Here is a 70,314-nt window from a genome sequence, read left to right as displayed (position 1 = left end):
CTGCCCAGAGGCTGCCACAACCAACCACCTCATGGGACCTGGGGGCCAGCTTGAGAAAACAGGTCCAATGGAAGGGATCCCCCCTGGGGTGTCCCCTCCACCCCAGGAACACCAGTTGTATCAGTGTAATACACACTCATCCATAGAATAAGGAACAAAAGCCAAAGGATCATCTCAATAGACACAGAAAAAGTATTTGGCAGAATTCAACAGCCCTTCAGGATAAAAACGTTCAAAAGCCTGAGAATAGAGAACTTCCTCAACTTGATCAATGGCATAACCTGATAAATATGAGAAACCCACCAATAACACTGAAGAATGAAAGACCTAATGTTTTCCCTCTAAGATTAGGAAGAAGAAACGATGTCTGCTCTTGCCCCTACTGCACATTGTACTGGAGGGGCTAGCCGGGGCAATTCGCCAAGGGGGGTAAAGGTTACATGGATCAGAAAGGAAGAAGTAGGGGTGGCCGCTGGCTCAGTTGGAAGGAGCGTGGGCTCTGAATGAGGGCTGCCGGTTCAATTCCCACATGGGCCAGTGAGCTGCGCCCTCCACAACTAGATTGAAGACAATGAGCTGCCGCTGAGCTTCTGAAGGGGCGGCCAGATGGTTCAGTCAGTTGGTTAGAGCGTGAGCTCTCAACAAGGTTGTCGGTTCAATTCCCGCATGGGATGGTGGGCTGTGTCCCCTGCAACTAAATATTGAAAACGGCAACTGGACTTGGAGCTGAGCTGCGCCCTCCACAACTAGATTGAAGGACAACAACTGAGAGCTGATGGGCCCTGGAGAAACACACTGTTCCCCAATATTCCCCAATAAAAATTAAAAAGAAAAGGAAAGAAGTAAAACTCTCTCTCTACGTGACATGATCTTGTACATAGAAAATCCTAAGGAATCCATTAAAAATATTTCTATAATGAATTCAGCAAGTTTGCAGGATACAAAATCAATATACAAAAATCAATTGTATTTCTATACACTTGCAATTGAACAAAGTGAAAAGAATTTCATTCACAATCAAAAATAAAATACTTATGGATAAATTTAACAAAAGTATTGAAAAACTTGCACTTTGAAAACTACAAAATATTGTTGAAAGAAAGAAGACCTAAATGAATGGGAAAACATCCTATGTTCATGGGTTGGAAGACTTAACATAGTTAAGATGCAGATTACACTCTCCCTATTAAAATCTCAGCTGACTGCTTTGTAGAAATCTGACAAGCTGATCCTAAAATTAATATGGAAATTCAAGGGACCCAGAATAGCCTAAACAATGAAAAAGAACAAAGTTAGAGGACTCCCACTTCCTGATCAAAACTTAACTACAAAGCTACGGTAACCAAGATGGTCTGGTACTGGGATAAAGATACACATGTAGACCAATGGAATAGGATTGAGAGTCCAGAAGTAAACATTCATTTTTATGGTCAACTGAGTTTTGACAAGGGTAATAATTAGGTGGAGGGAGAGTAATCTTCAACAAAAGGTACTGGGACAACTGGATATGTACAGAACAAAGAAGGATTCCCATTTTACACATACAAATATTAGCTAAAAATGGATCAAAGATTTAAATGTAAGATAAAACTTAGCAGAAAACAAGCATAAATCTTTGTGACCTTGGATTAGCAGTGGTTTCTTAGCTATAACATCAAGAAGCACAAACAACAAAATGAAAAAATAGATAAATTGGACATCATCAAAATTAAAACTGTTCAAAGGATATCATCAGGAAAAACTGAAAAGACAACCCACAGTATGAGAGAAAATGTTTGCAAGTCATACATTTGATAAGGGACTTGTATCTAGAACATAGAATTCCTACAACTCAATAATAAAAAGACAAATACTGCAATTTTTAAAAATGGACAGAAGACAAATAGACATTTCTCCAAAGAAGATACACAAGTAGCCAATAAGCACATGAAAAGATACTCAATGTCATTAGTCATGAGAGAAATGAAAATCAAAACAATGAGATACTATTTCACATTCACTAGGATGGCTGTAATCAAAATGGTAAGTGTTGGTGAGGATGTGGAGAAATTAAAACCCTAACACATTGTTGATGCAAATGTAAAATTGTGCAGCTACTTTGGAAAATAGTCTGGCAGTTCCTCAAGATGTTAAACATATCCCTCTAAAATTAAAAATTAGAACTACCAGCAATTCCACTTCTGGGAATATGTCCAAAGGAAACAAAAACACTAACTTGAAAAGCTCTGTGCACCCCCATGTTCATAGCAGCATTATTTACAATAGCTGAGGCATGGAAACAATCTAAGTGTGCATCCATGGATGAATGGATAAAGATGTGTGTGTGTGTGTGTGTAATGGGAGTATTATTCAGCCATAAAAAATGAGGAAATCCTATTTGCAACAACATAGATGGACCGTGAAGGCATTATGCTAAACGAAATAAGTCAGAGAAAGACAAATACTCTATGATCTTATATGTGGAATCTACAAATACCCCCAAACTCATAGAAAAAGAGATCAGTCGTGGTTACCAGAGGCAGAGGGTGGGGAGGCGGGGAGCAGGAGGAAGGTGGTTAGAAGGTACAAACTTCCAGTTATAAGATAAATAAGTCTAGGAATGTAATGTACAACATGACTACAGCTAATACTGGTGTGTAGGTAATATTTATAGGAATTTATAGAGTAAACTAAGAATTCTCATCACAAGAACATTCTTTTCTTTCCTATTCTTATCTCTATGAAAAGAGGGGTGTTAGCTAAACCTATTGTAATCATTTCACAATGTATGTAAATCAAACCATCATGCTGTACACCTTAAACTTACACAGTGATTTGTCAATTATTTCTCAATAACACTGGAAAAACAGGTTAAACATAAAGTTACCGAATGATCCAGAGTTTTCCTATGACACTACTCTTAGGTATATACCAAAAGAAAGGAAAACATGTCCACACAAAGAGTTGTACATGAATGTTATAGCAGCACTATTAGAATAGCCAAAAAGTGGAAACGGTCAAAATGTCCACCACCTGATGAATAGATAAATAAAACATATTCCATACAGTAGAATATTTACTTGGCAATAAAAAAGAAGTACTGCTCCGTGCTACAATATGGATGAACCTTGAAAATATGCTAAGTGAAAGAAGCCAGACACAGAAGGCCATACGTTGTATGATTCCATTTATACAAAATGTCCAGAATAGGCAGATCCAGAGAGACAGCAGATGTGGTTGCTTAGGGCTGGGGGTGGGGTTGGAGGGAAAACGGGAAGTGACTGCCAATGGGTATGGGGTTTCTTTCTAGTGTGATGAAAATGTTCCAAAATTGACCGTGGTGGTAGCTACAAAACCCTGTGAATACACTAGAACCCACTGAGTGGTACACTTTCAATGAGTGAATTTTATGTTATATGAGGTCTTAATCGTGACATATATACATAAATGGAAGGCGCACAGCCCTGGCCTGATTTGGGTGCTTCCTGTTTAACTGCTCACACTCTGGCTTGGGCCTGGCGAGTCTGCCTCTCCCCACCAGCCCCAGCTTGGTCCCAAGCCGCCCTCAGTCACCCACTGGTGCTAGCCCTACACACATGCACTTGTGCTTTCCTGCCGCACAGCACTTCTGGACAATCCTGCTGTGCTCCCCTGGGGGAGTGTCCGGGACTCCAGAAGCTTTCTCGGGACTCCTCTAAGCACCAAGCGCTGGCAAAGCCCCACCTGAGCTACATTTGTGACCTCGTGTCCCAGATGGGCCTGGGCAGCAGCACCCCATGAAGAGCTTGCATGCCACTCCTTGATCCTGGGCCCTGAACCCAACTCAGCCCCATTGGTGACTCCGGGAGCTGAGAGAGAGCCCCGTGCCCTTGGCCTTCCCTTGGCCCTTTCCACTTCCTGCCAGCTACCTAAAGATTTGGGTGGTGGGAGGAGGTTCATTGGAAGGAAAGGAAGGGTACCCCAAAGAATTAAATGGAGTAGCTGGGGGAGGGGGTATGAAGGAGAAGGGACAGTGGCCACAGGTTGGTAGGGGAAGTGTCAAAGCCTCTTCAGGTCCTCCCAGAGTCCCCTTTGTCACCCATCCCTCATGAGCACGGAGACTCTGGGTACTCTTACGCAGGCTTTTTTTTTTTTTTTTTTAAATTCAGGAGTCAGAGGCTGCTTCCCTTCCCTGGACCTTGCCTGCTCCACTCATGGAAACCCACTCAGGTGGGGCTTTTCCATCTGTGCCTCACAACCCCCCTCAAAGCTACACAGCAAGTATGGGGAGGGAGGCACTCAGGGAGAACCCCCCGACCTTGTATAGGCAGACAGCCACAGGCCAGGCATGTGGGGATCTCCCCAGAATCCCCACCCACCCCTCTGGACTGGGATAGGGGGAGCAGCAGGGGTCTGGGCCAAATGTGCAGTCAGCCCGTGGCAACCTGAGCTGGCTGCCTGCCAGGCCACATGTCTGGGTGTTGCCCTGCAGCGTTCCCTTCCAGAGGCCTTCAACCAAGAAATATACTGTTTGGGGGCAGGGGCCAGTGTGAGGGAGATGGCAGAAGGACAGTTGGCCTCTTCACCCTAGGAAGGCAGGAGGCACTCTTGGGAACAGCCTAGGACTCAGAAGGCTCCAGGAAGAAGCCAGGAGACTGAGAGGGGCCAAGTGGTTCCTGGGAAGCCCTGAGCTCTTCTGTCCCGTGGCCACAGGAAAACTGCTCAGAACAATCTGTAGCTAGCTGAGGGAGGGGGCTCTCCAGAGGCAGAGGTGCTCCTGGGATAGTGCCAGGAGTTGTCCTATACAGGCCTTCTGAGGGCACAAGGGCACTGGCCTGGAGTCTGGACAGAAGCTGGAGTGAAGGCGCTGCTGGGCCACAGAGCAGGACCTGCCCAGGAAGCTGTGGCCTCTTACTTGGAGAAGTACAATCCGGAGTGCGTATGAGGCCAGGGTCCCCCCACCAGGCCTTGCCTTTGAGTGGTGACCCCTTCAGAAGATTCCGGCCAACACCAGGGGAAGCAGTAGCAGTAGACCCAGGAGAGGGCCCCAGACGTGACCAGGGCCCAGGTTCAGCCCTGAGATTGCAGGCGGGTTAGAGCCCTCTGCACCTGTGGGGAGAGGGTTTGCCTCAGCCTGCAGATAGTTATACCTGACCTCCCACCCACCCCACGAGCATGCAAGTGGGGGCGGCCAGGGAGGAAGGTCCTATGCAGAGGTGCATACCCCACCATGCTCACAACGCCTGTGCTGGGGGCAGGGTGCTGACACCCTGGAGTCAGGAGGGCAGGGAGGACAGACACTACAGGTCTTACCTGACAAGGACGACCGCCGGGCCAGGCTTTTAGCGGTGGCAGAGATATTGGGGAAGTTGGACAGGGACTTGGAGAAGGCAGGCCCCTTGTGGTTGAATGTGGCCTGAAGTTCACTTGGCTCATCCTGGACTAGAAAAACTGAGGCGAATTCCTCACTGAAAGAAAGCAATGCAGCCTTACCCTCTTCCTGGGAGTCAGGTAGCGGCTCTTGTGTCACTGTCGGGGACACCTTCGGGTGCAGAGAACTCGTCGGGCTCCTGGAGGACATTCCTAGTGTACTGCTGACCTCTTTGTCTGCCGATTTGGAGATGGGATCATAGGTAGGTTTGGGGGAGGTAACTGGCTGCTCATGCAAGGAGGGCAGGCTGTGAGTTTTCAAAGAGGAGGGGGCCTCAGTCGTTAAGGAAGGTGGCGCCTCTGTTGCCATGGAGGAGGGGCCTTCCGTTGCTAAGGAAGATGGGACACTAGTCTGTACAGCAGGTAGAGCCTCTGTTGACATGGAGGAGGGGCCTTCCGTTGCTAAGGAAGATGGGACACTAGTCTGTACAGCAGGTAGAGCCTCGGTTGCCATGGAGCTTGAGACCTCTGTTACCAAGAAGAATGGAGTTTCCGTTGCTAGGGAAGAAGAGACACCTCCTTTCCCAGAGTCTGAGTCTTCAGTTGCCAGGGAAGGTGGGGCCTCAATTACCAGTTGAGGCAAGTCCTGAGCCTCTTCTGGGCCGCTGATGGGTTCTGATAAGAGACACAAGGCCTGACATTAATGCTGCAAGTGGGACCCCATATCCCTCACCCCACAGCAATCAAGGTGAGGTGACCAAATATCCTACGAAGACACACAAATACACATACACAAACTCTCTCCAGGGAATATGTCTCTCACTGATAAGAAATGTTACTTCTCAGTTGCTTCTCCATCCACTTCCTTGTCCAAGTCTTCCTCTCTTTGCACTCGCACTTGGACTTTTTCGGGGGACTTCTCCAGCTGGATTCCTGTGCCTAACGCCCATCTAAATCCCTCTGGCCACGCCCACCAGTCGGCTCCGCCCACCCTGGGCTTTGCCTATCAGACCACGCCCACCTGGCTCGGCGCTCGGGAACCGCCGGACTCTCTTTTACACTCGGCTTGGAGGGTTGAAATCCGGTTACTTAGAATGACGGGGCAGCACAGTGGCTGTGCAAGGAGGGCAAAAGGAACTTGGGAACCTGAATGGGGTGGGACGGCTGAGGGCCCCTGGAGGTCGCATCCAGCCGGGCCGCTCCCCTGCCCACGCACCGCTCAGGTGCCGGGAGACGCTCCAGACCATCCAGTGGGCGTCCCTTCCTTGCCTTTCCTCTCCCTTCCACCCCATCCCCGACTTACCACAGAGGGAGTTCTCACAATGGTAGCCGGAAGGACATTGGGAACACGGAGTCCCCTCCTGGTAGGGCCTCTGCCCCTTCACGTTCCCCCTGCAGGAGGCGAGGAGGATGCTGGGGGGTCTCTGGGGACCCCTGAGCCTATCCCTCATACACACACCTAGTCCGGAAGTGCCGCATTGGCTCTTACTTGCCCCCAACTAACTTGCTGGCCCAATGAAAGCAAACTCCCATCGTGACTTCACAGCTACCCACCCCAAGGGTATAGGGCATAGGCTCCAGAATGGCCCCCTCCCACCTCTTTATACAATGCTCAACTCAGCCCTCCCCTTGGCTCTGCCCACCCAAAGGGCTCCCTCGGACTCACGGGGGCTCATAGTTGCAAACCAGCAAATGGATATTGGTCTCCTCAACGCCCTGGAGCTTCTCGCAGAAGTGGGAGCCACAGCCAATGCGCTCTGTCTTGGCCCAGACCACCTGGAGGAGGGCAAACCCAGAAATTTAGTCTGGGCGGGACCGCCCCTAGCCAGTGTCTCTGTATCAGCCTTTTGCAGGAGAGAAGGAACCCTTATAGCCTGTAAGAGCCAAGCCCCCGAGGACATGCAACTTCAGGACAAAATTCTGAACAGGGGATTTCGGACGGGGGTGGAGGACGTGACGTGATGGGGGAGGGAGGGATTTGTTCTGAACCTTCTACTCTCCCCTGCCAACCACACACACTATTTTACCAGGCCTCTCTTCCTCTGAAAACCTTCCCTTCTGATGTACCCTCATGAAGTCTTCCTGCGGGCTGTTCATAGAGGCTCTTGCATTTTAAACAAGAGGTATATCCAAAGGAGTTGATCTCAAATAGGAGAATCTTAGCCATCACCAACAAGCAAACTCCAAGGAAGGAAACAGGAGGAGCCATTTGGGAAGTAGAACTTCCCCCAAATCACAAGCTCTGCCTCTCTAAGTGTGGGTCTCCTACCTGCTAGGAGTTCTGTCTGCAGCATAAAATTTAAAAAGTCAAAACATTTGTGCCCGGCGACGGGCTGAGACCAGCAACCTCCCCTTGCTATTTCCAGGTCTAGTTTGCCCCGGAGTCACTCAAACTGAGGCCACTTTTTGCTGTGAGATCTGGCTCTGGCTGGTAATTCTGCACACCCTCTCCCCTGGATTGGGGTCCTTCTGCTTAAATCAGTTGAAGGTCCCCCAGATACCACTATTGAGCATCTCCCAGGCAGAAATCACCCAAGTGCATGTGCACTCAGCTCCAGAGAAGGCTGGGGTGGAGGTGGGGCAGACCCACCCCTGCTGGGCACTGACTGCAATGCCAGCAGAGGATGTGTGGGTGGGGGGTGGGAAAGGGTAGGGGGAGAGTGACAGATGGCAGGGTACAAAGGGAAGGGGGCAGGGAGGGTCGCTGCACCCTCACAACTTCCTGATCTGCGTAGGTGATGCTGGGATTTCCTGCCCTAAAGATTAGCTCTAAAAATACCACCCAAAAGAGGCACTGGAAAATCCAATTGGAGGATATGGGTGGGAAGATGGTTTGTTCATTTTCCTTTGTCTTTTTTTAAAACTTGTCTTCATGTTATTATTTGAACAACAAATTAGTATTGGGAGGAGGAAAAAATAATTCAATAACACTAATGTTAGTCCCCCCATACACACACAGCCTTATACCTCTTATCTGAAAATTCAAACTTTCAAAATGCAGTGAGAATCCCGACATAAGCAAAAAGTGAGAGGCCAGACATGCTCTCAGAAGGCTCCCTGAGACCTTCCCTCAGTGACAATTTGCCTTTATTTCCAGGTAGTTTTTAAAAGCAAAAGAAAAATTAAACAAACTAAATTGTCTATTTGCTTTGCCGGTCCCTAGCAGATTGGAAGCAGCAACTTAGATATCATGAGAAATGACAAAAGAGGGACAGTGAGAGAGTTGACAGAAGTGGGAGGGGGCTCTTACTGCTGGAGCAAAAACCCTGCATAACTTACGCGAGAGGACGGGACTGCTTACAACTCCGTCAGGATGGCCTAGGACAGTAACTACCGTCCCGGAAAGGGGCTCTGAGACACCTAGTAACAGGTCTCTTCAGTACCAGCGAAAAAAAAAAAAAAAGGCCGAGAGGGCGGCCTAGGTTTTCAGATTGTGGTTTTTAAAGAGTAAACTGAAAACGGTTTTTAGTCAGTTCGAGAAGCAGACTTCGTCAGATGCTTGGACAACCATTAATTGTTATGGAAAGACGACTCTATGAAGGATCTGAGAGGTCTTAGAGCGCGGACTAAGAGACTCACAAGCGGTGAAGAACAGGTGGCTCCGCCCCGCCCGCCCCGCCCGCCCCGCCCACTATCCTCGGGGTCCCGCCCTCCGGGCCTCGCACCTGCGTGTAGTGGCCGCACATCTGGCCCGCGTCGCAGGTGGAGGTGCTGAAGTTGTAGTGCTCGCGCTCGTGGTGCCACTCCTCCACGGCCAGCGGCACATCCACGCCCTCGTCCGTGATGGCGAACAGGTTCTCGCCACGCCGCCCGCGCTCCTTGTTGTGGCCCCACACACACTGCTGCGCGTAGGCCTTGGCAAAGGCAGCCAGCTCCTCGTCCCATCTCTACGGGACAGGTCGGGGAGGGAGGTGAGGACACCTTAGGCTCAATGGAGGCAGGAGGGGAGGTGGGACAAGGTGAGGACGCCCACAGTTCTGAGCCAAGAAGAAGGTCGAGGGTTGCCTGGGGGCCTCTGGGGGCAGGAGACCCTCCCCTCCTTGGCAGAGTGACTCAGGGCCGTAATTGGAGCAGGTCTCTGCTCCTGGTGGACTTCTGTGGGGAGATGGGAGGGTGCTACCCTAGGCCGTGGAGTTAGCCAAACTCGGGACCATTCACCAGCCTTGTGATTTGGGACGATTGCCTAACTTTTCTGAGGTTTCACAGGACATTGGGAAGAGTAAATACTATTAATAGTCACATCCTTCTATGAGAACGGTGGGCCCTTCCTACGTCCCAGGGCTGCCTGAACTGCTCTGAAGATCACAAGCTGTCCGGTGAGATGTTCAGAGGCTGGGGTGATTATTTAGCCATTCCCCTCCCCTCATCCACTCACCATAAATCTGACTTGGGAGTCAGCAATCCCCTCTCAGCTTCCACTCTCCCCTTGGGATAGCCCAGCCTCCGTGGCTTTGTCAGTCTCAGCCTTCCCTCCTGAGTGCTATTTCCAAGTGCTCTCAATTCTTGTCAACTGACAACCCCTTTCCCCAAGAAAATTAAGTGTCTCTGTGTGACCCTCACTGAGAGGCCTCTTTCAGAGCTTTGGTGGCCCAAAGAGCTCAGATTCCAAAGGTAGTGTTGTCTAGTGGGACCTCAGGTGAGACAGCAGGAGGGGACATTTTTAGGTTAGGGGGACTCTGAGGTTCTCTGTCCCTGGCTGGGAGGACAGGCCTCATGTGGGTGGGAAGAGGGACTAAAAGGCATCTGACCAAAGGTTTGAGGAGGGAGGCCTGGATCCCATTAAACTTTGTCCTGGCCTCTCCTGGAAAAGGCTTGCCTGGCAGCAACTCTTGCTCCACCCTCTGGGGGCCCATCCAGCTGTGGGAGCCAGACAGGCCATACAGCTTGGTGACCCCGAGGGGAGGAGGCTGTGTGGCCACACCCTCTCCCCACCCACACGAGGTTCTCAGGAGCAGCTGCCTGGGGTGGCAATGGGACCACTGCACTGGGATAGCCCTACTGCTGTGACTAAATGAATCCCTCTCCCTCTCTGGGCTTTTTCTTTTTTGTGTGTGTCCCAAATCACTGGTCCCTGAGGTTCTCTCAGACTCTGGCAATAGTGGGAGTTAGGCGGTGGGGAAAGGGCAGGGTGCTGGGGACCAGGATGGGGACGAGGATCAGGATGACCTGCGGGCCCTCAGACTAGACTGAAGGTTCCTTCTGGGTAGGGCAGTGCTGTCACCCAGCACGTACTCAACAGACATTTGTCAGCTGTTGATGAGTGAGACAGGGCCCTGCTTAAAACGGTCTCCCCTACAAAACTGGGCTGTCATTTCCATTCTGACTAGATGCCTGGAGTCCCACAATTAGAGTCATTCCTTTGGGTCTTAAGACTTTTCAGTGGTCCAGAGACCCCTGGGGAATTTCAAGAGTCATGGCACCCACCCACATTGGCCAGCCACATGGTCACCATCTGAAAGCAAGTCCATTCATTCACTCACTCATTCATTAAACAGTCCTGGGCACCATTCCAGCCCTGGGGTGACAGCAAGGACCAAGAAGCCCAAGTTTACGTTGTCCTAAACCACTAACTGGGCCACCATATGGTAAATGACAGATACACAATGGGTAGATTAGAGGCACCAAAGAGGGCCATTAGCTCAACCTGAGGGTGGAGAAGGAGACAATAAACTAAGTGTTAAAAGATGAGGCATTGGCCAGGTAGAGAGGGGAAGGTATCCTGACCAGAGGCAGTACTGAGCAAAGGCATGGAGGTGAGAAGCAATGTTTTGGTCGGAGAAATTCAAGCTGTTCAGGTTACTGAAGAAGAAAGTGGGTGGGAGAGGAGGCTGAAGAAGTAAGAAGGGGCCGGAGACACAGAGAGAGACTTCTCAGGAACTGGAGCTTTATCCTGAGGCACTAGGGAACCACTGGGAGCCATTGCAGGGTTTTAAGCAGGGTCAGGCCTGTGTGTTGGATCATGCATTCTGGTAGCAGAGGCCAGAGGCTGGGGAAGCAGGTAGCGACTGTTCTAGGAGACCTTGGGAGAAGAAATGAAAGACTGAACGTGGCTTGTGCCATATGGATTGGGGGGCAGGGAGTGGGAGGGATAGGGTTTAAGGAAAATTAAACTTCCTGGGAGGTAAAAGTGATTAAATGTGGAGGCTAAGGGAGAAAGAAGAGTCTACTATAACCCACACCTGCCTCACCCTGGATCCCTTCCCTTTTTTGTTAAACACTTATTGAGCACTTAATAATTGACAGATGCTCTTCTAAGTGCTTTAAACATATTCACTCATTTAATCCTTACAAGCACCTTACAAGGGAGTTGTTATATTGTTATCATCCCCAATTTACAGATGAGGAAGCTGAGGCACAGAGAGGTTAAGTAACTTGGCTGAGGTCACACAGCTAATAAATGGCAAGTTAAGGTTTGAACCCAGGCTGTCTGGCTCCAGAGTCTGCATTTGCCAATGCTGAGGTTGCACCTGAGCTTTGTTCCCACCAGGCAGCAGCATATCCCCTCACTATCTGAACTGCTTCCCAGAATGTTGTCCCACCCCTGAGAGCCACCTCTGTCAGCAAAGCAGCTTTCAGCCTCTGTAGCCCTCAGCCTCAGCCAGCAAGACTGTAGGGCATCAAGGATGTACAGATGGGGAAACTGAGGCCCAGCAAGGAGTTCCAGGCCTCCATCAGGGAGCTGCTGGCCTAGCTGGTACCAGCATCCAAGGCTCCTGATTTGTTGTCTGTGATCCCTGGTTGCCCAGGCAACAGGGCTTGAATGATGGTGCTGTGTGTGTCTGTGGAGCCCCTCCGAGATCTTCACACGGGTCATCCTGTCTGAGCCTTGTGGCAGGGATGCCAGCCCCACATGATGGATCAGGAAACGGGAGCCTTTGAGATGGTAAAGGGACCCACCAGTCACTTCACCAGATGGGCAGAGCTGGTAGAAGTGCAGTCTGGGATCCCCAGGCTCACTGCTGTGTTCCCCAAGGGTGGCCTTGCTCTCAGGCACCAGCTGTGGCTCGCTGGTGCGACCATCAACCTCCTAGGCCACCTGAGGGTGGCTAGAGGGGATGGGTGAGTCCAGCCTCAGGGAGGGCAGGAAGAGGCTGAAGTTCTCACTTTCTCTCTTTTAATCCTTAGCGTCAACACCACGCCATCAGATAACTCTCCGTCCCTGATGGAGGTACTGTGTTTCCCCCAAAATAAGACCGGGTCTTAAATTAAGTTTTGCTCCAAAAGACAAATTAGGGCTTATGTTCAGGGGATGTCATCCTGAAAAATCATGCTAGGGCTATTTTCCGATTAGGTCTTATTTTCAGGGAAACACGGTAACCACCACCTCAACTCTGGTTTCTGTCATCTGTAGACAATTCCACGTATGTTCACTGTATCTGCATGTGTTCCCACCTGGATACAACAGTATTTTTCACATTTTAAAACTTCATGTAAATATATCCTACTCTGTGTGTGTGTGTTTATTTCATTCCCTCCGACTCAATGTTATATCTGTGAGATTCAGTCCATATTAATATATATGTATTAGGTTGGTGCAAAAGTAATTGCTGTTTTTGCAATTATTTTTAACCTTTTAAACCGCAATTACTTTTGCACCAACCTAATAGCTCCAATTATGACCCCATTTTACAGATGAGGAACTGAGGGTCCTTACTAGGTTAAGGGACTCGCACCAAATCCTGGATCTTATAGGTGGCCGAGACAGAATTTGAGCTGTGTGATCCAGAGTCCTTTTTGCTTCTGCTTCCTGTGCTCACCCCACTTCCTCAGTACTTCCCTCCCCTTCCATGTGCCCTGATGCTTCCCACTGCCCTGACGGTTGTCACCAAGATGTTAGGAGCTTCTTGTGTTCTCCCTCCCAGGGGCACGTGGATATTAGGAAGTGCTGGGTAGGTGTCACTGGAGTGGGAAACGGGGACATTCAGGTCTGGCAGTTGTATGATCTGCAAGCCCCTGAGGGACCAGCCTGTCCCTCTGAGCCTCAGTTTCCTCATCTGTATAATGGGGCTGCTCATGGGGACCTGTGAACTATATAATATCAGAGATTCTGTCACTGACCCGAGAGGTAAGTCTCTGAGAGGGATTGGTGGGGGGCCCTGCCCAGCACCCCTTCAATCCCAGCAGGTGAGTGTCCCTGACCACACTTACCATTTGCAGCATGCTGGCGGCTGGAGGGGACACATGCGCACGGTAGAGGTTGTGCAGCTCCACCATCACTCGTTTCTCATCATCACTCAGGGCTCCAGCGGGGCCTGCGATGGCCACCAGCAGTAGCAGTGGTGGCAGCAAAAGTGCCAGCAGACTGCGGGAGCTGTGCATGGTGGCCAGCCCTCTCTGCCTCTCCCTTCCAGGGGTCTGGCAGCTGGATTTAAAGTCCTTCCCACACAAGCACCACCCTGGCTGGGGCGGCGGGAGGGGCTGTCTGGCGGCCCAGCCCGACTCACACAATGTCTTAGAGAGGGCTGGGTGCTTGGGTCCCGACCAGAGTTGAGTCCACTCCCAGCATTTATTTCCCCCCGGAGTCCTTGGCAAAAACGTCCTTTCTCTCAGTAACGGGGGCTCAGGCCAAGAGCTGTGTGAGTGCCGCAGTCCCTCCCAAGATGTGGATAAAGTTTTGACCCAGGTCCTCCAGAGACAAAAGCATGGTAACCTCTGCAGAAGTCACACCGACTGGGTGCTAAGGACATAAGAGGAAGGAAACCACATGGACCACATCCCCAGAGCACTGGACAAAAAAAGGAAGGTACAGGTGGCTTGTCGAAGGATGGAGGGAGACAAGATGTATTTGGTAAAGGCTGAGTCTCTGTTCTGCTCCTCTGCTAGCTATGTTTTGGCTATTTTCTCTACTGAATCAGTGACAACAATAATACCTACATCATAGGGCTGGAAGGAGGATTGAATGAAATCGAATGTATGTAGAGCACCCAGTAAAGTATCTGGCACATAGTAGGCCCTCAGTAACAGTAGATAATTACTACCCATGTAACATGGCCTTGGCCGGCTCCCAGCCCCATGAGGAGGCAGGACTCTTTCTTACCAGAAGAGGGACTGGTGTTTCCCACTCTAGCTGTACCCCAGAATAGGGCTTTTCACTCTGGATAAAATGGCTTCCATGTGCCCTCTGTGAATGTATGTTTTGAGGTGCTCATTTGGAAGTGGGATGCTGGGATCACTCCTGCTCTGAACATGCAGAAAATAGAATGTGTCTGTTTTTGAAATCAAGAGAGAGCAGAAAAGCAGAAGGGCAAGTGAGCTGATGCAGCAGGAGCTCTGAGGGGAGGGTATTGGAAGGGAAATAGGCCCAGGGGCCAAGCACTGCATCGTAATGACCATGCAGGGGCAGGGACCGAGGTTTTGGCCTTCGTGAAGCAGGGAGTTAGAACCAGTACTGTTGCATTCAGCTGGAATCCTTGAAGCCTGCACTGTCAGTGAATGGGGACCTCACTGACTTTGGAAGATGGCAAGAAAACCTGTCACTGCTCAGGTCTCAGGGTAAAAACAAAAGCAATACCAACTTGGATTCTAAAACAAACAAACAAAACTATTAGAACTAATTTAAAAATTCAGCAAAGTTGCATGATACAAAATCAACACACACACACACACACACACACACACACACACACACACAAAACAAGTTGTTTTTCTATACATTAACAATAAATAATCCAAAAAGAAAATACAGATAAATTGGACTTAATTAAAATTAAAAATTTTTGTTTCTCATAGGATGCAATCAACTGAGTGAAAAGGTAACCCATGGAATAGGAGAAAATATTTTCAGATTATATATCTGATAAGGGATTAATCTCCAGAACATATAAAGAACCCCTACAACTCAACAACAAAAAACCTAAGCAATCTAATTTAAAAATGGGCAGAGAACTTGCGTAGACATTTCTCCAAAGAAGGTATATAAGTGGCTAAAAAGCACATGAAACATCACTAGTGATTAGGGAAATGTAAATCAAAATCACAGTGAGGTATCACTTCATACACATTAGGATGACTATTATAAAAACAAACAAAAAAACACTCAGAAAATAGCAAGTGTTGACAAGGATATAGTGAAATTGGAACTCTGTGCATTGCTTCTGGGAATGTAAAATGGTGCAGCAGCTGTGGAAGACAGTATGGTGGTTCCTCAAAAATTTATGATCCAGCAATTCTACTTCTGGGTATACACCCAAAAGAATTTAAAGCAGAGATTTGATCAGCTATGTGTACACCAATGTTCATAGCAGCACTATTCACAATAGCCAAAAGGTGGAAACAACCCAACTGTCCACCAATAAATGAATGGATAAATAAAATGTGGTATATACAAGTAGACTGGGGAGGGGTTATCACTTTTTGAGGGGTGTAAATGTATAATTATTACATCGTCTTGTACACCTGAAACTAATTAAAAAAAAGAAAAGAAAATGTGGTACGAAAGCGGACAATTAAGTTCGCAAACTCATCCTAGAAAAAGTGCTACATACCTCATTGCTGAATATCACTATGGTTACCTTTGAAGTACTCCCCTTGGGAAACTATGCACCAACAGCAGTGACTAATCCACCCTTCAAAGCAATTTTGGAACTCTTTTTCTGGAATGGCCGTCAGAGCTGTCGTCATAATACCCTTGATGTCCTGAATGTCATCAAAATGTCTTCCTTTCAATATTTCCTTTATCTTTGGGTAAAGAAATAAATCATTGGGGGCCAGATCAGGTGAGTAAGGAGTGTGTTCCAATATAGTTATTTGTTGACTGGCTAAAAACTCCCTCACAGACAGTGCCTGTGAGCTGGGGCATTGTTGTGATGCAAGAGCCATGAATTGTTAGCGAAAAGTTCAGGTTGTCTAACTTTTTCACACAATCTTTCAGCACTTCTAAATAGTAAACTTGGTTAACTGTTTGTCCAGTTGGTACAAATTCATAACGAATAATCCCTCTGATAGCAAAAAGGGTTAGCAATATCATTGCAACAAGTTCACGAACTTAATTGTCAGACCTCATATATCTACATACAGTGGAATATTATTCAGCCTTTGAAAGGAATGAAGTTTTGACACATGCTGCAACATGGATGAACCTTGAAGACATTATGCTGAGTGAAATAAGACAGACACAAAAGAACAAACATTGTAGGATTCCATTTACAGGAGGGACCTAGAGTAGTCAAAGTTATAGAGACCAAAAGTAGAATGGTAGTTTCCTGGGGCTAGAGGAGAGAGAAATGAGTAATTTTTTAATTGGGTACAGTTTCAGTTTGGAAAGATAAAGAAGTTCTAGAAATGAAAGGTAGTGATAGTTGCACATATGAATGTACTTAATGCCACTGGACTGTACACTTAAAAATGGTTAAGATAGTAAATTTTATGTGATGTATATATTTTACTACAGTAATTAAAAAAACAAAAGCAAAAAAACTTGGGAATCCAGAGTGGGGTAGATTGAGTAGTGGTGGGGGTTAGTTTCTGCAGAGACAAAGAAAAAATCATGTCTGAAGGGAGCTTTCACAGCCCAAGCCACTTGGGCCAACCAAGAGGGGAAAAAAAATCCCCAGCCTTAGCTCACAATCAGAAATTATAAAACACATGGGAACTGAGCTACTGTAAGCAACAGCATGGAACACAAATGGGAGGATTTCTTTCCTCAAAACTTGAGATAGTAGAACAATCTGGAAGACTTTCAAATAACTGTATTTAAAATGATTAAGGAAATAAATGGGTAACTGGAAAAGGGAGAAAGAAGCCTTAGGAGGTAGCATGGAGCACAGTGTGGGAGAGAATTAGGAGAGTTCAGGACAATGGGTTAGTCTGTGGGGAGGAGGAGAAGCTATTGGGGAAAAGCCGAATGGAGGAGAGAAGACTAAGAGAAAGCAGATTAGACCTACAGCCCAGCGCACTGGGCAGCTCTCCCAGGGTGTTTCACAGTGGAAGCTGTGAAATGGGTATCTTTCCTCTGTGGACAGGAGAACTTGGTGAGTCCCTGACAGTTTAGGCTTGAGATAGGAATAAGGAGACTTAGAAGAAACCATAGACTTCCCAGGGAGTTCAAGTGCTGAACGCCTGTCCTGGGAGGTGTGGGAAGGACACACAGTTCTCAGACACGTCCGGGGCAGAAGCGGGTGCTGTGATTACAGGCTGCCCTGGTGTGGTCACCACTGTAGCCTTTGCCTTGCTCCTCTACAGCAGGGAAAAATAGCTCTGGAGGCTCAGCACAACGGGCAGCATTCATTCATTCTTCATTCATTCATTCCTTCAACAAAGATTTACAGAGCTCCGTTGTACCAGGTGATCAGCTGGGTGAGTAAAGCAGACCCAGTCCCTGCTGTCATGAAGCAGGAGACCCACATGGAAACATGTATATAGTGTTGTGGATAAGAGTGTGGGGCTTACCAGCTGGGTGGTCTTGGGCAAGTTGTTTCCCCGCTGGCTGGCTTCAGTTTCCTCATCTGCAAATTGGGCTTAGAACAGAACACATCTCACAGGATGGCTGAGAACATCAAATGAGTCAGTCCATGGATAGGGCTTGGAATAGTGCCTGGCACATGTTAAGTGCTCATCAACTTAGCCAATATGAGTGCATTCGTCATCATTATTATTACAGGTGAGAGTTTACAGGGCCTCAAGCTGTAGCAGAGGGAAAAAGTACAGCAGTCTGGCCTGGCTTTTCCCCTGGGGAGGAGACCCTTGGCCTCTGGGCGCACGCAACTGGAAGGGGAGGACACACCTCTGAGGAGCAGGGGTGCTGGTGTGAGTGATGCCAGGGCATGTGGACTGGGGAGGCTGTGGAGGAAGAGCCTGGTTTGCCCAAGAGGGGAGAGGAATTTGGAAACAAAGACTGGTAAAGACCAGATCCAGCGTGAGTGTTTGGGGATCAAGGGTGTGCAGCCAGAGAGCCCCACTCTGCCTGTGTACTTTCCCTTGCCACAGGCGTGATCTCATTACATATGACAGCTCTGAGGTGGGTCTTCTGATCACCACACATGAGGAAACTGATGCTCAGAGAGGTAAAGTGATTTCCCAACATTGGGGAGGGGCATGGTGGGACCAGAGCCTGGGAGCTGACACTACGGAGAGAGGGACAGTGGGGGCAAGCAGATGGGAGAGAGAAAGGAACAGAGGACATGAAGGTAGGAGAGGGGGAGAGGGAGGGAGGGATGACAGAATCAGGCACATGGGGGACTGGCTGAGGTTTACAACTGTGCTTTTCTCTATAAACCAGGACTCAGAGGAAATATTTATTTTCTTTTGAATTATTATCTCTCTATATTTTCAACCAAGTTTGATTGTGAATAGCAATATAACTTGACCACAAAAAATGAAGACAAAGGGGGCGGGGAATTCCACCTCTAGTATTTGCTTCTAGTCTTTGAGCGGGTGCCACTCCAAGTGTGGTCCATGGCGCGGTGCCATTCTGTCAGATGTCCATTGCCGCTGCTCAACTCAGCACAGCATGTGCAGAAAACAAGAGTGAGCGTTGAGAAACTCCTCTGGCAATTCCAGACAGTTCTTTTCCTCCTGTCAAATCTGTGATTTAAAAATTGGGGCTTGTATTTTGTCTATCTGCTTTTCATTTCACTTCTCTAGTAATTAATTTTTTAACTTTTTATTTCAAAATAATTATAGACTCACTGAAAGTCACAGATATAATACACAGAGTCCTAAGAACACTTTACCTAGCTTCCCCCAATGGTGATTTACAGGCTCATTGTGCCGTGGAGCTCTGTAAGGAACTGTGGTACCCAAACCAGCAAATTGACATTGGTACGATACTGTGAACTGATATCAGACCTTATTTAGATTTCACTCACCTGTGTATATACGTGTGCATAAACATGTGTATATGTATGTAGTTCTGTGCAATTTAATCTCAGATTCATGTTGTCCTATGACAACCAAGATACAGAATTTAAAGGAACTCCTTCCTGCTATCCCTTTAGAATCGCAATCCCACTCCTAACCCTGTCCCCTGGCAACCACTACTCTATTTTGCATAGCTGCCATTTTGTCATTTCAAGAATACTATATAAATGGAATAATATAGCATGTAACGTTTTTTTGACAATGAAATTTTTTAATTAGTTTCAGGTGTACAAAGCAACGTAATAGTTAGACATTTAAACCCCTCAAAACGTGATAACCCACCCCCCAAGCTACTACCCCTCTGACATCTTATACAGCTGCTACAATACCATCAACTATCTTCCCTATGTTGTACTCCACATCCTGTGACTATATATATACCTATATATTTAGTTGTAGTTGACATTAAACATTCTTCTACTTCAGCTTCAGGTGTATAGAGCATTGGTCAGGCATCTACACAGTCTATGACGTGATCTCCCTGATAAGTCCAGCGCCCATCTGGCACCTTACATAATCTTTACAACATTGTTGATTATATTCCCCATACTGTGTTAACTATCAATTTATATTTCTTAATGCCTTCATCTTTTTCACCCTGCTCCCAACCCCCCTCCCATCTATCACCCTGATAGATCTAGTGCCTATCTGGCACCTTACCTAGTTATTACAATATTATTGACTATATTCCTTATATCCCCATGACTACTGTACAACAACCAATTTGTACTTCTTAATCCCTTCCCCTTTCACTCATCCTTAACCCCACTCCCATGTTAAAGACGTCCCTCTAAGATTCCTTGTAATACTGGTTTGGTGGTGATGAACTCCTTCTGCTTTTTCTTGTCTGGGAATCTCCTTATCTGTCCTTCAATTCTAAATGACAGACAAATCTAGGTTATATGTCGTTGCTTTTCATCACTTGGAATATTTCCTGCCACTCCCTTCTTCCCTGCAAAGTTTCTGTTGAGAAATCAGCGGCCAGTCTTATGGGGGCTCCCTTGTAGGTAACTAACTGCTTTTCTCTTGCTGCTTTTAAGATTCTCTCTTTGTATTTAATCTTTGGCATTTTAATTATGATGTGTCTCTGTGTGGGTCTCTTTGGGTTTATCTTGCTTGGGGCTCTCTGTGCTTCCTGAGGTTGTATGTCCATTTCCTTCACCAGGTTAGGGAAGTTTTCTGTCATTATTTTTTCAAATAGGTTTTCAATTCCTTGCTCTCTCTCTTCTCCTTCTGGTACCCCTATAATGTGAATATTGGTACACATGATATTGCCCCTTAAACTCTCCTCAATTTTTTGGATTCTGTTTCCTTTTTGCTGTTCTGATTGGGTATTTTCTGCTACGTTACCTTCTACATCACTAGTTGGATCCTCCGCTTCATCTAATCTACTGTTGATTCTCTGTAATATATTCTTCATTTCCGTTATTGTATCCTTTATTTCTTACTGGTTCTTGTTCATGGTTTCCATCTCCACTTTTATGAGATCACTGAGCATTCTTATAACCAGTGTATGGAACTCTGCATCTGACAGATTGCTTATCTCTGTTTCGCTTAGTTCTTTTTCTGGAGCTTTGTTCTGTTGTTTTATTTGAGATATGTTTCTTTGTGCCCCATTTTGGCTGCCTTCCTGTGTTTGCTTCTATGTATTAGACAGGGCTGCTATGTCTCCCAGTCTTAGTAGAGTGGCCTTATGTAGTAGGTGTTCTGTAGGACTCAGTGGCTCAGTCTTCCTGGTCACCTGAGCCACGTGCTCTAGGTGTGTCCCTTGTGTGGATTGTGTGTGTCCTCCTCTTGTAGTTGAGCCTTGGTTGATAACTGCACATCAGTGTGAGGGACTGACCCTTGGGCTCACTGGTTGTGAGGACTGGCCTTGACTACAGTGGAAGTGTTGTTGTGCAGGGAAGTGTGTGATCCTACGGAGCAGGATCTGCCTCAGCAGGACTCTGGTGCCTGCCCAATCCACACCTTGGGTGTGTCATACTTGGAGATGGCTGGGTGATGCTCCAGCTTGTTTTGAAGCTGGCCAATGGGGGGTACCAGCCCCAGGACCACTTTGGAGGGGATCCGCTGTAGGTCTACTTCAGACACAGCCCATGCCCCACCTGGGGCCACCTAGCGGGAGCCAGAAAGAAAGTTGTCTGCCGCTCGTGCTGTGCTTGGTAGCTCATTCCTTTATATGGTTGAATAGTATTCCATGGTATGGATGTACCACAGTTTGTTTAACAATTCACGGGTTGAAAAACATTTGGGTTGTTTCCAGTTTGGGGTTCTTATGAATAAAGCTGCTATGAACATTGTGTACAGATCTTTGTGTGAGTTTTCATTCCTCTGAGATAAATGCCAACAATGCAATATGGTGGGTCATATGGTAGGTGCCTATTTAGTTTTACAAAAACTGCCAAACTGTTTTCCAGCTGCAATGTATGAGAGGTCTAGTTCCTCCACAATCTTATCAGCATTTGTGATTATCTCTACTTTTTATTTTCAACCATTATTGTGGGTTGAATTGTGTCCCCCTTAAAGATACGTTCATGTCCTCAACCCCAGTACCTACAAATGTGACCCTATTTGGAAATAGGGTTTTACAGATATAATCAAGTTAAGGTGAAGTCATATTGGATTAGGGTGGGCCTTAAGTCCGATGACTGATGTCCTTATAAAAAGGCCATGCAAAGGCACAGGCACATATGGAAGACGGACATGTGACAAGGGAGGCAGAGATAGGAGTGATAACAGCTACAAGCCCAGGAACACAAGGATGGGTAACAGCCTCCAGAAACTGGAAAACGCAAGAAAGCATTCTTCCCTAGAGCCTTCAGAGGGAGCCTGGCCCTGCTGACACCTTGACTTCAGACTTCTGGTCTCCAGGACTGTGGAGAACATGAGTTTGTTCATGCCTTTTTATTGTTTTTTTGTTTTTGTTTTGTTTTGTTTTTTACTGTTGAGTTTTGAGATATATATGTTTTTTTTGTGTGTTTTTTTTTAAGGAGGGCGCAGCTCACAGTGGCCCATGCGTGAATCAAACCAGCAACCTTGGTGCTATTAGAACCACGCTCTAACCAACTGAAATAACCGGCCACCCTTTACATATATTTTAGATACTAGTCCTTGGATAGATACATGTTTGTCATTTACTTTTATGGTATTTTATAAAACTATTGGTTTGTGATGGACTAGAGTTTTTATAAAAAACAAACCTGTCCTTCACATTGATAGTCTGAGAAGCATGGTCCTAGTCTCTTTTCTCTTTCTTTTTTTAATGAAACAATAGTACATGTACAATGTTGGGACCTGACTTTTTTTGCCAGATAATTTTTCATAAATAATTTCTCCAACTTGCTCTGTATCTTTATAACTACTGCCTTCAGTGGTCACAGAATATTCCATAGAGTACGTGTGCTGTCATTTATTCAGCCTGTTCCCTTGGCTAGATATCAGGTTATTAACCCCTTTGGGTCTTATAGACACCTCTGAATCCCTCACCTTTGGGTACAAGGCTTTTTCTTCTATTGTGGATATTTTTTTTCTTAGTTCCCTTGCTGACCATTGTGGCTCAGCTTGCTCTTTTATTAGAATTTAGATGTCAGGGTCAGGCCAGATTCCTGGTTGCCACATTCTGTGTTCTCATGGAAACAAACGGTCACTGGCACTGATTCCAAACCACCCTGGAAGCTTGATTTTCGCAGTCCCAGCCATTTGATTGTACAATAGTGGAGCACCATCGCTACAACATTTTACTTTAGTTCCATCACAGTGAACTCCAAACCCAGGGTGGCAGCCAGTGAGAAAAATGCAAGATCATTTTAAAGGACAGACAAGTGCCTGCGATAGTATCGGAGAACCAGTCTGTTCGAAATGCTGAAAATAGATGGTTCTGAATCCAGGGGTCATTGAGAAGAAAATGCCTGGCGCCCTCTCCTCATACCCATTTGATTTATGCTTCTTCCCCTGCACTCTGGGCTGCCCCTCACCAGGAAACTGTCCTGGTTTTTCAGACCCGTGTCCCAGACAGCTGTGACCACCTCATCTCCTTTCCTTTTCATGGATTCTTTTTGTCCTGAATCAGAGTATTGCCCCTCCTGTGGTTTCTCTCATCTTGCTTTTCATTCTCTTCAGCCCTAAGCAACGGGTGTGAGAGCTACAGCTTTTCATGGCCACCTGGGCAGCTCTGAACCTCCCAGAGCTCCTCCTGTCCAGCACTGTTGACAAGTAATGATGGGGGGAACCGTACGGGACTGGCCCCATCCCAAGGCTAGCCACTGCTGTCATTATGGGGGGGAGGGCTCAGGTGAGAAAGCATCTCTCATTAGCTCCCACAGTGACTCGCACTTTCCTGGTTTGTAGGGTGGTTCCCTGCCTTTACCTCCCCTTACCTGCCTCACTCTACCACCCCAACACCACCTTTCTGTCACACCTGCCTCAAACTAAAGATGACACCTGGTCACAGAAATTTAAGCTCTTTCGAATTCTTTCTCCCTGGAGCAGTTTCAAGGACCCCTCTCCATACAGTCTTCCCCCTAAGATGGTGTGTGTGTGGGGTCCCTGTGGAAAGAAGCCACAGTGGAAGGGGATACCCGGTTCCTGAGAGCTGCACAAGCCTGAGTTTCCAAGGGCACGGGACTCACTCATTTAGAAGCCATAGTATCTGCACCCTAGCCCATCTTCCTGCACAGTGAATTCTTTGTGTTTCTGGGTCAGGGAAGGGGGGCAAGTAGAGGAGATGGGGCAAGGAGAGAGAAGCAGAGGAGGGGTCGCATAGATGGAGGTGCAGAGAGGCTGGGAGGATCAGACAGAAGCCAGGGAGGCAGGATGAGAGTCAGAGGAAAAGACAAAAAGCAGGTCAGGAGAGTTCAGAGGCAGAACAGGTCAGATCCATTCAGGCTCTAATACTGACTGTGATTCACTAGTTGGACACATCATTTACTCCCTCAAACCTCACTTTGTCTATATGTAAAATGGGATAATACCACCTACCTCAGAGAATTGCTTCGGGCCTATGAAAGTATAGGTGACAATATAATGAGCACTCATGTAGCCACCACCTGGCTTCAGAGGTAAAACATGGAAGCCCCCAGTGTCCCTTGTCTGATCCCAAACAATCTTCTCAGCCATAACTCCTGTCTGAATTTGTTGTTTTACATTTGCATGATTTCCATTGTACTTTTACTATACGTTCTGTATCATGTGTCATGTGATACACAGTATGTCATAAATATGGCGCACAATATGTCATATTGTGTATGTTTAAAAAACAATAGTGCTGGGGCGGTGGGATGGCTCAGTCAGTTAGAGCGCAAGCTCTCAACAACAAGGTTGCGGGTTCAAGTCCCACATGGGATTGTGGGCTGCGCCCCCTGCAACTAAAGATTGAAAACAGCGACTGGACTTGGAGCTGAGTTTCGCCCTCCACAACTAGATTGAAGGACGACTTGGAGCTGATGGACCCTGGAGAAACACACTGTTCCCCAATTAAAAAAAACAAACAAAACATCAACGCTCTCCAAAAGAACTGTAATGGTGAAAAATGTTCTTTATCTGTGCTGTCACGGTAGCTACTAACTGCATGTGGTTATCAAGCCTTGAAATGTGGCTGGTGTCACTGAGGAACTGCATCTTTAATTTTAATTAAAGTTTAAATAGCCACATGTGGCTAGAGATTACTGCAGTGGACAGTATAGGTTAGATTCCTCTAAAACGTTTTTCCCTCCTTTCCTTCCTTCCTTCCTTCCTTCCTTCCTTCCTTCCTTCCTTCCTTCCTTCCTTCCTTCCTTCCTTCCTTCCTTCTTTCCTTCCCTCCTGCCTGCCTTCCTCCCTCCCTCCCTCCCTCCCTCCCTCCCTCCCTCCCTCCCTCCCTCCCTTCCTTCCTTCCTAAGATTTCTTGACATCAAGGCATCTAGAGCTACACTGCTCATTTTCCCTGCTGTACAATATTCTACAATAATGAATATATAGCCACCTATTTACCCATTTTCCTACTCATGGACATTTGGGTGGTCCCCCCCCACCCCCCAATACAAATGATGCTGCAGCAATCCTTTTTGTACAAATCTCTGTATACGTTTCCTAACTTCTTCAGTGCCAGGGCCCAATGCAGTGGACAGTCCCATGACCCTGAGCCCAGGTTACTCGGCACCCCCTAGCTGCCTGCCTGGCCCGTCTCTCTCCCTCCACTCACCCATTCCTCTTCTGGCATCCTCTGTCCACCTTGCCAGGCTGATGACTCTCAAATACCACTTTCATCCTGTGTCTTTACTTCTCAGGAAACCAATAGCTCCCACTGCCTGTCGAATCTGATTTCAGCTCCTCTGCTTGGCCTCCAGGCCGCCACCACCTGGGCCTATGTCTGCTGACCTCCTTCTGGTCCTCTGCACATGTCATGCTGTCCCTACCTCTGTGCCTTCATTTCCATGTTAAACACCCATCCCCTCATTCTAGAATGTCTACCTTCCTGTCCCTCCCCCACTTAATACTCAAGTGCATTAATATCTCAGAGGGCCCAGATCAGGCCTCCCTTTTCTGGGGTCATTTTTGGTTCTGCAGCATTCGGTCAGGAAACGCTCATGAAGAGCCTGACCACATGGGATTCTCAGCCTGGCTTTTGCCAGTGACTCCAGCCCACCCCAGTTGCCACCTCTCTGAATTCCCCTTGCAGCTCAGCATGAATGAAGCTTTGGACTCCAGAGAGGTATGGGTAAGGTCAGTTATGCCATCCGCCTGCGTGCACTGTCTCCCCAGTCAGATGGACACCGCCAGCTGCTGCCTCAAGGCTCTCCCTTTTCTGGCATTGGTGGCCACTCTCCCCATCTTCTGGTGGGCACAGTCTTCTTTTTTTTTTTTTTTTTTTAAGATTTTATTGGGGAAGGGGAACAGGACTTTATTGGGGAACAGTGTGTATTTCCAGGACTTCTTTTTTCCAAGTCAAGTTGCTGTCCTTTCAGTCTTAGTTGTGGAGGGCGCAGCTCAGCTCCAGGTCCCGTTGCCATTTCTAGTTGCAGGGGGCACAGCCCACCATCCCTTGCGGGAGTCGAACTGGCAACCTTGTGGTTGAGAGGACACGCTCCAACCAACTGAGCCATTCAGGAGGCAGCTCAGCTCAAGGTGCCGTGTGCAATCTTAGTTGCAGGGGGCAGAGCCCACCATCCCTTGCGGGACTCGAGGAATTGAACTGGCAACCTTGTGGTTGAGAGCCCACTGGCCCATGTGGGAATCGAACCGGCAGCCTTCGGAGTTAGGAGCATGGAGCTCTAACTGCCTGAGCCACCAGGCTGGCCCCCACAGTCTTTATAGTAATGTTTCTCTGTGTCATATCTCCATTCTGATTTCAGTCGTCTAGGAACCATTTCTTCATGACTTTGCATGTCCCGATTCATTTTGTAGTGATATGGTTTACTTCTCAGAGAGCATTTTGCTGCTTCTCTGTGTTTGATTCTTAAAATGCTCCTAACCCTGGTCCCATGTCTCCTCAACAAGATGATTAACCATCAAGGGGCTGGGCCACACGCCTTTCTGTAACCCTGAGGGCCTAACGCTGGTCATCTGGCCGGAAGCCTAACACACACAGCCCTTGGTGCTTTGCCCAGCTCTGGACTGGAGATGCCTGGAGATTGGCGAGGGCAGAGCTGCTGGGCACTGGGGGTTGAGCAGAGATGGGAGTGCCTGGGGACACACAGGTATTCATGGACCAAGGCAGTTTTCCCTGAGGTCCCCTGAGTATGCAGTTGGGCTGCACATCTGTGTAGAGTCTTGTCCTCAGCCAGGCAGGGATGTGTGTGGGTAGGAGAATGTGGCCACCTCTGTCCACGTGCGCTGCGTTAGGGACCCAGAGGGCAGGAGAGGCAGAAGCTTTCTGACAGAATCTCAAAGGGCCCGGCCTGTAGGAGCTAGGGATGGGCTCAGCTGAAAAGAATGAGCTTTGCCCTTGTCCCTCAAACCCAGGTCAAACAGAATGAAGGAAAACATGAATACTGGGAGTCAGCAAAGAGGCTGATGGTTGAACTTGCTGTGGGGCTAGGAGGCGATATCCTTTATGTGATTTTTACTGAGGGTTCGGGATGGAACGAGGCTTAGGGAACCAAGAAGAGAACTACGGAGCGGGGCGGGGAGCAGAAATGGACAGCATTTCCATAAGCTTCAGAGGGCTGGTTGGCGGTCAGGAGCACTGGGTAGGTTCCTCTACTCCTGATTCAGCCACAACTACAGTCCTCAGCGTCCTCACTGTTCATCACGAAGGAGGGCGGGTCAGACAATCTTTTGGGTCTGGTCTAGCTCCGCCCCGTCATTTGGAGGATGGCTGCTGAGGCTGGAGGAGGCCTGCCCACAGTGCAGGGCAGACTCTAAGCGTGAGAGGGAGCAGGCTGAGGATGAGAGGAAAAGGGGAGAACGTGCATTGAGCCCCTGCTCTGGGCAGGGACAGAGTGGGCCCCTTACACACATGGCCTCTGATATCTTTATACTGACCCACCGGGGACGGGATTAGCAGCATTGATTCTGGGATGAGGAAACCAAACCAGCACAGTCAGTGGAACTCCCCAAAGTAACTCTCCTAGCAAGCCAGAACTGGGATTCCTACCGCGTCCCCAGCCCTTCCACTTTGGGGGGCAGGCTCCTGAGGGGCAAGGAGGCCCTGTGTGGGGGCACATGTCTGAGTGGTTGGAAAGGCAGGGTTGAGTTGGTTTTTAGATTAATGCTGTATTTTCTTACACTCACTAGGTTTCCATTAACTTAGTTTTCAGTACCTTCTCTAGGTGGGGTTGGAAAATAAGGACTGTTTTAAACAAGGGAAGATGGAACATGGTAGATAGTTAAGAAAATGTGAGTTTCCCATTAGGACTGAGCGAAGAGGAAGAAAGTCAGCTGGAGGTCGGGAAGGGAAGGAGAGAGTCTCAGCTGTCTCCCTGGGGAGCAGAGGCTTCAGGTTTGAAGAGCAGAGAAGGGGCTTTTGTTGCACTGAGCTTACTGTGCTTCACAGATGCTGCAGTTTTTACAAATGGAAGGCAAGATCCTCCACCAGCAAAAAGATGATGACTCACTTTATTACCATACTTGCTCTATTGTGGTGATCTGCAGTGTCTCCTAGCTGTGCCTGTAGTAAATGGGTTTCATACATCCATACTTCGTTACTATGGTAATCTGTTAACATTTGTTAAATCTTAGTGGTGGGTATAGATACTGTGAGAATTGAGGATATACCCAGATTAAACAGAAGAAACAAAAGGTCTGGCCAGAGCTGCTACATTAAGCCTGAGACACTGAAAAGAAGTGGCATGATAGCTACACAAACATATGAGAAAAGAAATGAAAGAAAGGAACAGGCATGTGATTGATGAAAACCAAGTCTAGAAGAAAATTTTATCCAAGGAACAGAAAAAAAAATTCCCTGTAGCATTTTGAGCTACAGAAAAATTTATTAACAACATGGATTCAAGAAAGTAAGCAAAGATAAAATGACAAAATGAGATAAAAGGGGAACAAAATGAGGGATCTTTATAAAAGTAATACATCAGAAATAACAAAACAATGAATAAGTATGACTGGAAAATAAATTAATATAGAGGGAAGGCTAGAGGTAATTATGGTAAATGAGAAAAGAGACAAGTATTAAAAAGAGAGAAGACAATAGTCATAAAAGATCAAGACAATGAAATGAAGAAATACAGAATCTGAAACAGAATCCAACAAATGACGGGGGAAAAGTATTCATAAAGAAATATAAGGGCCGGCCCGGTGGCTCAGGAGGTTGGAGCTCCATGCTCCTAACTCCAAAGGCTGCTGGTTCAATTCCCATATGGGCCAGTGGGCTCTCAACCACAAGGTTGCCAGTTCGATTCCTCCACTCCCACAAGGGATGGTAGGCAGCACCCCCTGCAACTAGCAACAGCAACTGGACCTGGAGCTGAGCTGCGCCCTCCACAACTAAGATTGAAAGGACAACAACTTGACTTGGAAAAAAGTCCTGGAAGTACACACTGTTCCCCAATAAAGTCCTGTTCCCCTTCCCCAATAAAATCTTTATAAAAAAAAAAAGAGCAAGCAATTTCCTCATCTTCAGAGCCTGAACCATGTCATCTGAAAAAAAACCTTAGTAAGAACAATTCTAGTTTCTTAACGTTTCTCATAATTGTAACTTCAGAGAGCTCTTTTAGGAACTAATATTATTTCTTTTTCTTCTGTTAGAGTCACATAAAATTGATTTAGTACTTTTATTTTTTAAGCAGCGTGACAGGTCCCATTTTAATAAAAGCATTTCTATCTAGCCTTCTAACTAGAACTATCCTCGAGATGCACAGAATGTTGCTCACCTAGTGTTAGTAGTTATCTGTGGGCGGAGGTTTTCATAAGATCACCCAAACTGTCTTTGATTCTTATAAAAAGAATATATCATTTTTACAAAAATAAGTCATTATTTTTGGTGAAATTAGATTGGTGAAATATCTGTCTTCGACATGGTATCTAGAGGTTTGTCAGTGTGATTTATTAAGAAAGGGCATGTGTCATGTTGGAGGAATGTGCAGTAATAAACTGGAATTCAAACTGAGCAAAAGAGGACATATTCAAGTTCAAAAATATTATCATGGAATAGGAATTTCTAATTTAAAACCACCTGGATGAAACTTGATCTACAGATTCAACGGAATCTCAATCAAAATTCCAGGAAGTTATTTGGTGGATATCAATAAACTGATACTACAGTTTATATGGAGAGCCAAAGGACCCAGAATAACCAACTCAATATTGGAGGAGAAGAACAGAGTCAGGGAACTGACACTACCCGATTTCAAGACTTAAAGATCAGTAACACAGAATAGAGAGCCCAAAAGTAGACCCACACAAATACAGTCAACCGATCTTAGACAAAGGAGCAAAGACAATACAATGGAGAAAAGATACGTTTTCTCAGCAAATGGTGATGAAATCACTAGACACCTACATGCAACAAAATGAATCTAGACACATACCTTACGCTCTTCACAAAAATTAACTCAAAATGGATCATAGACCTAAATGTAAAAGGAAAAACGATAAACTCTTAGAAGATGACATAGATGACCTTGGGTATGGAGATGCCTTTATGGATAAAACACCAGATACATGATCCATGAAACAAGATGTGATTTATCATCCATAAGAGAACAGGTGAATAAATGATAGCATATCCACACCATGGAACATTAGCCATTAAGAGGAATGGATTAGAGCTATGCCAGCTAACTTGAACTCTGGGAGTTACTAAGCAATGCAAGAAACATCCAGTGCCTGTAATATGATCCCATTCTTGGTAAATCAATGACAAAAACCTTGTGATTTATGATTATGATTAGAGAACATGGAGGAAACTGGAAAGATACAAGGTGCGATTAAAAAAATATGGTGAAGGGGCCGGCCCGGTGGCTCAGGTGGTTGGAGCTCCGTGCTCCTAACTCCGAAGGCTGCTGGTTCGATTCCCACATGGGTCAGTGGGCTCTCAACCACAAGGTTGCCAGTTCGACTCCTCGAATCCACAAGGGATGGTGGGCTGCGCCCCCTGCAACTAGCAATGGCAACTGGACCTGGAGCTGAGCTGCGCCCTCCACAACTAAGACTGAAAGGACAACAATTGAAGCTGAACAGCACCCTCCACAACTAAGATTGAAAGGACAACTTGACTTGGAAAAAAAAGTCCTGGAAGTACACACTGTTCCCCAATAAAGTCCTGTTCCCCTTCCCCAATAAAAATCTTTAAAAAGAAAATACGGTGAATGTTTAAATTTTTAAAAATTATTACAGGGAACTTTAAAAAATTATTACAGGACACATTGCCATTAATTCTCAAAATACTCCCCCTCGCTTTGAATACACTTATCTCATTGTTCTTGCCACTTTCTGAAGCAGTTCTGGAAGTCCTCTGTCGTGTCTTTAGTTGCGCTGTCATGGCTGCCTCGATGTCTTTAATCAGATTCTGACTTTGTGGAAGAGCCAGAAGTCGTATGGTGCCAGATCCAGTGAATAAGTTGGATGAGGACACACCATGTTTTTATTTAACAGAAATTGCAGTACCAGAAGCAATGTGTGACACGGAGCCTTTCCATTGTGATCACAAAATATGGTGAATGCTGCTGCCAAGTGCCATCCAATGGAAAGGCAGGGATCTTCAATACGGGAAGCAGTGCGTCGAATCTTAGTAACAGTGTGCGACAAGTTTCCGCTTGTTCAGTGCAGTCAGCCTGGTGTGAGCTACGGTTGAAAGAAGGTGTGTTTTTAAGTGAGCCATAAATCATCCTCCATCATGACAGCACTCCGTGTCACACATCACTTCTGGTCAGGCAATTTCTGTCAAATAAAAACATTACAGTGTGTCCTCATCCACTTTATTCACTGATCTGGCACCATGCAGCTTCTGGCTCTTCCCCAAAGTCAAAATGATTCAGGATATCGAGGCAGCCATGACAGCACAACTAAAGACACTCATGAAAGAGGACTTCCAGAACTGCTTCAGAAAGTGGCAAGAACAATGGGATAACTGTGTTCAAAGTGAGGGGGAGTATTTTGAGGAGAATTAATGGCAATGTCTTTTACTGTAATACTTTTTAAACATTCACCATATTGTTTGATCACACCTGGTACATGGCAGAGTATGGCTGTGTACATATTATTTACCTGACCTGGTACACGGGAAGAGTACGGTAGGGGAGAGGGAAGAGGATGGAGCAAGGAATAAAGGAAAATAAAACAGGACACTAAATACTATGTAAGAAATGGTTATATTCGCACATTTATATAAAACTATGTACAAAAGAAATTGCAAAAAAATGCACAAAAAACTTAAATCAAATATCCATTGAGTTAGTTAACTGAGTGCCGAGAATGACCCTAATCTGGTGGCAGCTGGGGTGAGCCAGCAAGGGGGCCTGGCAGCCGTCCTACTGAGAACCGAGGACATCCATGGGTGAGGTGACACTGTGAGGGCATCTGGGCCACGAGCTGCTGGCTGGTGAGAAGGAAAAAGGTGTGTAGGGTCTCGTTTGAATTCTGGGCAAAGTGCAGGACTGAGGTTTGAGAATTCATGAAACAGCAGATCGGAAGCAATGGTGGGCAAGAGGGCTAGGATGGGGATAAAAGGAGAGTCTGAATACAAGTGCGGACAAAGCAAGGCCAGGTGGGACAGGTGACCGGACACCCACAGAAGAGCCCGGAAAGCCTGCTTCATGAACAGGATGGGCCAGAAGTCTCCTGAGTTACGGGAAAAGAGGAAACTGGAAACTAAAGAATGACACCAAGTACAGGAAAGTTACCAACCAACATACACTTTTAATTGCAAAAAGTAAAAACTTCCGTTACATAAAACTTGAATTTGCATACATTCTTTACATGGTGGAGATCTTTACAAGTTTGCAGTGAATTAAGTTACTGCCCACATTCTGCATGGAACACACATTAACAGCTTAGACGGTTTGGAGCACGAGTGGCTGGGACAGACGTCCATCTCCCACCCGGGCCCACCCTCCCGGCCCCTGAACATGGACTGCAGCTGTCTGGCTCCTCTGCCTGAGAGCAGGGAGGAGGCTCAGCAGAGCCCCGGGCTTACCTCTGCCTCTCCAGTCTTCTCCCCCGGGCTGTCACTGACCTTCCCGCAGCAGGGAGGGTGGGAGAAGAGGCCACAGCCAGCATTTTTTCTGAGGGTGAAACTATACAGAAAGAAGTTTGGAGAAAAGATGCTGGATTATCGGGAGACTGGGGGAGAGACAGCAGGGATACACGTGCTGATGGGGACACAGCACATTCCCAGAGCCCCCCATTTTTCATTTGCTACAGGGTTATCTCCAAGAGCACCTCACCTATGATGAGACTGGGGGTTCTCTGGCAATGCCATGTGTCTGTCTGATCCTATCACCAATTCTCATAGGTAAGTGACTGCTAGTTCGTCAAACATTTGCGAGTGCCCTTGGGCTGAAGTTTCCAGGCTGGGACACTGCAGTCATGAGTTAGGGTGGCTACATAGGATGACCTCACCGACCCCCCAGACTCGTTATGAGGAGAGTAAGGAGGGAGATTAAGCCTGGCACAAAGCAGATGCCCTGACTCCTCCAATTTGTTTGAAACTCAAGCTCAACTGGTTTCCCTCCTCTGCGTGGCTGCTCACAGCTGTGGCTCACTCTTGGATGGATGCCGGCTGAGTGACAGATGCGCCAAGCACAGGAGGAATGGCCTCCATGGGCCAGCCCCACCACGTCTGGACAGTATCAGGCCTCTGACTGGAGTTACGTAACATTTCTTCTCTCCACTATTCTGACAAGGTCTGGACAGTTCACGTCTCCAGAGAAAGGAAAATGACAGATGTATTTAGCTCTAATGCTTCAATTATGCAGGGCAGGGAAACCAGACACTGAGGGACCTGGACGACAGACAGGCTGGCTGGAGGGTTTCTCTCCAAGGCCAGCACTTTTAAGTCACACTGTCCAGGGAGGACTGAGAGAGAGGACCTATCCATCTTCTCCGAGATGCTTTTGTGGAAGGAGCTGCTGGGTATCAGGAGCCTGGGGGTGAGGCGGCCAGAGATACCTGAGCTGATGGGGACACAGCACATTCCCAGAGCCCCCCTTTTTCAGGGTTCTCTCCATAAGCAGCTCACCTTCCTAGCTTCCTGGCCCTGCCGTGCCTGGGCTCTCTACACAATCTGCGCAGGTCCAAGCACGGAGAGGATCTCAGCCAACTTACTGTTTCAAGGCACATCTCTGCTCCCTTCTGTCAACCAATTTTAGTGGCTGATGGGTGGCCACAGCAAGTTAACGAGTGTGGAACTTGTGAACTCAGGAGCTTCTCCTCCATCACTAGAACTCAAAAGCTTAAAAGACCCTTGTGTTTAATAACTGATTCTCAAAAGGCAGATGAGATTGTCTGCCCGTGCACCCAGACATGCAGCTTTCCCTCCCTCTCCCCTAAAACTTGGCCTCCTCCTGCTGGGCAAGGGTTCGATGAGAATCTACTTTGGGGTTTTCCATGTTCACAATGGAAGCCACTGGCTAAATGAGCAAACTCTCACCCAGACGACGTTAGAATGACTGATGTCATTCCATCACCTGCAGCTGAGGAACTTGAGATTTTGTTTTAAAATAATTGTTCCTATGCTGGATTTGGGCAGGGGAAGAATAGAAGACCAAGAACTGAAAAACAAGTGATGTAAACTCCAAGGGGACCCACAACTGGAATTGGGCAGAGTCCCTCTTCTGGTCATACATCTGGAAACGTGGAACAACGGGAAAAGGCTGGACACAGTTGTGTTTCAGCCACACTCTCCCAGAAAGTTTTTAAATGGGGAGGGAAAAAGGGAAAGCCTTTTTATAAAATCATCTTGTTAGACGTTCTCCTCCCCCATTTCTGTCATTTTAAAAACAAACCCCGAAGAGTTCCTGGCTTGCTGACCCTACCCCTAGGCTCTCCTACCCCAGTAGGGCTCACCCAAGTCGAGTCAGCCACCTTAGTTCTTGGGCACCAAGTTGAGCTGAGGCAGGAAAATTATATGCTGCAGAACCAACTCCTTACCAACCAGCACTTAACTGTCCCAAGCCCTGGTTTTCACTTGTGAAATGAGGATCTAATACCTACTGCACAGGACTGAGTCAAGATGAAAGGACATCATGGACTCTGCAAATGTTATTCTTTTCTCCTAAAAGATGAGCCCAAGTCTGCCAGTGTCATAGATTGTTTTATATATCACCACACAGGTGGATTCTGTTTTCATAAACCATTATTGTATTACTTTTCCTTTCCTAAACAAAATGGGTGTGGGGAAAGGATAAGCTCTGCCTCTTTTCATCAGCCAGAACAGTTGAATGTCTGTCTCATACTCGACTCCTGAGACTTGGACATCTGGACATACAGGCTCACACTGGTACCTAAGCAGACCTTCTCCCCTTAAAGCTGTTTTTTTCTGGGGACAAGAGACTCTGCTCTGGGAGCCTGTAAGAAAGTGAACCTAATCCACGTGTGGAGGTCACACATCACCTCTTAGTAAACACCCAACAAACCCATGAGCAAGTTCCTCTTTTGAGGGCCGTGACTTTGTTCTTACTGTGGTGGTGGAGGTAGGGAATTGGTTATGGGGTCCCACCGCACCCCCCGGCCCTTCCTCATTAATGACCCTCGTTCCCACACATGTCATGTGGGGGGTCATCTGCTGCTTCCAGAGTTGAGAGCTATGTGAGCAGGGAAATCCTGCAGCACCCTCACACAAAGCTGTGGATAACCAGAGAGGGACTGGCCGGCAACCCCAGGCCATTCCTGTAGCACTGGTCACTGGTAGGGGCAGCTGATCAGATTACCTTGGGAAGAAGGCGAATCGCTTCTATGTATCCTGTAATTAGGAGCAGAAAACTCTCTTTGGAGAAGTTCTCTGCTAACATAAATCTACATTCAATTCTGAACTGGACAGATTTTCAGTCAAATGAGTAGAAAGTACATACACACACGTCTTTACTTGTCTGCTGCCACACCATTCTCTGTTGAACTGCCAACAGCTCGGGCTGGGGGGCTGGGAATGCCTCACACCCCAACACATGCAAGGCTTTCTGAGTTTTCCAAGTTTTGAGCTGAAGTGGATATTGCATGAACATGTAACGTGTAGAGGGCAGGAGTGAAATGGAGGAGGAAGACAGTAATTCGTAAAAGGGAAACAGGAATTCTCAATCACCAGAAGTTGTTTTGCTCCTCAGGAAGTCTCTCTTTTCTTAACCCAAAGGGGCCTGATTAAGGAAAACTCTGAGAAGACTCTGAAGGACTGTTTACATAATACTCCCTCCTCCCGAGTGCGGCAAAGGGATGAGACGGCAAAGGCTTGAAAAGCAGGCACGCAGCTGGCCTCTCCGTGATCCCCGTGACGTGAAACCCCTTAAATCCTAACTGCTTTGCAGCCGTGACTTTTGTATGTACAAAAGGCTTTGTTTTTCCTGCATTAACCAACACAAGGCGCTGGTTCTTTTAAGGACGAATTCCCTCAGGTACAGTTCATCCGTGTTTCATTCACGCCTGCGGAGGAGGCTCTGAGTGTTTCCACCCTGAGTTCTGTGAACCCTGATTGTCTTTTTGAAGCCAACAAACAGGCGGTTCAGGTGCCCAGGGATCCCCACTGCTGTTCAGATGTGCAGAGAAACAGGGCGTGGGGACAGATGTGGGGGCACCTCCAGGGATGAAGAGGACCCGCGAGGAGGCACACCCGCGTCCCTCACCACTGCCCGTCTCTGGACCATCACTCTGACACAGACACGTGTCCCTGCGATTTCTGCCACTCAGAATCAGGTGCCACAGAGTGGCTTGGTTTTTCTTCATCTCGGCGATGGCACGATCAGAGGCCAGATATCTAGCAGTGTCGGTAGAGGAATAATAAAGGAAAAGAAGGAAACAAGAAAAGTGTCCTTTTTACACCATTTGATTTGATTCACACCTACTGAAAACACTTAAGGGAAACAATGAGCATAGTGAATTACCTACTCAAAAGGATATAGCTTTACATTATTACAAAAAATCAAAACACCTCACCTTGTTTCCCAGCACAAAGAGATCATTTTTAGACAGAGGATCACAGAGTCGCACACCCAGCTGGCAAACACTCTGGGTCTGGAGTTCCTTCCCCAACCACATTACAACATCAGCTTGTCACATCTGTAAAACATCTTTCCTGCAGAGTCAGACCCTAAAGATCAAACCTGGGGAGGCACCCTCTTCCCAGGCCAGCACTCTAACTCATCCCTCTCCAAAGACACTTTGTAAAAGCAACACAGCTGACAGGAATGGTGCAGCCTCATCAGTAAGGGGGTCTGGCCCAGCCAAGGGAGGGGGGACCCAGAGCCCAGCTGCTGAGAAACCGTCCCCCCCTACCCCCAACAGGCAAGGAAGAAGGGAAGGTGTTGTGTGTTGGGGGGGGGGGGAGGCATAAGAACCCAGTAAAATGGAGAAAAGTATTACTTTAGGAATGCCCATTTCAATTGTAGCCAGACTCCACCCTGGCATCAGAGACTCCAAGAGCCATGGACACTGGGAAAGAAGCGCACTTTCTTGAGTGCAATCTGAGGTTATCTCATCTTTTTTCACTGGTTCTAGGTTCCATTCTGCTTAGGAAACTGCAACAACTTCTTTAATTAGCCATAGCTTTCCTGAAAATGTTGCAGGTGGTGTAGCCAGGAAGACAGGACACGCGGTCAAGGATGGCTCTGAAGTCAGGACCTGTGGGCTACCCTCCCTGTGGCCAGGAGCCAGCAGAGGGGGTCATGCCATGCAGGGAGGGAAGGCACCAACCCTGCGCCCAGCCTGAAGGGCAGCTGCCAGGCTATGGTGGCAGAACAGTGTCTCCCAGCCAGACCTGGCACAGTCGTGGCCCAGCAGCGGGGCTGGAAGAGGCGGGCAGGCCGGGCTCACCATCGCCTCCAGCACACAGAGGGCTTGCACACGCATGCACAGGGCAGGAAACTAAGGAACCAACCCCTGGAAAGTGGTTTCATCGTTTGTTTTTATATCTTCCTTTCAATCTGGTCTTCGGCTCGCAAAGTTGTTCCTCTGTACGGTACTGTTTCCTACGGTTCTGAGATGGCGGTTGCATCACAGATGACCAAGGGCTGGACCCCTCTGGCTATAATGTAGACCTTCCAGTGGGTGGCACCTGCATAGCCTTGAAGGGAAACAGCAACAGGACAGCGTGTGAACGTCAGGGGCTGGCCACACCAGCGGGCATGAGCTGGGCAGGCGTGCCGGAGCTGAGCTCAGGGCACACCTGCGGAGTCAGGCAGAGCTTGCTCTGAAGGGCATCAATGTTCTGTTACTATCAGTCCTCTGTCACCGGACAGCCAACAGGAGCTACTATCAACCACAGCGCCTCATCTCCACCCCTCACCGGCGTAACTGAATGACAGCTCAGCAGGCGGGATGCTCTGGATGAGGCATCACTTCTCAGACTGGTCTCCCTTTGCAGCAAGACGACAGGACTGGTTCTGGGGAGCAGTGGGACCCGGTAGCAAGCTCTCCTGAGGTGATCTACACTATGGCCTCATTACAAACCACCCACTAACCCAAACCAGCATTGCCTAAATTGTCATCTGCAAACAGCAGCACCCCATAAAACAGTCCAAGGAAAGTGGGTTCCATGGTCAAGTGAGACAAGTGTTGAGGCTCCTCGAAGGCTTTTGGGGGCCTTTTGTGCACTCACTGTGCTGTGTATTGACAAGACAGGTATTTCTCCAAGTCAACTGGCCCAGGGAGCCCGATTTGCCTTTCCAAGAGGCTGTTTCCTCTTGGGGGTCATGAATGATCTGAAGAACTGCTCAGGGAACACTGGTCTGTATCATCTGAGTGGGCTAGGAAGGTAAACTTAAAAACTTGAAGACTTCCATAATCTCCCGATGGAAATTTTTCTAGAGTATGATGTACCTACTCATCTTTAAACGGAGAGCATTAAACAGAATTTAACCTCTACCTGGTGACTCAGGAAAGGTCACCGTGAGCAGTAATGGCGCTATCCCAGGAAGACGTGCGGGCTCAGGAGCACGACCCTACATCCTTCTTGGAAATGCCTCCCACCACAGCTCTTCTGGTGTCTGTGATCGTGTCCCTTCTCCTCCCCCTTCCCAGGACAATGCTTATTTTGTCAAAAAAACAGAACTTGCTTGTCACATAGCCATTCTTACGGGTCCCGGAGGAGCTAGAGCTGCCATCTGTCCTACAACCACTGAATTCTTCTCCTCCACTGTCAGGTCTGCTTTCCTGTCCTCATCTGGAACTGTGGCAGCTGCAGCCACCCTTCTATTCCTGCCACTGCTTCAGGCGCCCACTGTTCTCCCCACCCCACCTGCCCGTCCTTCTCCCAGACTTGCCCCTTCCTCTTGTTCTCTTCCATCTCCCGTCCCTTCCCCCCATTCCTGTCATGTGGCTGGTCTTCCGTGGGCACTGCCAACTACAGGGCTCCCTTCCTTCTGGTCGGCAGAGGATGGCAGGTGACAGGCTCGGGGTTTTAGGCTCTTCTGGACTTATCCCCACCAGACCTGCATGCTCAAAGCTTCTTTGATCACTGCCAGTCACCCATATTGTTCTTTTCCCCTAATTGTGTGATTTGCATTCTAGATGCTGGTGGAAGCTGGAAACCTGGAATTTGGATAATGGAGGTGTTCCTGCAGTTGTCTGAACTGTGAGTCATTTGTAGAACATAAGACAGAAACTTTTCCAAGCACAACTACACTACACACTCCCAATCCAAATGCCACGCAGACTTGTGCAACAGTCACACCTCATGGAAGGTTCACTCCCCTACAGGAAAATAGGTTCAGAACAATTTCTACACAAGAATCTTCTTTATGCAGTAATTCCCAAGGGAGGGGCCAGTTGTGCTCCATTATCAGTTAATGTTTAATTTCTGCGTTTTTATTTTTTCATTTCTAAGTTGAAATAAAAGTTATATAATTTAGATCAAACCTTGGCACACTCTGTGGTATGCACCCTTCCTCCAAATGAGGTGACAAGTTTCTAGGGACTGGGGTTTTCTGAACAGGCAAATTAAATCAATTTGAAAATCAACTGGGCTCTGCCGGGGCCTCCAGGCGTCCCCCAGGTCTTGTGAGGCAGGAAAAACAAGGGAGGTAATGGTGATGCTTTCTGACTTATTTGCTTCTGCCAAGAAAATTCTGCAAACTGGCTGCTACTAACAGCAGTTGGTTTAAACCTGTTTCTCTGGAACAGATTTTTCAGAATATAATGCACAGAAGAAGTCACAGTTGGGAGACCAGAGCCAAGGGTGAGTCATGGCTGCGGGGCTGTGAGCTGGCTGTGGGAACCACACAGAAGGACCCGTTTCCCTGTGTGGCTGCTGCCCTGACAGACAGCTCGCACTGCTTCATTAGCAAAATGGGCACAGAAAGGGTTTCCTCGAATCTGGAATTGTACCTCCCCTGCTTGACTGTTAAACGAGATACGTAAGACTTGATTCTCTGCCTAACTGGTGGTGAGGCCTCGGATTGTTCACTTCCCCTCTCTGGTTCTCAATCTCATCTGTAAAATAAAGGATTGCTTGAAATATTCTCCATAACCCCTCTAACTTGAAATTTCTAAGGCCAATGGACACATGCATTGCAAATATATATACAAGACACTTCTCTCTGCTATATTTCTTCAATATTTGTTCCATCTAAGCATAAATATTGATCCTGGTTAATTAAAAAAAGGCTATTTCTGACCCCACTGAATCTTTGTGAAGGCAATACTTAATTCTTACAATATTTTTTGAGTTAAAAACTAAAAAGATCCTGTGACTGACATTGCCCTTCTGGGGCCCCACCTACCGATATCTCCCGACTCTAGTGGCATCGCCACAGAGTGGCAGTGTCTTCGGCACTGGAAGGGAGGGATGAGCTGCAACATGGCCTCGCCATTGCCGATGGTAAATAGGTCATGCATCCTATGCATCTGGAGGAAAAGGGGAGGGGGCGGAGGAAAGGAAGGAAAAGAGAACAAATAAAATCCAGGGGCATGGGAGATTAATAGGCAAAAATCTGTACACATACGGCTGAGTTTCCTAGCAGCCTAAGCAAAAAGGAAAACAGCACCAGTACCACAATTCACGATTATGTTTAAAGACAAAAAAAACAAACCAGTTTCTCCAAAGCATGGCATCTCCCAGTATTGAGACCAGGGTAAAATCTCTTCTAGTGGCTTCTCCTACCGAGATACGTGATTTAGAGGGTGACATCCTCAACAACAGCCTTACAGCAGAAACGCACGAGCTTCATAATTCCCAACTATTTCTAGCCACAGCTTCAAAGTAGGCGAAGGCAAAAGCTCTAGCTGTAATTTAACAGAAGTCTAGCCTGGTCTAAGTCTGCAATCTTCTGAGGGTCTGGCTTGGTCGCGACTTTTAGAGAAATAGATGGTCTCCATATCCTTTGGGAAATGTTCCGTGGAATATTCTTTCGTACTGCCAGCATTTTGATGAGAATTGAACAGCAGCAAGTCCAAGTTTATACTTTCTGGTAAAACCTAGGTAAGCAGATATCAGGCTGCTGATTAAAAGCTAATGACAGTAAGACTGGCCTCTGATTTTGAAACGAAGGTGACGAGCAGGATATGCCCCTGCATAGGCACCAACTGCACTTCTGAGGGGGCACAACTGCCAGCAACGGGCATCAGGTGTGACATGCTGTGCCCCAGGCAGAGCTATGAACCCCGTGGCTGGGGTGGGGCCGGGAGGAGGGATAAAGACAGTGGGCTCAGCCTTCTCTTCCTACCTAGTGAGAGAGCACACTTGGGGCCTCCCCTCCGAGCCCCGCCCCCGGGAAACCTTTTATAAGACCATGTAAAGCAGGGGTCAGATGTCTGACTCCCTGGGCCATGTCCTGGTTTTCTCTTCACCACTCAGGGCCTCCAGAGCCTTGGGTTTTGGCCCCATCTTCTCCTGTCCCCAACGCTGGTCTTTCTGCTGCTCCCACAGGCCCTGGTTATGACTCTGTTTCCATGGCAACACTAGAGCCATTTTAATTGTTGCTGCAGTGACAGAAGAAGGACTAGGGAGGAGTAACTAGTGTCTTGAGCTGACCTGCAACTGACTGGTACTGATACCAGCAGAAGCCCTGACATCTGTAGTCCTGAAAAAATCCCAGAAGACCAAAACCAAGTGGAGGTATCCGTTTCATATAAACCGGGGGGTGGGGGGGACCATGTTCCTCCCCACCCAGGATGGGAAGAAACAGACACCAGGATGGAGTGGGCTGGCTCCAGGCAACACCGTGGAGTGTGTGAAGTGGGCCTTGGAGCCCCTACCTCTCCCCCCAGTGCCTCTGAACCATCGGATCCCCACTTCTTATCTTCTATCACAAGGCTGTCTCTTGCATCCTGGGCCCCCAGACATGTGACTTCACCAGGGTCCGGGGCCCAGGGACACAGTCAACAGGGTGGAGTAACAGGCTGTGGAGAAAGCAGAGCTTGGGCCAGGGCAGGGAGCAGATGCTCCAAGAAACCAGACTCTCAGGATTTTTGCTGGTTGGGCTACTCCCCTTCCCAAAACATCTTCGAGAACCATAACAAGACAGCTCTGATAGGCGTCTGAGTAACTGTGTTTATCCCTTTGGCTGGGATCCTTGGTGTCCCTGCTAAGCAGGCTGGTGAAATTAACTTCAGATGCAAGTGGGAAAACCAAGATGAAGATAAAGGCCCTTGCCCAGAATTATATCATCAGTATGAAGATGAAATCAAACTAGGGCCCCGAGTTCTAGCCGGGGACAGCAGGACAATCTCCTTTCAAACTCTGAGGCCAGAGCCCAGCACCTCCACCCTACTGCTGGCAGAGAGAAGTTCGGACTTCTAGACACAACGACTGTTTTTCTAGGCTTTGAAATTCCTTTCACATGATTCAGCACATTTGCAGCCAAGAGTATCAGGAGGTTGAAGACACAACCCAGAGTTGGTAGGGGTCACGGTTTGGGAAGTTACATTTTTTTCACAACGGAAGATTTGCCGTTTTAATTCTTCCAAACCAATCCAGGGCTCAAACACTTTCCTCAGGAATGAGCCTCAACAAAAGAGCAATTCAGAGAAAAGTAAACAGACACAAACATAGAACGGTTTTGCCCAGTGCACTGGCCAGAGAGAAGTGAATGCAGCTTTGAGTACGTGGCCTTGGACGGACGTGAGAAGCTGGGCTGCCTGACTCGGGCACGTGCCTGTCCATCCTTTTGTTCCAAAATGTCTCCAGCCTCCCAAGCTTTCTGCTTTTCCAATACTCTATCTGAAGTTCCTCATTTGTTTGTGGGGAAAGCCAACAGGGGGGTAGGGGGTAGGGAGAGCCCTCCTATTAACTTGCTGAGTCCTTGGGCAGATGATTTAATTTCGCTGGGGCTCAGTTTCCTTATCTGCAAAATGAGTAAGATGGACTATTCATTTACATACCTTCATTACAGTCTGCCTGCTCTCTACTTTGAGGCAGAGAAGTCAGACTAACTGCATGCTCAGGTCCCTTCAAATTTTAAGATTCTATAGACTTTAAGGCAGAAAAGCAGGCAGCAGGAGGTAGACTTGCAAGGTAACTAAACTCTCTGTGAGCACGCCTTCGTGAGGGGGGGCCCCAGGGGCCTCCTGGCTATAACAGGAGAAGAGAACTTTAGATTATGTGGGTGTCCCTTCACGTCACCCTCCAGGTCGATGTGCAGGGAAGGCCTTGATGATGACATCAGCCCAGGTCCCAAGTAAGAAAAATTCTAGTTCTAAGTCCTCTAGAAATTTCCTACCTTACTCCCCACAATAGGTTCTGGTTGAAGAAGGAAGCACTTTTTCAAGGAGGCATCTTCTGGAAATGGTAGGTCGGTGAAAACAGGAAAAAGTTCACGTAAAATGTGTGATCTGTTCAGAGGTCTTCTCCTGTAAGAGTTTGAAAGAGAAAAAAAGTAATTAAAATGGGCAAGCCAGCCTCCATGGGTAACGCAGAGCTAAGCAACGGTGGGAAAACTGTGGGCTGTGGGTAAGAGGGAAGAGTATCAGGGCAGTATCTTAAGTATTAGTTCCGTGAAGAACAGTCAATTAACTGTAACATGTACATGCACACACATAAACTCTACAGCCACGACCTGTCCATGTGGGTGGGGTGTTTATAAAATCCAGCTAAAACAACATATAGAGGAAGGAAAGAAACAATCCATTCGTTATGTCTTGGCAAAGAGACCAAAGTAATAACAAGCCAAGTGGGAGAAGAGACAAAGGGAGAGAGAAGGAGGGGCAAAAATCTGCCCCTTCTTCTAAGGCAGAATGGCATGCAGTGGGGAGCCTGACTAGCTTGTTACATTGAGTATTTGATAACGCAAAGAAAGAGCAAATGTGAAGGAGGGCAGAAGCATCAAGTAATTATCCAACCAAAAGACTGAAAAAGCAATTCTCTTTTGGAACAGTTCTAGATGGCAACAGGCTTCCCTTTTCTTTCTACAGAGCAACCCAAGAAATGGACCATGTCTTCTATAGGACACAGGAAGGAACAGGGAGACAGACCTGTTTCAGCGCTGGTTGGCTGACCCTAAGCAAGGTACTTAACCTCTCTGAGTCCCACTTTTCTGACCTGAAAAATGACAATGGTAATTCCTTCTTCCCAGAGCTATTATGAGTATCACCACGGAACAACAAGATATTAAATGCAGCCTGGCATAAACAAGTGCCAGGAAATGACGTTCCCCTTCTATCCTGCGTGCTCTTGTCAGCCTCAACACTCAGGACCCATTCTGCACAAACAGAAATGCTAAACACCTACCTAGAAATAAGTTACGATTCTACTAGGCGATCCCGGTGTCGCCCCATGGTGGCCTCCTGACACATCTCTCCTACTTGTCGCCTTCCTCTCTCACTGGTTTTTCCACAGTGAGCTCCTGAGTATCACTTGACTCGAAGAGTGTACTGCAAAGTGCTTACACAGCAGCTGGCACAGAAGGGTCTCAGTGTGGCAGCCATCACTGTGGTCTGCCCTCTTTCTACACACCTGCAGGCTGGAGCCCCTTTCCACACTCACCATGGATAAGGAAATGGGAACCACCGATCAGGAAAGCAGCGCCACCACTTGGCGAAAAACCCTTCCGTGAAGCCTTCTGTGGCCTCAGGGTACTGGCACAAAAAATGCTGCAGCTCCTCAGAAGACAGGGACTGTTCCGTCTTGGCAAGGCCAGAAAGAAAAGCAAGACAAAACAACACAGAATTACGTATCAGGAATGTCACAGAGCTTGCCGTCTTCTAGCCATTAAGTGGGTAACCACTGAGTGGGAGAATCAGGCTTCTCGCTCACCTTGATCACCAGAGGATGGAGTTCCTCAAATTTCTTCGGGGTATCTTCCAGGAGCACGACCTTGAGGGGTAATTTCTGGGCACAACCAGTGCAGTTGGCAGGGATGAGGTCCGATTCATTCTGCTCATGGTCATTTGTCCAGAGGTCAAAGTCTGAAAGAGGAAGGGATATGGAGAAAGCAGATACAGGAGGAACACAGCAGGGAAATCTAGTAGCCCCAGCAATGACGCAGAAAGCAAGCAATCAATTTTAAAAGCTAACAATGACAAGCACTGGTGACCTCTGAACAGGTCACTGGGACCCCTGAGGAGGAAGCAGAGGGCCCAGGGGACAGGAGTGGGAAGGAGAGGTATTTTTCTCTGTATACTCTCCTATACTTTATGGAAAACCATTTTTAAGATGAACAAATTAAGTCGAACAGTTGGAGAAGACATTCAGTGACATGGGGTTGGAGACGTAGTTCTTCCACTGTGAGCCATCTACAGCACTGGGGGGAGGGGCAGGCAGAAGGGGGGCGGTCCCAGCATCAGTGATGAGTCCCACTGCGTGGGTTCTCCAATACCCTGCGTGTGTGCTGGAGGCCAGGACGACTGGGAAGGAAGAATGAGAAAGAGTGCAAAAAGAAGGGATGGAGATGAGACAGGACTTTCCAGGGGCCCATGTTTGGAGTAAAATGAATTGCATCTGCCCATCAGACGGCACTCTATCCCAGCTCAGAAGGGGGTGGGGTGACTAACCATGGTTTCTATCCCCAAGGACTGCAGGTTGGTCAGAAATGGAAAAAGCCCCACCCAGACTCTGACGTGAGTGCTGGTCAGCCCCCCGACACCTTTCCTGGTCCTTCTCTGAGGGACCGACCGACCATTGCTACACAGCCCTTCTCAGTTTCTCCCTATTCCTGCCCTCTGACACTATTCTGTTTATACTATTATTGCATGATTTCTTGTTTGCTTTTTGTTCCATTCTAGGATTTATGGGTGTTCTCTGAGATATGTGTTTGTGATCAACTCTAATTGGAATCCAAAATGTTTCACCAGATGGTTTGATTAAAACCCAATGGAAACCAAATCAGGAGAGAGCCTAGAACGAAAGACAACAGACAACCAAATGTGGCTGAAGTTTTTAAACCAATAAACATACTTGGAAACTGACTCTTAACCACAGAACATTTTCTGCAGTCTGCAGCAAGTCCTTTCCCCCTGTTTTCTGTGGCAGGTGTTAGGGTGTAGGAAATCCCACCAGGTAAGAACTGCATGTTCTCAGCACATCTCCCGAGAACCCTCCAAGCGCCTTCCACCTCTGGCAGATAGACCTGTGTTTCCTCGAGGCAGCAGCCACCCACCTACCCTTCTCCCGTCTTCCCCGGGGGCAGATTACCCACCAGAGGACTACTGCTGCACTCTGATCCTGCGTGGGGCTTCTCCTCCCACCGCGTTCACTGGGAGCCTCCAGGGCAGCCAAAACCCTTTCATGACACCTGTTTCAGTGGCACTCAGAGGCTGCAAAGTTATACTTTTTTCTTCTGGAATATGTTCAAATGTTCCTTATTGAGGCCAAATGGGATATATTCTTGCCAAAATACAAGAACTCTGGGTACTGGATATACGATGAGGCATACATAGTCAGAACACCACGTTATAATTACACAGCATCACAGTTTCCAAAGTGCTTGTGAGGGAGGGGGAGGCAGGGGGAGGGAAGCGAAGGCGCTGAGAACCAGGCCCTGCGCTAGTCATTTCCACATGCTGCATGGCTTCCTTTTTACCATGTGATTTCTGAGGAGGCATCACTCTTCTCATTTAACAAACTAGAGTGAGAGGCAATGGGAATCACCAAAGCAGCAGGGTGTGGTGGGGGGAGGGCACAGAAGAAGCTGCGTGGCGCTGGAGGAGGGGGGATAAGAGAATAGTGGCTGCCCAGGAGGCTGTACCGGGGACTCCTAGGGCGGGAAGCACTAGACTCTGCTGGGAGCAAAGCAAGGAACCACCCAAGACCTTTGTGAGAGGGTTCCCTGACGCGTCAGGAAGGTTATTCTGGGTTGTGACTAAGGTGTCCTAGAAGAGAGAGGCTGGGAAGACGACGACCTGGTTACCCTTTGTTCATAATAACTACTAGCAATAAATTTAACATGGTAAAACTATCACATTTTACTGAAGGACATAAAGTAAAACCTGAATAAATAAACACATACCATGATCCTGGATGGGAAGACTAAGTATCATAAAGATGTCATTTTCCATTTCAGTTTTTAAATGACTATGGCTGGTGAATATTATTAATGTTTCTATGTCTAGATATCTATAGTATTGTGCCACCTTATTATTAAATTATCTTGCTTTCTTTTTCTTTCTTGATTTTCCTTCCCTGGGTTTTCTCCCTCCACCTGTTTTTCAAGGCATCTCTACCTGGAAATCTCAAGAATATCTAAAGCTCAATCTTAATTCATTGAAGAAAGAATGGACTCAGTAATATTGGGACAAGGGGCTATCTATTTGGAAGGAAATAAAGTTTAATCCCTATATTTCACGGTACACTGAAATAAATTCTAGATGAATTAAAGATATAAATGGATAAAACAAAATTAGAGGAAAGTATGAGATGGTTTTTACAGTTTGGCCACAAAAAAGTCTTCTTAAGCAAGACACAAACCAAGATGTCATAAAGAAAAAAAGTGGACAGATTCAACCATTATTTGCATATAAGAGAAGAATTAATATCTCTAATATATAACAAACTCCTATTTGATAAAAAATTTTAAATGGGTAAAGAATATGAACCAGGAATCAGCAGAAAAATAAATATAAATGGCCTATAATACATGTGAAAAGACATCTAACACCACTAATAAATAAATGCAATTTGGGACAGCCGGATGGCTCAGTTGGTTAGAGCGCAAGCTCTTAACAACAGGGTTGCCAGTTCAATTCCCACTTGGGCCAGTGAGCTGCACCCTCCACAACTAGATTGAAGACAACAAAATGCCTGCCGCAGCTGAGCTTCTGGAGGGGTGAGCTCTCAACAAGGTTGCAGGTTCAATTCGCGCGCATGGGATGGTGGGCTGTGCCCCCTGTAACTAAAGATTGAAAACAGTGACTGGCCTTGGAGCTGAGCTGTGCCCTCCACAACTAGAATGAAGGACAATGACTTGGAGCTGATGGGCCCTGGAGAAACACACTGTTCCCCAGTATCACCCCCCCCAAAAAGAAATGCACCTTAAAATGAGATACCATTCTTCAGTTTTCTAACTGGCAAAACAATGACAACATCCAGTGTCGATGATCAACATATGCAAGTTTATGAAGACCAAGATTTTTTTTATTTATTAAAATTTAAACTGTCCTTGACACAGTAATTCTACTTCTAAGTATCTATCTTATAGAAATAATAGTATATGTATATAAAGATATGTATATGTGAATGTCCCACATGCATTTTTCTTTGTAATAGCAAAAAAACTAGAAACTGTTCAATTAGGGAATATTCCCAGAACGGAATATGAAATCCTAAAAGATGTGTATAGTGGGTTGAATAGTGTCCCCCAAAATTCATGTCCTTCTGGAACCTCAGAATGTGACCCTATTTGGAAAGAGGGTCTTTGCAGGTGTAATGAATGCATGAAGATGAGGTCATCCTCAAGAAGGGAGGGCCCTAAATCCAATTTAAATGGTGGCCTTATAAGAAAACACAGACACACACGGAGGGAAGACGGCCATGTAAAGACAGAGGCAGAGACGGGAGTTACGCTGCCACAGCTACGGAATGCCCAGGAGGACTAGCAACCACCAGAAGCTAGTAGAGGCAAGAAAGATTCTTTCTAGAGCCTTCAAGAGCGAGTGGACCTCTGCTGATGCCTTGATATGGGCCACTAGCCTTCAGAACTGTGAGAGAATCAATTTCTGTTGCTTTAAGCCACCCAGCCTGTGGTACTTTGTCACGGTAGCCTTAGAAATGAAAGAAACTAATATAATGTGTCTAGCCAAAAATATGTACATAAGGCTTTTTTGTGTGTGTGAATCCAAAAGTATTTTAGATCTATTAAGTGTATCTACCTATATAGCCATGGAAAAATTCAGAAGGATGTATATCAAACTATTACCAGTGGTTGCTTGAGTGGAGGAGTTAGAGGGATATAGAGGTGAGAAATTTTACTTTGTTAAATGTACATTTGAAAAAATCAAAATCTCACACCTCTTTGTTGTCTTTGTATGTAAGTGTTTTATGTATTTTCCAAATAAAAATGTCTTTGGAGACTATGAAAACTTAAGCTGAGACTATCAACTGTGAAATGTGGAGTGCAGCCACCTCAGAAGACAGGCCCCTCCGGAGGTACCTGCCAGGAGCAGACGCAGGACGGCAGGCTGCTGGTCAGCCGAGGAAGAGCAGAAGTGATGAGGACAAAGGATCACGGGAATGGGCTAGCTCATGCCGTCCAGCTGAATCAGGGGAGCCCAAATGTCAAGAAGAGGAGCCACTTCTGGTTTCTCTGCAGCCTTGAGATCACCAAGGGGCACAAAGGCTGTGCTTGTATTTGGTGGAAGGGGCTGCGGAGCGGCCAGGCAGTGAAGTGTCTGGGCATAGGGTCAGCGGGACTCTTCCTCCCCTGCCACAAAATCCCCAAAAACAACGCCAGAAGTGTCCTGACTCCAACCTGGCCTCCGTCTACCTGAAAAGGTTTTATCTGATCTCTACACCACAGAGCGAGTGAGTCCCACCCTGGAAAACGGCCAGTAGCACAGAGCAGACTGTCCAGGCCACGGCTTTCCTCCATGCTGCGCCTCACTTCTTGCCAGCCCTCCTCTGTTTCTATTTACTCTTCCTGCAGCATCAGACAGAAAAGCCACTGGAAGCTGGACAGTAACTTCCTAACCTTCTTTCCATTTCCAAGGCGTCTTTACTCCAGATAGCCTCCTTATACTAGCTATTTTACATATAGGAAAAAAGTGTAACAGACAAGTAAAATCCACATATAAGAGTTCAATAAAACTCTTGACCTGTATTCCAAATTCTCACCATGACATGGAATCATTTCACTGTTTGAGATGTCAAAAACAGTCTCTCCTGGCAGTAAAGGTAAGGAAGGCAGAAATGGTAACCTCCCAGCCTTCTCTGTAAGTTGGACATTTTGCAGACAAGTGGTGGCCGAGGCCTGTCAGGCTTCCTGGGGCCTGAGAGCTGTTTATAAAGAAAACACTCGCTGTGGACAACCACACATGCCCTGGGATTCTCAGTGCAGAGAGTCCTGTTATGCAGATTATTAACTTGGCAAAAAATGAAAAGCCAAAAAAAAAATAAATTTCTTTCTAGGACATAAACCTCCCTCTGGGTAAGGACAGGGCACAAAGGCACAGAGCCAAGACTAGCCAGAGGAGCTGGGGGACTCCTGCTTTGTTCACTGCTCTGCTGAGAACAGTGCCTGTCAAATAAAAAAAAAAAGAGAGACTAGTGCTTGGCAATACACATTCGCTGAGTGAATGAATGAATGAATGAACGAACAAATGAACAAACCTTGACTTTTCAGAAGCCTTAACATTAGGAGTAAGTCCATGGGGAGAAAAGTCAAATGAGCAGTCTGAATTTGGAAAAGCTTCAAAATAAAGATTAACTAAATATAATTTCATGATTTCTTGTATTAGATTTCTTATATTACAAATGTATCCAAGAAAAGGCTGCAAAGCCCATGACAAAGTTTCTGTGACTTTCACGTGTGCTCACTATTTCGTCAGGCTGCTCTCCAGCAGCTCATTTTTCTTAGCGCCTCTTCTGGCATCCTGGCCACGAGGCAGGGGTGAAGTTTTGATGGTGAAGGTGCCCTTGGCCAGGTCCCCTGTATAAGTGGCAGTATGCCCAGAGCCATTTTCATACACGGTCAGGAACCAAAGAAATCATTTTGGCAATAGCCTTGCCTTCAGAAAGCAACACATTTGAACCATTTCAAACCACAGAGGCCATCTATTTTTATGAGTTCTCCTTGTATCAAAACGTCTCTAAGGGTGAGACTTTAGGTAAATTAGTCAATCCCCTTGTACATCAGTTTCCTCACCTTTGAAAAGAACATAAAAACAGTAACTGCTCTAGGTGACTGTTGTGAAGACTGAGGAAACACATGGCACAGCGCCCGGTAACAGTCAGCGCTTGACAGAGCTGTTCTTGTCACCTCGCAGAATGCCTTAGTCATTTGAAAATAAGCGTAAGTTACTGCCTGAGGCCCAAGCATTTCATTTTTGGGCACTGGCCTGGACTCAGAGTCTGACGAGGTCCTTAGTTTTAAGTCTATGAATGATCTGCTCTTCCCCAAACTCTCCAGTGTTGCTAGATCCATTTCAACCTTCCCTTGCAAGTTCACGGATACATTAAGTTCTAATAATGCAGTACAGGTACAGAGATGCACCTTCTCATTGTGTGTGAGAACTGTCCCAGGCCTCCTTGGTATAATAATTAAAAATTATAAATGTCCAAAGCAAACAAAACAAGGGAGCCTCACATGCTGGAACCTGGATCGGCTGAGGGCAGAGACAACAGGCAGTGAGTGTGGTGTGAGGGAAAGAATGCCAGACCGGAGGTAAGAACCCAAGGCTGAAGTGCTAGTTTGCCACTTTTAGCTGCGTATGCAAGTTACTTCTCCTCTCCTGGCCTCAACGTCCTCTTTATAAAATGGGGGTATGTACTAGTTCTGTTCCTTTTTAAAAACTTCCTTTTTGGCTCTATGGTCCCATGGAAGGGTGAAAGCCAAGGTGATGGCTGCTGGCAGGGTCAAAGTGCCCATAAGGGTACGAGGCAGGCGGTGGGGGGAAGAACTAAGAATGGGAATGTGAAGGGAAAACTAGGGGTTACTAAGGGAAAGGATTAAGTCCAACAATAAGTCAAACTTTACCTATAACAGTGCAGACTGGGAGGGTGAGCTGAGCCGACTGAAGGCCTAGGAAAAGGCTAGTTCAGGAAAATGCTAAAGAACCAATAGCTTGGAGGACTGTTATCTTTGGACTTGGAGCACCAGCTGGAAAGAAGCTTGTTTCTTCAGGGATTAGGGAGCTGACAGAGAGAAAGCATCTGGTGACCTGAGAGAGGCAGAGTGTAGAACTCCCAAATCCAGCTTAACTCTATAGACTCTTCACATCAGAGGTTCAGAGCTCAAACTCTGAAGATGGGCTGCCTGGGTTCAAACCCTGGCTCCGTTTCTTACCAGCCTTGGGACTTTGGGCAAGAGGCCTACTGTCACTGTTCCTCAGTATCTTCATCTGTAAAATAGGCATAAAACTAGAACCCACCTCAAGGGAGGTTGTAAAGATGAAATGAGCCAATAGATGGAAAGCCGTTTGCACCGGGCCTGGCATTTGGTAAGTACTCAGCAAGTGTCAGCTCATCTATTTCCTGCTGCAGGGAGGGAGGTTTACATGACTGAGTAGAGTCACTTCATTCTCCTCAAGAGGATTTAGGGGCAGCGTTTCCTGCCTAAGGCTGAAACCTACAAAAAGAACCCCACTTCTTTTGCTTTTTGTTCCCTGGGTAGAATCAGGAAGAAAACTAGCAGTGGTCAGGAGCAGACCTCCCAGCATTGCTGGTGGTGCCGCTGGTAGCTCACCCCTGGTTCCCACTACCTTCCATCCCAAGGCTCCACTACAGGGAGTGTCAGGGGGCTCCGGAGAACACTAACAGGCCAGCCTTTGAGGAAACAATACACGCCAGGGTTTCCTTTGGGGAGCTGAATTTGCCATGTCATTCTCCCTCTAAATTTACTTCAAAGGTACTGCGAAGTAATCCCAAATGAAAGGCAGTGGTTTTGTGGCGCTATGACATTAAGAATGATAACTTAACTTAAAACTTTTTCAGCCCTCTTATAGGCCCAGCAGTTCTCACTTCTTGTACTTAATTCTCCCCATATATTTCTATTTACTCCTTATATCATGATGGATTAAGTTTCTTTCTAAATGCTAGCTATGTAACATGCTGTTAGCTTTACATATCTACAGCTCCCCAGTATCATCACACATTGAATGAGTATCAATATCCACATTACAAGTAAAAGCAGCACTTGAATAGAATCAACAATATTTAAAAGCTAAAACCACACCCTTCCAATGCTCTCCCTTTATAACTGAGCTCGAAGGACTCATTTTATTTCCATCTGCAAGGCAAAATATTTATTTGGAGTGGGCCAAAAAATCAGGCTTGTTGACAAGATGTTAACGTTTCTTGAATTTTAAAACTCTATGATTGAGAAAATAAGCAATCACTGTCCATTGACTGTTATTGAACTCAACAGTCTATGGAGATTTACTTTACAAGACAGGGAGAAAGAAACCGCCGTCCACCTATGTAGTCCTAAAAAACAGCCGACTTCCCCTCGTGCCCCAGTGCAGAAGATGCCTCTAGGGAGGCGATGAGGGGAAGCAGGAAAGGAGACGGGTGCGGTGCGTCTGCAGAAGCAGCACAGGCTGCCCTGATGGACAAGTTTCTCTGGTTCTTTCCCCCAGATGCTCTTGACCTTCCTGATAGGATTTGGAAACTTGTTTTTTTTGTTTTGTTTTGGTGAGCTTTGTTGATGACATTTCAAAAACACCCTTCCCAATAAATACAAGGAAGTTACATTTGAAATCAAAAACTCTAAATATATGAGCTAATTTTTCAAAAACTCACGAGGCTGAGTTTGTGATGTTCCCTCCCTCTGCTTTTGATACAATTTTGGAAAACTTCTGCATGAGTTCAAGTGTAACACAAAAACTTTCAAAGGAGACCCAATCCAAGTGATGGTTTTTACAACTGATTAGGTCTTGGCTTAAAGAATGGCATTATGATTACAAAACTTAGCTTCAACTAGTAAGTTTTTGCTGAAAACAACATTGAGAAGAAAACACTTCCTAAACAGTTAGGCGGGGTCCTAAAGGTTTCAGAACATGGTTACACAAAAAGTTCTGTAATCCATTTCTGGTATTAATTTACATATTCCTTCATATGGGCAAATAAGATTAACACTGTCAAAAAAAAAGTAAAATCCTAAAATAATATCCCTGTATTCTTTCTCAAAAAGTAAATTCCAATTCTTACTACGTGTTCCACTATTCTCAAAGGGAACTCCTCAAAGGATCTGTCAGACTAGGATTTCCTATGCTGCCGCTGATGCACTGTCACCAAATTTAAATGTGTCGTAAATTCAACTTATTAGCAAAATTGTACACTTAGAAGGACGAAGTGCACTGTGAGACAGAGAAAAGACTACATTGCAAGAGGGGGCTGTATCTAGACACCCTAACCCAACAGGCTAAGGACTATTAGAGGATCTGGTTAAAAGCACGCCGGACTCAGATGCTTTCAATAAATCAATAGCTACTTATGGAAACGTCTATTATGGACAGGGATCACAGGCGAGAAAAGGGTAGAAAAGATACATTCCAATCCTTCCTATGAACAGAAATGCTCGTCCTTACCACGAGTGTTTTAGAATGAGGGGATCTGAGTTTGGCTACCCCAGATGTGTTTCTCAGGCAAATTTTTAAATCTCTGAGCCTTACTGTCTCAATCTGCAAAATGGGGATAATAAAACCTACGTTGCAATTTTGGTGGGGGGTTGAATTAAATGGGACAATACAGGAAAAGTATCTCTCATTAGATGTCAATAAATGTTATTTCCTTCCCCATCATATACTGTCAAGAAAGCTGTATCTCAAAAGTAGTAGATGCAGCACTCTACCTGGAAAGCATCTGTCTTCATCACCCCCATGCAGAGGAGCTCCCTTATTTTCCGGCATATACTTCTTGGTCATGGGCAAGGACATCAGCCGGATGTGATGGATGAGTGAGCGCCAGGTGTGGGCTCCAGAAAGTACGGGCTCATGTGGTAATGGGCTGAAGGGCTGAATCACAAAGTAGGCAGTGAACAAGATTAATCCCAGGGTTGCGAGGACCTATAAGGGAAGACAGGAAAAGGATCAGTAATCATTGCAGCCAACAAAATACTTTAATACCAAGAAAATAACAGGCCTCTTCTACTATTTGTGCTCTAGGAATGGATCCATTTCCATACACAAGCCATTTATATTCACTTCTGAAAGCATTTCAAGTTTGGGAACTATGAAGACTGTGAGGCTCACCAAGCTTCTATTATATAACATGACAGGGAGTATGTCCGCCGTTCAAAAACACATACAAATACAGTTTAAATATAAATACACAGCTGTCACCTAGGATATTTAACAAAAGCCAAATTTCCCAGCAACACATGGTAACAACAGCGAAGGCCAATTTATCCACAGAAACACCAAGGTTCAATGGTGGAATCAGTCAACAGTAGTATTTGGAGAGAAAGTTGAAGTCTTTGCCCTCCATCTAAGTTTTTCCAAGTCAGAACACACTGTTACCTTATACACAGCTATAAGGAGAGGATACTGGGGTGGCCCCCTCAGTGGTTCATTCTTTTCCAGCAGCTGTGTGATAAACTTTTCAATTGCCTTCTCGGACATGCCACACTGATGGCCTGTCTGTCTCACCAAATCAACAGTCTCCGAAAGTTTGTCATAAATGCTGAGCTCATTGGCAGCAAGATCCATGTCTTCTAGGGCAAAATCCCTGAGAGAGAAAAAATACATGTAAAAAGAAACAACAGAGTTTCTTTAAAGTACTTTCTCCTCAAAGCTATTTGCTTTATGGAGCACAGTGCTTCTTGACCATCTGTGGAGAACCTGTTTTGTGTTTCTCCCAATCCACTTGCAGGCCCACACTTGAATAAAACACACTAGATATGTGGAGACAACGTCAAGTTGCTACACAAGTTTTTAAGTGTGACTTAATTGGAGGCTGGTAACAAACAGTTTACAGACCAGCACTGGTTCCCAAACACTGAGGAGCACTGGTCTGGAGCCCAATAAATCCCTCCTGGGACACAGAAACACCAGTGTCATCCAAAATGATTTCTGAAACCAATCACAAAAGATCTGCTACCGCTCGTTTACTAAAATAAAAAAAGAATATGGAGAAGTGTTGTTGATCAGTCCTTTCTTTCTAGTTATACCAGATAGACCTGTGAAACAAACAGAAATTAACTTCCACTACCGAATGAATGTTTTTTGGTAAGTAAAGTTTCACGGAGCCAAAATGCTGGCCAAAAAGAGCTCCCACTGGTCTTGGGCCACACAGTCTAAACCACCAGCAGCACGGCTACCGGTAGAAAAGACATCATGCCTACTGTGCCAGAGTTTGGCAAGCATTTTATACGTCAAGTGGGAAACGGGAAGAAAGAGGCAGTCTGAAAGAAACTGACACGAGCCATAATGGGCAAGGGGGTGTGAGAAGGTGGAGCGAGGCCAGCTCTGGGCTAGGGGCAGAGTCCACAGAAAGAGACGTCTGCTCCTTGTAGATGGGCCGTGGCAATGACAACTGGAGGCTCCTGGAGCTCGATGGTGCCTGGCTAAAAGCATCTGTGGAAAACAGCCACCTGGAAACTAATCCAAAGTTCCAACAGGCAATGGAAGGAATGTGAGCAGTCTTGTTACCTGGCCGGCCAGCAGCCAGGTTAATTGTCTCTTTCACTCTCCAGCCAGCCGCTGTTATTTTAAAACATCTCCAAATTTTCTCCTTATCAGACCTTGTAGGAGGAGAACTGATCACTGAAGGCAAGACTGGCTGTGAGGAACATGCTGACTCGCTTTGTTCCTGGCAGAGCAAGGATTTCAGGCAACACAAAAACCATGGCGTGGGAGCTCTTCAGACCTAGCAGGCTGCAGTCCTCATGCTTTTCTGCAAATACAGTTTTAGACAATAAAGGGTATTTCATTTCTCTAGTATAGACTCAACAGACCAAGATCTATAACTAATTTCAAGATGCAATTTGTTTTCAGTTATTTGAAAGACAAATGGTTTCACAGTGCCTCTAGAATCGAGAGTCAAATGGTACGCAGAATTCTCTGTATCATTTGTAAAACGAAATGGAATAGCTCTTTTCAAAAAGTGCTTGTGTTACAGAACATTAATACTTTTCTTCATCTACAGGAGGAAAAAAAGTGCTTGGGATTTACGCTCTCCTCTAATTGGGCTTTTTTTTTTTTTAAATGCAGATGGTCCTCTTATTTCACATACTTCATCCTCGAAGTGCTTCTAACCTCAGAAAGCACGGACATGGTACAACTCTGTTTTCAGTAAGGAGATGCCGCCACCTGTACAGCAGAGGACAGCAGTCATGTAGCTCCAGCGGAGAAAAGACCTGAAACGCCACAAGCCACATGTCTCCTCTTCTGGCAGCGCCTCCTAACAGCTCCTGTGTGGTCTCTTTATGACTACAAACCTTTTAATTCACTAGTTCTGGAGCATGCCTGCACATTAGAATCACCGAGAGTGCTTTTCATAAATGCTCAAACCAAGGCCCCAGACCAGATCAATTAAAGTAGACTCAGACTTTTAATGGTGGATTATCAGGCAGGTAACCTAGACTTTGAGGAATTGGGAGGGAGTGATGAACCCCACACACTGAAGGGGATACATCCTTTCCCCAAACTCTCTGCTCTTGCTCAAAATGTTTTTCTAAGGCCATGTAGACCTTCATTTCAAGGTTAGCTAAAAGCATGGTTTAAACTCTTTTTTTTTTTTTTTTAAATTGGGGAAGGTGACTTTATTGGGGAACAGTGTGTACTTCCAGGGCTTTTTCCAAGTCAAGTTGTTGTCCTTTCAGTCTTAGTTGTGGAGGACACAGTTCAGCTCCAGGTCCAGTCGCTATTGTTAGTTTTAGGGGAAGCTGCCCACCATCCCTTGCGGGAGTCGAACCGGCAACCTTGTGGTTGAGAGGACACGCTCCAACCAACTGAGCCATCTGGGAGCTCAGCGGCAGCTCAGCTCAAGGTGCCGTGTTCAATCTTAGTTGCAGGGGACGCAGCCCACCATCCCTTGCGGGACTCGAGGAATTGAACTGGCAACCTTGTGGTTGAGAGCCCGCACTCCAACCAACTGAGCCATCTGGTCACCCGGGAGCTGAGCGGCAGCTCATTGACTTCATTTTAGTTGCCGAGGGTGCAGCTCGCTGGCCCATGTGGGAATCGAACCGGTAGCCCCGTTGCCCAGAGCTCGCGCTCTAACCAACTGAGCCACCCATCCGCCCCTAACCTCTATTTTTAAATGTGTATTTTCAAAAAATGGTGCTGAGACAACTGGATAGCCATATGCAAAAGTATGAAGTTGGACTCTTCCTTTTACCTTACACAAAAATTAACTTACAATGGATCAAAGGCCTAAGCTTAAGAGCTAAAACTATAAAACTCTTAGAAGAAAAGAGGAAAATCTTTACCACACCGGATTAGGCAATGGCTTCTTAGATATAGCAACAACAGCTCCAGCAGCAAAAGGAAAAATAAATTGGACTACGTCAAAAATGAACAATTTGTGTTCTGTAAATGATACTATCATGAAAGTGAAACAACCACCCACAGAATGGGGGAAAATATTTGCAAATCATACATCTGATAAGGGACTGGTTATCAGAATACATAAAAAATTCTTACAATTCAATAGTAAAAAGACAAATAACCCAATTAGAGAATGAGCAAAGGATTTGAATAGACTATATTCTACAAAGATGATATAGAAATGGTCAATAAACGCATGAAAAGCCAGCAGGGAAATAAATATCAAAACCACAATACGATACCATTTCTCACCCACTGGGATGGCTTTCTTAAAAAAGTCAGATAATAACAAGTGTTGGCAAAGACGTTGCCACTTGGAACCCTGTACACTGCCAGGAGTATAAAATGAGCAGCTGCTTTGGAAAACAGTTTGGCAGTTCCTCAAAAATTTAAACATAGTTACCATATGGCTCAGCAATTCCACTTTTAAGTATGAACCCAAGAGAATTCAAAAACATACATTCACACAAAACTTACACACAAATGTTCAAGCAGCATTATTTGCAATAGCCCCAAAATGGAAGCAACCCAAACGTCTAGGAACAGCTGAATGGATGGATAAAACGTGGTACATCCATACAATGGAGTATTATTGAACAGTAAAAAGGAAGGAAGTACTGATCCGTGCTACAAAATAGATGAACCCTGAAAACATTATGCTAAGTGAAAGAAGAGAGTCACAAAAAACCATAATTATATGACCATAATTCACAAAAAATAAAAAACAGGTAAATCTATAAAGACAAAAATTAATTAGTAGTTGTCTAGTAGTTGTCTAGTAGGGTTGGGGAGGAATGGGAAGTGACTGTTAATAGATACAGGGTTTCTTTCTAGAATGATAACAATGTTCTAAACTTAGATTGTGGTGATGGCTGTACAACTTTGTGAATATAGTAAAAAAAACACTGAATTGCGCATTTTAAGAGGGTGAATTTTATGGCATATAAATTACACCTCAATAAAGATGTTTATTTATAGAATTTGAACTTACCCCTGTTGTGGCATTCATTACACTACACTGTCATGATTCTGTTAAGTTACTTGGTGTATTTCCTTATCCAAAAAATAAGAGGATTGAACCAGAAGGTTTTTAAAGTTCCCTCTAGCTCTAAAATTTTAAGAATGTATGAACATTTCAGAAAGTAGAAAAAATCCAATTCATTAGAAACTAAAGACTTATGTCCAACTGCATTCTTATATTTCCAGTTCCAGTTAGGCCCTCCTACGAGGCCAGGCACTTGCTAAGCAATCTAGGAACATTCTCTCAGTAAATCATCACAGTGATTCTGTAAGTTAGGTGTGATTAATCCCATTCCACAGATGTTGAAACTAAGGCTCAGAGAGGTTCCACGACTCGCCAGGATGCAAACCCAAGTGTGACTTCAAGGTGGGTGCTTTTAACCTTTATGCATACTGCCTCCCTTACCAAGTATTTTCCTATTCTGAGGGGGCAGTTCCAAAACCACAACACCGTGTCCCTTGATTATCACAACCGAGTTGCTGAGAACTGGAAAAGAGATCAACTACAATGAATCCTGGAAAAAGAATAAAGCAGTAACTTAGTACAATATTCTTCACATCTTGGTTTTGTAACTAGTGATTCTAGAGATAACTTTTTCCTGTTCAATTAACAAAGATACGTATTCTAAGCAAGCAAGCAGGAATAGTGTTCATTTAAGCACTGGATAGCCATATGCAAAAGTATGAAGTCGGACTACAAAAAATTAACCAACAATACCTAGTCAAAATCCATTAAAACTTGCTAGAGAACTAGCAAGGAGCGCAGAGGGAATTCTAGAAAAATTCCAATAGAGACTTTTCAGGTATTGGGAGGTGGGGCATATGCACCTCGGGCAGAAAAAACATCATACTGGCGTGTCCTTAGGGGAACTGTGAAGGGGACACTGCAGTTAGGCTAAAAGGAGGACCAACTATCACCATTTTTGAGGACTGTTTTATAACTTTTGTAAACCTCTGCCCACTTTTGATACACATAAAAATCTCATTGAACTCCCACTTTAAATTGCAAAAACAATAGTTTTTTGGTAATTCAAGTATACAATATTAAGATACTGAATATATTTTTGCAAGCTGTACATCTTTCTGTGAGATTCTGACACATTTCCCAAGTTACCGGAAGGGAATTTACTAATAATTTAGTGAAGTTTCTAAAAGCATAGAGGTCTTGATAAAAAGCCCTCCTTTTGCCTTAGGTCAGGTCAGCGATTCTCAACAGGGGGCAATTCTGCCCGCCAGGGGACATTTGGAAAGTCTGGAGACATTTTTTGTTACACTGGAGGGGTACTACTGGCATCTAGTGGATATGATGTTAATTAAACAACAAAAATCTTGTCCTTTTACGTCAGGGTTTCACACTAGCAGAGCAGCTCCCTCCCTACAAACTACTGAAAGTCAGCCCTGGACACAAGGGTTTGTATGAAAATAAAATCTTGTCCCTTAAAAAAAGAGAAATCAAACACAAAGTCATGGTTAAGCATCAAGTGTGAAGGGACTGAGTGAAATCAGCCGAGGCTTGATGGCAATCCCTTTACCTCCAGAAAGAGGGTCCAACTCTGGCAGAATGAGCTTTGTCACAGAGGAAAGTTCCGAAGAGTGAGCTTGACTCTTAACAGAAGCTTATACCTGCAAGGGGACAGGCAGGATTACTGGCACAGTTACAAAAGTCAAGGTATCATGCACCACCCGGGACCTACCGAAGTGCCAGAACCTCTGGGAGGGGGACCCGGGTGCAGAAGTTGGCAGACCTCTTCCCTGCTCATTACAGGCACACCCCCAATTAGGAGACACTGCTTTAGAACAGGAGTTCCGAACTACAGGCGTGATTCTGATCCCCAGGGGACATTTGGTACTATGTGGAGACATTTTGGATTCTCAAAGATGAGAGGGTACGAGTGGCATCTATCTAGTGGGTAAAGATTAAATATACTATAATGCACAGGACAGCCCTCCCCCACAAAGAATTGTCCTGCTTAAACGTTAAGAGTACTGAGGTTAAAAAATCCTGCTTTCAACAGAGGTCTGGGGGAGGTAAGCCAGGGAGGGGGCTGTCCACTTCTGAAGGAGTACTTCAGGAATGGGAGGAAGAAACTGACAGCTCTGATGAAATATTCTCTACCATTCCTTCTGGGTCTCAGTGTAGAAAAATACAGGACAGAGGCATAACTATAGAATGACTGACAGAACTGATCAACGAAAATGTTTAAAGCAGAAAACAGGTTAGGATGTCAGACTAAATGTAAGTCTCTCCTTTGCCCTGTTTACCACAGAATTAATTCCTCTATTGGTATCAGTATGTCCTATAACTGATGTGGCATCACCCTGGAGGTTCTCAGCTTTTCAAACTAAACAGCTTGCCAGCGAGGCAACTCTCACGTGCAATACGGATTCCTCTGGTTAAAACACTAAAGGGGAAACACTGCAGTTCAGAAAGAAAGTTCAAAAGCCCATCTAAATATGTCCCAATCTTCAACAGTGGGAGCAATATCCAGAGAAATATTAAATTTTCTTTTCCCCTACTCGGTTCTTTAGTATTATGCTACCTATACAGTATGAGAATCCGTCCTTTAGTGTTATGAATATATTGCATTCTATTTTGTCCAATGATTCCCATTAGCTGAAAATACGTTCTACTATAGGCAAACAATGTGGTCTTTGGGTTGTAATAAAAACCACTAATAAACATATTTAAAGGAAAAATAATTGATAAAACATTAAGACATGATTTAAAAGAGTAGCAATTTAAAACTGCAATAAGTGATTAAAACTTACAATTGAGAGAATTCTACTTTTGTGTACTTTTATCATCACTTGAATCTAACAGTACATTTTCTGGACATCTCTGCCCAGTTAGATTTGAAGAGTCTGGTACTTTCTTCACTCCCTGAAAGTATGCCTCTTCCATTATTCTCCCAACTTTTTATGCTGAAAAATTACAAGCCTCCAGAAAAATTGAAATAGTACAATGAACATCTATAGATCCTTTACTTAGATTCACCACTTGTTAACACCTGGTCGTATTTGCTTTCTGTCTGTTTTTACCAGAACCATTTGAGAGTTAGCTGTGACATAGCACGAAATCACTTCTAAATGTTTCAGCAGCATCTCCTAAGAATAAGGACATTATTATATGTAACATTAGCCATCACTCTCATACCTATTTAAATTAATAATTCTCTAATAGTACCTAATATCCAGTCCATAGTCAAATTTCCCTAACTGTCCAAAAAGAGGCTAGTTAGCTTTTTAGAAATCTAGGACCCAACCAATTAGCTGTCACACGTCACAGTTAGCTGTTGTGTCTCTTTGGTCTACTTAAATCTAGAACAGAGCCGGGCTTTTTTTCTTTTAAAATTTAAAAAATTATCTCTACTTGCTCCTATCCTTACTGTTTCTAGTTTCTACTATTTAAAAAAATAATAATCCTTCCTCTCTAGATTTCTAGTGCTTGCACTCTCTCTCCTTCGGAGCCAAGTTCCTCAAAAAACAAAACAAAAAAAAGCTTCACTTTATCTTATTTCCTCGGTCTCCATTCATTTATTAACCTGTTGAAATCATATTTCTGTCCTCCTCATGCCACTAATACTACTTTCACTGAGGTCAGCAATGGCTTCTATTAGGTTGGTGCCAAAAGTAATTGAGGTTTTTGCAATTATTTTCAACCTTTTACCAATTACTTCTGCACCAACCTAATACCTGCCAAGTCCAAAGGTCGTTTTTTTCAGTTATCAATCACTGGATTTCTGCGCAGAAGCGGCCAGAACTACACGTGGTCTCCCTCAAGTGCCTTCAGACCTGGACATAATTCTCTTCTTTCCCAAGTCTATGCCCCTGAATAGCTATTCATCTCAGTTGTCCTTGACTTCATTCCTCCGTGGCTTTAACGACCACCTATTAGTGAGCCCCAAATCTCTTCCCCAGTCTAGAACTCTCTCCAGAACTCGACACAAATTTCTTACAGTTCTCTATATGTAATGTGTCCATAACTGAATTATTTTCCCCCTGCAACTGATTTCTCCTACTATATTCCTTTTCTTAATTAATGGAAACACCAGCTCTCCAAATTTAAAACCTCTCCTCCTTCCTCATCTCCAATGAACCAATCACTAAATCCTCAATTCTACCTGCTATATACAGAGGGTGCCAAAAAATATGTATATATACGCATTTTTTAAGAAAGGAAAAAAACTGTTAAAATTATAATACAATGAATGACACTAGCATTCATTTGATTAATGCCATCTTCTGAGCGAACGTCATACTACACATTGCTACCATAATTCAATTCAACTTCGAAAGGTAATACATAGATAACATCTTTAAAATGTGTACATTTCTTTGGCACCCCCGGTAGTTCTCACATTCATCACCTCTTTAGCTGTACATCGATGGCAGTGAATCAACATTTCTCCCACAGACCATCACAAAGATATATTTAATCTCTATACTTCCAGGCCTCCTCCTCTTTGCGGATCCATCCTTGACCCTTCCCACAATTTATTTTTCTGAAACACTAAATGGTTCACATTACTCATCTATTTAAAGCTCCTTGACTCCCATGCTCTGCCGGGGAACAAGTCAGCATGGTGGTTAAGAACACAGGAGTTGAGAAAAGCTGGAGGAAATACTAGATTCTCCATCTACTGTGTGGCCAGGAGACAGGATTTAACCTAAGCCCAAAGTTTTCATTTATAAAATGGGGATAATTGTGCTTTTCCAACAACATTGTTAAGGGATTATATTAATAAAATGATGTGTATAAAACATTTGTTCCAATACCCAGATTAAATACTTAGTAATTATTTTAAGATAAATTCCAAATTCCTTAGCATGGCCCTTTCTGATCTGGTCACTGCTTACCTATTCAGTCTCATTTCCCAATTCTTCCTCACATTCTTCACTGCCATGTCTTACATCCTCTTGCTTTTGTACACATCATTTCCTTTGCAGTAAAAACCTAGCCCCTAGTGGTTTGTCCAAGGACTGAACTTTTCCAAACCTTGATTTTTGCCCTTTGAACCTTAAACATAACTCTATCACTTTGTATGACATCTACGTCCTGGTCTCCCTCTCCCAATAAATTGTTTCTTGAAAGCAGAGATAAGCAGAGAAAATAACAACACAAGAAACTAACAGCAGACATGGAAATTCAGCTCTGAGACATGGAACCTGACCACTGTCTGTTGAAAAAATTTATAGAAAGGACCTAAAGTGATCATTCTGTTCCCAAATTAATTTAACTAATGGTTTATTCATTTTATTTTTTATTCTTACTATTAAAACAACACACACATACATTAGCCTAATGAAGGTTTAGGTTAGTGGGTCAGGAATGTTACACTTTTTAACATTCTCTATGGTGCTATAAGGTAACTGTGGAGGAATAAGAATTCAAACTGGGTCTTGAAATCTGTTTTGGTCCAAAGTAGAAAGGGCCTAACAAGACAAACAGGCGTCTCTCTGGTAGGCAAGCTGGGCTATGTGAACTTCAGTCAAAGCTGCCATGTAGTGAAGGGGACCAAGTTTTGCCAACCTAAAGCTGCCTTTTGGGATACTCATTTTAAGCTGGTAATTAAAAAAATATTCAGAAAGCACCTTTGACCCTCCCCCCATTCCCTGCCTAAGAGATTCAGATTAAAAAAAAACCACCTAATTCAAGGAAGGGGAATCTTAACATGGCTACTTAAGCATTAGACAGGAAGATTCCATGCTGGAGTCTGTTGACTAAACACCTCCCATTGTTTTCTGGGTTGCCTAGCAAAAATTTACCTGCCAGGTGTTCTGCTCTTCCTCAATTACCTGCACATGGCTCATTCTCACTTTTGAAGTCTAAGATCCCATACCCCACTTCTCCTTTGTCCAAAATGACATACATACCCAATTTTGCCTTACCGTCTTTGGGAATTTCATGCTTATGTGAATTCCCTGTGTGGATGTATTACAATCTTGATTTTTTTTCCCTGTTAATTTGCCCAGCTAAAAGAACTTAGAAAGTGGCAGAAAAAAAATTTTTTTTAGCCCTGTTTCAAAGTTGAATTAGGTTCAAGCATGTTGTTCCTTAGAGGGAAATTGTGATTACTCCACCTCAACGTTAACAAGGGAAGATGTCCATAGGAGATTCTACCATGGAAACAAGCAAATGAGCAACTAGAGGAAGTCAGAATAACAAGCGTCTCGGGGTAGTCTCTATTATAAAGTGGTAACAAAAGAAATACATTAGCGGATACCAAGGCTATGTGGACTCTTGAACCAGAAAGTGTAGCTTGTAGGATTATCAGTCCTAAAATACTATGGTGCACAAGGCAGGCGGATTTCCTTGTACTAAAAGGCGATTACAAACAACTCATTTACTCAGGTCAATAAACCAAGTCACATTCCTTTTCGAAATCCGAGATGCCATGTTTATCACATACCAAGTCCACACTTAAAAAAAATAATAATCCCTCTACATCTAGAAAACTATGTTCCAGAGGGGGGGCGGGGAATCTACTCTCAATATACAAAAAATTAGAAATCTGTCAAATGGGCAGATTTCGCTAGTACCGCTCGTGCTTAGGACACTGCTATGACGCCTGCGAAACAAGTTCAAGCTGCGTGGACTTTGCTTTGTTCTCCCCGGCAAAGCCAAGGAAAGAAAGGGCGATTTCTTAAGGGAGTCGACCCCGGGGAGGTGCCGAGAGACACCGTCACTCTGCAAAACTCCAGGGGTCAGAAAATAGGTCAGCGTAGGGGCAAGGGGTGGCAGTGGCGGTAAGGGAGGAGGGGCTGCGCGAGGATGTCACAGAGGGTCGCGGGGGCGACGCTGTCACGGAGCGGCCTCCCCCTCCCGGCCTCGGGCCCCAGTCACTCACATGCGGGGCCAGCGCCCCCTTGGGCTCCTCCCGCCACGGGGACAACAGCCGCCGGGCGAGGCAGAGAAGCCGACAACTTCCTGCTTCCGGGCGCGGAACCGGAAGCAACTCCCACGCTACAGGCGAGGATGGACGCCCTAAAGTAGCTCCTTCTTCCCGCCCCATGCTTCCGCCCAAAACAGAAACGCGCGATGTCATAGCGCATGCGGAAACTCTCGCGAGATCTGCAGAGCACGGGTTCTTGCTCCCCCTGGCGTTCGGAGTTCCTCTATGCTCAGTCTACACAGACGACATACCTGAACTGATTCCTTCAACAAGCATTTATAGAACCCCCCTACTACATGCCAGGGAGCATGTTAGGCATTAAAGGGTGGGAGTGGGAGGGATATGTAAATGGAGGACAGGCCCTTACCGTGTTTCCCCGAAAATAAAGCCTAGCCGGACAATTAGCTCTAATGCATCTTTTAGAGCAAAAATTAATATTATATATGATATGATATGATATATGATACTGGGTCTTATAAAAAGACCGGGTCTTATATTAATTTTTGCTCCGAAAGACGCATTAGAGCTGATTGTCGGGCTAGGTTTTATTTTTGGGGAAACACGGTACCTCTGGGAGCTCCTTGTCTAAGAAAGACAAGCTAAAAAGTAGATATACACATGACCCTCTTGATTGCCAGACGTTACCAAGCACTTTATACTCGTGAAACCGCCTCAACAACCCTGATATAAAATGCCCCATAACATTTATCCTCAGGTTTATGGAAAGGTTAACTTTCTGAGACAGGATTAAGAGAATGAAAAGACAAGCCATAGAGGGAAAGAAACCAACAAAGAGCTTGTGTCCAGGATATATAAAGAACTACAAATTTTTTAAAAGAGCCAAATAGAAAAATGGGCAGGAGATTTGAACACAAAAAGATGATATCTAAATGGCAAATATGCCTATGAAAAAGTGTTCAACTTAATCATTAGTTGTTAGGGAAGTGACTATTGAGATATTCTCCAGGTTCTAGAATTGCTTAAATGGAAAAGCCTGGCAACACTGAATGTTGGAGAGGAAGTGGAGCAACAGCAACTCATATATTGCTGGTAGTTGCTGTTAAAAATTTTTAGTAAATTGCTACAGCCACTTTGGAAAACAATCTGGTATTAACTACTAAAATACAACATACACATAACCTCTGACCCAGCAATTTTACTTCTAGGTATATACACCCACAAATATATGTACAAGTTTAGGAAGATACATGTAAAAATATTTGTAGCAGCATTATTTGTAACAGCCACAATCTGGAAACATTCCAAATGCCCATTAACAATAGAATATATATTGTATAGTCATGCAACACAATACTACCATGTTTCCCTGAAAATAAGACCTAGCCGGACCACCAGCTCTAAGGCGTCTTTTGGAGCAAAACTTAATATAATATAAATAATACAATACCGGGTCTTATATTAATTTTTGCTCCAAAAGACACATTAGAGCTGATGGTCCAGCGAGGTCTTATTTTTGGGAAAACAGGGTGCACAGCACTGAAAAATGACATAATGGCCACTATATATAACAACATGGATCTATATCACAAACAATGTTAAGCAAAAGAAGCCAGATATAAAAAAAAATGTTTACGACTCCATTTATATAAATTTCAAAAACAGGGAAAATTAATCTATGAATTTAGAAGTCAGAAAGTAGTTAACTTTTGAGGAGCGGGGAGGAATATCAATTGATGTAGTTGGAAACATTTTTTTTTCTTGATTTGATAGTGGTTATGCAAGTGGGTTTATTTTGTAATAATTAGTTGAACTATCACACTTAGGATCTGTCCACTTTTCGGGATATATATTATACTTCAACTTACATTTTTACTTAAAAAAAAGTGCTCTAGGGAGTCCAGATGTCCTGTAAAGCCCATGTTTTCTTGGCCCTTCCTGCCACTCTCTGTACCACAACCTGAGTGGCACTTCCAATGTACAAATCTGATTCTGTCTCTTCAGAGGTCCCTACTGCCCTCAGAATCAAGTTCCAAGATCCTTCATGATTCCTTCACACTCAGCTCCAGGACAGCCCAAGAAATAAGCTCTGACTTCCGAAGCTTTTTATAATGCTCCATATCTACAGAGAGGCTTCAACATTTTCCAAATCTCAGCTCAGGTGATCACTCCCAGGGAAATCTCTGGCTACCCAAAGCCAGCACTGGAACAACCAGAGCTCAGGAAGCACCGTGTGCTTCCTCATTACCGCTATCACTGCATTCTCCTTCCGCTGTGTGTTTGACTGTCTCTCCTAGAATGTGTTCCTTTGGGGCTGGGCACAATGCATGTAACCCACCTCTATCTTTCTCAGTGCCTAGTGGCTAGTAGGTGCTCCAGGAAAAGATTTAGGTCTTGAGAAAGTGACTTTGGAGGTGGCCTGTAAGGATTCAGACACTGGAGCCTGATAATGGACACATTTCAGGCACAAGGTATAGTGTTGAGAGATTCAGAAGCAGGGAAAATGAGCACATTCTGAGAAGCTAGAATTAGGGTTTCTGGGCGGGTATTCCTGTGTATTCTCAGGAAATTTTTTTGCTTTCCTGTTCCCAAATCCCGAGACACAAACTGTTTTCTGTTCTCCATGATAAATCATTTCCAAAGAGTGACGGCCAATACTACCAACCACCTGGGTTCAAGGAGCCGATTTTCCCAATTTCCCGACCAACTTTTCTCGGGATTTGGGACGCGAAAGCAAAAAAATTCCCGAGAATTGGTGGGAATTCCCTCCTGGAAACCCTAGCTGGAATGTCAATCTGGCTGAGGCTAAGGCTACTTATAGAAGAAAAACAATCTTTAAAGATCAGTTTGCCCAGGAAGGCCTCAAATGCTAGGACTTTAATCTGTGTCAGTGGGGAGCCACTGAAGATTTTTGAGCACAGATGCGACATAATCAGAGCTCTGCTAAGGACATATACACCCAGTGGAGGATGAAGGCGAGATTGGAAGAAGGAAAATTAACTTTGGAAAGTTCAAGGGAAAAACAACTTTGATGGTCTAGGTAAAAGGAATGGAAGAATGAGAATCCACTTAAGAAACATTTCCCAGGTAAAAGAGATCAGAAAGGCTGCTGAGTAAGTAGAAAGGCTCAGGAGAGGAAGGCAGGGGAAAGGCTTGGATTCCAGCCTGCAATAAATCCTGGTGGGCCCTGAAGCTAATTGCTTCCTCCAGATGGTCACTCAGAGCCCTCCACTCTAAAACCTTGCCAATGGGAGACTGAGATGAGATCATGACTGTGAAAGTGCTTGGTAACCTGCAATGTGTGTGGGGAAGTAGATGAGGGAGTGTGAGGAGTCAAAGATATGTCTGGTGATTAGGACAATAGTGATTGGAAACATAAGAGGAGGCACTGGTTTGGGAGAGAGGATAGGGAGGGAAATGATGGGTAAATCTACTCGTTTCCTTAGTAAATTGTTTGGCTTCTCTCTTTGGAGATTTAGAAAAACCTTCTACAAGGTTACCAGGTAATAGCACCCTGTGTAACAGAATTGCTTGTTTGTGGGTTGTTGCCTTATCTCCATTCAGCCACTGGAGGCTCTCTCTGTTCAGGTTCCAGTAGGGAACAGGCCCTGTGTGAATACTGAACTGAACTGAACTAGGATGTGGTCCCTAAGATGGGCTCTTAACAATTTACTTGGAAAAAAGAGAATCTGACACAAATAGTTAGACAACAATGGAAGGCCGCACCAAATTAAAGACCAAGAAGAAAGAAAGGGAGAGAGTCTACTGTAGACAGGAAGATACAGAATAAATGAAGTAGATACAAGCTACTCTAATTTAATGTGAACTATTATCTAAAACTCAGACAAGCCCTCTTTGTCAATTCCGTCCTGAAGTCACTGACACCCAATGTTCTTTTGGGGACAAAAAGGTCAACAAACATCAAGCCTCTTCAGGAAGGATTTTGGAATGACACAGCAAGACACTGTCTTATTCTTGTGAACCCCAATACTTCCTCACTGTGCCCTAAGCCTCCCAAGATGGACCAATGATGAAGACTTTTCCATCCAGCTCAAGAGTCACAAAGAGCAAATGAACACAAGACTGCAGGAGATGTAAAATTAGCTATACCTTA

General features: G+C 45.5%; 2 protein-coding genes across 9 annotated transcripts; both read right to left on the bottom strand.

Moving 5' to 3' along the window:
• Positions 1–3,149: 3,149 nt before the first annotated feature.
• PI16 (peptidase inhibitor 16) lies at positions 3,150–13,690 on the bottom strand. The gene is made up of 6 exons (XM_019738646.2): positions 13,477–13,690; positions 8,994–9,215; positions 6,995–7,104; positions 6,632–6,720; positions 5,272–6,003; positions 3,150–5,067 (listed from the first exon to the last, which is right to left on the bottom strand). Exons 1-6 carry the CDS (start codon positions 13,645–13,647, stop codon positions 4,949–4,951), a joined length of 1,443 nt encoding a protein of 480 aa, XP_019594205.2. The 5' UTR covers positions 13,648–13,690; the 3' UTR covers positions 3,150–4,948.
• An 18,762-nt stretch (positions 13,691–32,452) lies between these two features.
• LG05H6orf89 (linkage group 05 C6orf89 homolog) lies at positions 32,453–66,332 on the bottom strand. 8 transcript variants are annotated; one of them, XR_012496566.1, is made up of 10 exons: positions 66,198–66,324; positions 60,882–60,972; positions 55,300–55,507; positions 54,633–54,846; positions 44,948–45,099; positions 44,678–44,817; positions 43,416–43,545; positions 40,479–40,602; positions 36,697–37,822; positions 35,611–36,517 (listed from the first exon to the last, which is right to left on the bottom strand). XR_012496566.1 is itself a non-coding variant. In XM_019738775.2 (10 exons), exons 4-10 carry the CDS (start codon positions 55,486–55,488, stop codon positions 37,728–37,730), a joined length of 1,044 nt encoding a protein of 347 aa, XP_019594334.2. In that variant the 5' UTR covers positions 55,489–55,507; positions 59,756–59,864; positions 60,882–60,972; positions 66,198–66,324; the 3' UTR covers positions 36,571–37,727. The 8 variants fall into 8 exon arrangements, 6 of the variants coding, with proteins under 6 accessions (XP_019594334.2, XP_074188967.1, XP_019594332.2 ...); XM_019738775.2 differs by lacking the exon at positions 35,611–36,517 and adding an exon at positions 59,756–59,864 and having other exon boundaries at positions 36,571–37,822; XM_074332866.1 differs by lacking the exon at positions 35,611–36,517 and adding an exon at positions 58,212–58,254 and having other exon boundaries at positions 36,571–37,822.
• Between the last annotated feature and the right edge of the window lie 3,982 nt (positions 66,333–70,314).

Source organism: Rhinolophus sinicus, linkage group LG05, assembly GCF_036562045.2.
Source record: "Rhinolophus sinicus isolate RSC01 linkage group LG05, ASM3656204v1, whole genome shotgun sequence".
Taxonomy (NCBI): Eukaryota; Metazoa; Chordata; class Mammalia; order Chiroptera; family Rhinolophidae; genus Rhinolophus; species Rhinolophus sinicus.
Note: the sequence above shows the minus strand (reverse complement) of the source record. Positions and strands in the feature narration are given on the sequence as shown.

Coding starts and splice junctions, on each gene's coding strand:
- LG05H6orf89 (XM_019738770.2), bottom strand. Junction 54,847..55,299: donor TCCTTATAGCTGTGTATAAG/GTAACAGTGTGT, acceptor CTTCCCTTATAG/GTCCTCGCAACCCTGGGATT. Junction 37,823..40,478: donor ACTAGAGTCGGGAGATATCG/GTAGGTGGGGCC, acceptor TTTCCCTTCAAG/GCTATGCAGGTGCCACCCAC.
- PI16 (XM_019738646.2), bottom strand. CDS start 13,647: ATGCACAGCTCCCGCAGTCTGCTGGCACTTTTGCTGCCACCACTGCTA. Junction 7,105..8,993: donor TGTGCGGCCACTACACGCAG/GTGCGAGGCCCG, acceptor GCCCTCCTCCAG/GTGGTCTGGGCCAAGACAGA. Junction 6,721..6,994: donor GTTTGCAACTATGAGCCCCC/GTGAGTCCGAGG, acceptor CGCCTCCTGCAG/GGGGAACGTGAAGGGGCAGA.